We start from the raw sequence: 72,089 nt of genomic DNA on the forward strand, positions 1-72,089 counted from the left end.
ACTACATGTGAGTGTTAGATGGAGACAGAATATTGTGTGTTTTTTTGTTCTTGGAAGCATCTGCATAACAGAAGTGCACTAGTTTTCTATTCTATTATCTGTTAATTAAGGAAAATATGATGAGTGTTCAAGTCAAAGTGGGACTTTTGGTAACCGTCCAGAATAACAGAACACGGTCCTGAGAGGAAAAACTCCCTTTATTTCTCTATATAATCCCCTGATACACTAATGCACTTATCCCAGTGTTTCACTCGTGCTTGGACACCATCAAGGTAGAAAGTTTTCTCACTACACTGGAGCCATAATCGGACTGCTTCACGGCACGCCGGCCTCCCAGGAACTGACTTGTAGTTTAATTCAATTCAATTCAATTCAATTTTATTTGTATAGCGCTTTTGGCAATTTTCATTGCCGCAAAGCAGCTTTACACAGTCAAAAGAGTTATTTAAATTTGTATGAAATGTGAATTTGTATGAATCAAAATGGTCAGATAGTCCCTGGTGAGCAAGCCGAGGGTGACAGTGGCAAGGAAAAACTCCCTGAGATGGTAATAGGAAGAAACCTTGAGAGGAACCAGACTCAACAGGGAACCCATCCTCATTTGGGTGAAACAGAAAGCAGTAAATGATCTGCGTTAATACAGTGTGTAGGGTGGGAGGCAGTTCAGCTATAATAGCTGATGTTAATTGATGTTAATATGGAGTCCAGGTAGTTATTGAAGACCCAGGTAGACTTGTAAGAAGTTCCAGTCCTGAACTATCAAACTGTCAAGTCCCCAGAGAAACAGTTGCCAACACCAGTCAAGGCCAGAACCATTTTCTAGGTAGAGAGAATCATCCCCAGACACCAGACGCATCCCAGAGAGACACACGGGGCATCCATGTGACGAGATCTTTAGCCAGAAGCGGGGCACCAGGATGGGTCAGACAGGTCCGGAGGGCAGAGGGAGTCTGGATCACTGGCAGCTCAGGAACGACATGTGTAGCTCAACAAAGAGAGAGAAAGAGTGAAAGGGGGAGACAGGAGGAGAGAGGAAAGAGAAAGAGGGGGGAAGAGAAGAAGAGGAGAGATGGCAGTTAGGTATGGTCACAGTCACACAATGTATAATGTGAATGTATATTAACTGTAGAGTGCAAGCAGAGACTCCGGCAGGACTAACTATGACAGCATAACTAAAAGGGAGAGCCAAAAGGAAACACAAACATGAGGGCTTCCTGAGATGTAAAGCAACCAATCACCTCACCGTCAACAAACCTGAGTGATCAATGAGAGTGAGGAAGACAGCATCCAAACATACCAGTTCACCATAATACTCTACGTCCATGAGTCCCCCAGATCTGCTCCTTTACCTATGGCAAATCTATTTATAAAAATGCTTGGCTAAATAAATAGGTTTTTAGCCTGGACTTAAACACTGAGACTGTGTCTGAGTCCCGAACACTATTTGGAAGACTATTCCATAATTTTGGGGCTTTGTAAGAAAAAGCTCCGCCCCCAGCTGTATTTTTCATAATACGCGGTACTGACAAGCAGCCTGCATCCTTAGATCGAAGTAGGCGTGGCGGATCGTAAGACACTAGCAGTTCGCTCAGGTACTGCGGCGCGAGACCATTTAATGCTTTATACTGTATGTCAAGAGTAGTATTTTAAAATCAATGCGAAGTTTTACAGGGAGCCAATGCAGTGAAGATAAGATGATTTGCTCATATCTTCTGGTTCTATTGAGGACTCTTGCTGCTGCATTCTGGACTAGCTGAAGCTTATTCATGCATCTAGCTGAACAACCAGACAGTAAGGCATTACAATAGTCCAACCTAGAGGTGATAAAAGCATTAACTAGTTTTTCTGCATTGTTTAGCTACAATAAATTTCTTATCCTGGCAATATTTCTGAGGTGAAAGAATGCTATTCTGGTAATATTATCTACATGAGCTTCAAATGAAAGGCTGAAATCAATAATCACACCAAGGTCTTTCACTGTTGCATTTGATGAAACAGAAAGGCCATCTAAAGTTATGGTGTGATCTAAAATTTTACTCCTAGCTGTATGCGGTCCTATGACTAGAACTTCTGTCTTATCCGGATTTAGCAGAAGGAAGTTAATTAGTCAATTTCAATTTCTTATGTCCTGCACACATTGCTCAATTTTAGTAAGCTGTTTTTTCTCATCAGGTTTTGCTGAGACATATAACTGTGTATCGTCAGCATAACAATGAAAACTAATACTATGCGTACGGATTATGTTGCCCAAAGGAAGCATGTAAAGGGAAAAAAGCAGTGGACCTAAAACTGAACCCTGCGGAACGCCAAACTCCACTAGAGAACATGCAGAATAATCACCATTTAAGTCTACATACTGATAACGATGGGTCAGATAGGATCTGAGCCAGGAGAGCCAGCCTACTACATTTTCTAATCTGTGAAGAAGAATAGCGTGATCAACGGTGTCAAAAGCTGCACTGAGGTCGAGTAATACAAGCATAGTTACACAACCCTGATCAGAGGCCAATAGGATTTCATTTACTACTTTAACGAGTGCTGTCTCTATACTGTGATGAGGCCTAAATCCTGACTGATACAGTTCATGTATGCCATTTCTATGTAGATATGAGCATAGCTCCTCTGCTACTATCTTTTCCAGAATCTTAGAGATAAAGGGGAGGTTTGATATTGGCCTGTAACTGGACAGCTGACAGGGGTCGAGGTCAGGTTTCTTAATTATTGGATTGATAACTGCTAATTTAAAAGATTTTGGAACATAACCAATGCTGAGTGGTGTTACACTGACCTTCATTATCATTACTGATCACATTATACGAGACAAACCTGGTCTGGAAATTATACAGTTTAAAGCTGGATTTACACTAAATGATCTAAACTGTACAATGTTTTAGATTCTACAACAGTGGTCACGTTTATGACAGGTTTTCACAATGACATATTTGTATATTTGTGTATTTATATTTAATATTTTTATATTTTACTTCTGCTGGGTGCAATACAGTATAAGCTGTTCTACAGAGAACAGAGGTGTGTAACAGACTCTCATGTGACACCCAAAGATGAATGAAGAGAACTTCAGGAGCTCATAACCTGACTTTCATATTTAACTACTGATCTATAATCCTGCTCTGTATGTTCATTTACACAGTTATATATTAAATATAATAATTATTAAACCAAACTGTAATATATTTGTAGATGTTACAGGACGTATCACATGACTTTCACTGATTTCTACTAAATTCATTTTAAAATCTTCAGAAATTCTATTTTTGCCACAATTCTAAGCAAAATTAGTAAATCAAACTACTTATAGAAATAATAATAATTCAGCTTTACTGAAATACAGTATATAAATTCTGACAGTCAGTTTTAACCTTGTAAATGCCAAAATATTAAGAGAATGTAAACCTGACAAAGTGTTAAATTACATTTTATTAACAGAGAGAGTTTCTGAACAAACAAAACTACTATTAGTGACATCATCACCTTCACACTCCTCACTCTCAGGCTTTATTAATGTGTCCGTGTGTGTGTGTGTGTGTGTGTGTGTGTGTGCGTGTGTGTGTGTGTGTGTGTGAGAGAGAGAGATGCAGCCATGACCTGAATTCCCGTCTGGTCAGTGAAGCTCAGTCTCTGAACAGCAGGAAGTCATTTTTATGAGCTGCTTTACAGCACACAGCTAATAATGTTCTAGTTTACTTCTTACTTTATCACGCCTGTAAATACTGTATCACTGATCAGTGCAAAAACGTATACTTTCAATGTTAAGTTTATTAATGTACAGTATGAGACATTTTTAAATGTCATTTATGTGATGTTTGTTGGGATAAATGATGATTAGTAGTATTAACACTTAATTATTTTATCAGCCTTGATGATTTGCATGGCTTTTAACTTTTTGTAATAAAATAAAATAAAAAAGGCTAAAGAATCTAGTACACCCTCACTGCCCAAACATTATTGTGGATGCTTTCTAGCTTTATCTTTTATATTCAGCTTTCAATTAAATATCATTACTGTTTTATTGTGCTTTTTAATTCAATTTATTGGTTTTGTTTACTTTTATAAATTAACAAATAAAGTCTTAATGTTAATGAATTTTGTGAAGTTAATTCACTCTAAAAGTGCACTAGAAATGAGAAAGTTTGTGACTTTAAACTATCTTTTGTTCTTTAAACAATCTTTTGTTCATACAATACATCCTTAATTGTTCTATCATTTAATCCTTATAACTTTACTGTGTTTATGACAGAAACACTATATAGATCATGTATAATGTAGGGGTTCAGCAATAAAATGGACAAACAGAGACTCTGTGGAGGGAATGTGGCTTGTGGGCGATCAGGGTTTGGGAGTAACAATGTATCTAGCTGGAAGGGGTAAATTAAAAGGAGAAGTAAAAGTGATTTTTGCACACGAAGTGGAAATGAAACAGTTTTTCACCATGACAGAGACTCCAGGCTTAAAATCAGAATAAATACTGACTATCTGAGACTTTACTGCAGTGGACTTTATTAAAGCAGATAGAGGTAGGACCCTGGCTTTATAGAGGTGTGTGAGGACAAGATCACTCCGTCCAATAAAGAACTGAGCGTGATGAGGCAGCATCTTTACACATTTGTGTATAAAATGTAGGGTAATGTAGCATTCTGCATTAGGCGTTCCCAAACTGCCCGTAGTGTGTGACAGAGTGTGTGAGTGTGTGTATGAGTGTGTGCCCTGCGATGGATTGGCATCCTGTCCAGGGTGTACCCCGCCTTGTGCCCTAAGTCTCCTGGGATAGGCTCCAGACCCCCACGACCCTGAATACAGGATAAAGTGGTATAGACGATGAGTGAGTGAGTAAAACAGGGGTGTCTAATTTTATCCAAAAAGTATTAGGATTGGTGCAGACTTTCATACCAGCCAAGCAGAAGTCACTCTTAATAGTCTATTGAAATTTACAGTATTACTAATTTTAAAGCAGTACAAAGATCAGAGGGAATCTTGTGTACTTTAGTTTATCATTTCTCAAACCACAGCTTCAAATGAGGAACTGGGTCTGTGCAGACACTTAGTCAGGTTGAGATTCTGCATTTCACATCATCGTGCGTTCAGTTTCCTGTTAGTATAAGTCACACAGTCACACTGTAGAGAGACACACACACACACACACACACTCCTCCACCCGAAAAGCTGCTGCTGTAAGTGTGTGTGAAGTTGTGAAGAAGAGGAAACTCGGATCTGCTTGATGTTTTGTTGAAGGATTTGTGTAACTTCAATGTGATGATGTGATTTAAAGTGTAAACACAGCTGCTAATTCACACTCACATGACTTTAGCGAGCTTGGCTTGAATGCAAACCTCTGTGTTGTTTAATATGATGTTATATATTATATTGTGGCATGGGCGGGGCAGTGGCTGACAACCAGCATGCCTTGCGGGGATGTCGGGGTATTCACCATGGGAAAAGGTGTTTGGGGTAGTGGCTTCGGCCCTGTTGTGTGTGTGTTGGGTGTGTGACGTGTGAAATGTGCTCCAGTTCAGGCAGATGCCTGAACGCTACATTGGTGTCAGAAGTGGGATGGAGAGTTACGGGTTAGAGCGCACGCCGGAGGACATTCAGAAGATTCAGGCAGGCCGCTGGGTAGCAGAACAATTAAGGAGGAGGAAAACCCTCCCTGACGGGGCCAGCGCAAGCAAAGGGCGGCGACCTGAGCGGAGTGGAGGCGTGGAAGTTCCGGCCCTGGAACTCGACGGGAAGTCCTACGGTGACGCAGCGCAGGCACCGGAGCAAGCTACAGCACCGTGCGCCATCAGCCAGCGAGGCGAACTGCGGCTGCCTTCCTACAACGGCGCCGTTGAGCCCCACGCGTTCCTCACTCAAGTGGAGCTAGCCACCAAATTCGGGGGCTGGTCCCTGGCGGAAACCGCCGTCCGGGCGGCCCTCACGCTGGAGGGCGCCGCGCTCCGCGCGCTGGAAGACCTCCGTGCTGATGAGCGGGAGGACTAGGCGAAGTTGCGGGAGGCGCTACACCTCCGGTTCAGCGCGGGTGACCGTAGGGAGGCCGCAGGCGAGGAGCTGGCGACCCGCGAGCGGCGCGCCTCCGAACCACTAGGGGCGTTTACCATGGACCTGCGATCTCTCGCGCGCCAGGGCTACCCGGATTTCGAACACGGCCAGCAGGAAGAGGGTTACCCGAGGCACGCACAGTGCGAATACAAGTAGGTGCAATCATTCTTTCTCATCCATTCTTTGTGGCGGACATTGAGGATGATTGTATCTTGGGGTTAGACATTTTGGAAAGGTGGGGTGCGGTACTGAATCTCGCGGACGGGACTCTGCGTGGTAATTCGGGGTAGCCAGGTTGCTCGGACCCAAACCACAGCCGGACAGGTTAGCAGCACACACCCGGGGGGCGAAACTTCCGGTAGCAGACCGAGTACTACTGGCCGGTACTGTGGACCGTGGGGCAAGTGGAGCGCCGTCGCGACGTAAAACCCTCGACGCAGAACGTTCCCCCCGTGCAGTCCTTCAGGTCCTCCGGTGGTGATCACCCGTCCGAGCCAGCGTGCAGCGTGCAGATGTCTCCCAGAGCGTCACCCGCAGTCGCTCCGCTGGTCTCGCCGGTCTCACAGCTGAACTGTAAAGCGCTCATCGCCAGCCAGAAGGGCCCCACCCAGCGCTCGCGGGCACCGCTGCAAGACTTTCGGGTAGGAGCACCTATGGGGCGAATGGGCGTGGACACTCACAGCCAGGGGCGAGATTTTGTTGCTGGCGAGTAGGTGTGGGTGTGTTCCTCCGGAAGGAGGAGGAGGGGGCTCTCGGCCGGGCGTGTGTCTCACTGGGTGGGCCCCTGTGCGGTAATAGCTCGGCTCTCCGATGTCATCTACCGGGTGCGGTTGGCGGGGCGGGTACGAGTTTTGCTCCACCGGGACCGTCTTGCGCCTTACCAGCCGCACGCCGATGAAACATCGAACTCTGTGGAGGCCAGACCGCCTCAGGACTATGTTCGCGTTTATCCCTCACCTGGCAAAGGACGCCGGCGTTCCCACCGCCAGCGCCGACCGCCTCCACGCCTCCGAAACGGAGTTTGTCATGGTGACCAGGGACGGTCACAGCTCGGGTGGGGGCAGTGTGGCGTGGGCGGGGCGGCGGCTGACGACCAGCATGCCTTGCGGGGATGTCGGGGTATTCACCATGATGGGGAAAGGTGTTTGGGTTAGTGGCTTCGGCCCTGTTTGTGTGTGTGGGTGTGTGATGTGTGAAATGTGCTCCAGTTCAGGCTGTTGCTGAATTGGATGTAGGTTCCTGAGTGAAGGTGCTGCTCATGCCATACATGCTGAGTGCCTAATAAAGTACTCCCAGCCATTGCATTGGGCAGCAAATAAGCTCACTCGTCTCTCCAGCATTCTTTCCGGCGTAAAAACGCTACAATATTATACCATGTGATTAGATAATACTTCAAATCTCAGAAAAATGGTAAACTCATATCAAGAAGCAATTTATATTATGTTATTTATTTATTTGTTTATTCAATTATTTATTTCATATAACATCTGCAGACCAGGAGGACATAGTTGGAGCCATGACCTTCTTTTCTGTTATCTGCATCTGTGTGGGTCAGTAAATAAATAATAAATAAAACATAAAGTCCTTAATATAAGTGATTTATCTAGATTTATATTTATATATTTCAGACATCGTCTCTGCTCTACTTCAGATCAGTGTATCTGGTCCAGTGGGTTCTACAGCTGTCCTGCCCTGTGAACTGACGGGTGTAGACACTGACACACAGTATATTAGATGAAACCAATCTGAGATTGTGTTTAAGCGAGAGGGTGAGGACTCTAATATAACACTAATATTATAGTTTATATATAAATAAGAACTGTATTTAGGCCGGTACAGTGGTGTAGTGGTTAGCACTGTTGCTTTGCACCTCCAGGGTCTGGGTTCGATTCCTGTCTCTGTGTGCATGGAGTTTTTCATGTTCTTCCTGTGCTTGGTGGGTTTCCTCTGGATACTCCGGTTTCCTCCCACAGTCCAAAGACACGTAGGTTAGACTAATTGGTGTTCCCGAATTGCCCGTAGTGTGTGAATGGGTGTGTGTGTGTGTGTGTGCCCTGCGATGGCTTGGCACCCTGTCCAGACTGTACCCTGCCTCGTGCCCTAAGCCTCCTGTGATAGACTCCAGGCCCCCCCGCGACCCTGAATACAGGATAAAGCGGTACAGAAGATAAGTGAGTAAATAAACTAAATGAAATGAGAAATGTTGGTGAATCAGGAGACGTGAAGCGAACATAACGTAACGACGTCAAGACTAACAGAATCAGATTAATCAAATCAAATCAAATCAAATTCAAATTTTATTTGTCACATACACAAACATACACAGTACGAAATGTAGTGAAATGTATTATACGACTGCTATTGACCCTAAAAGAGAATTAAAGTTTACAAATAAGAAATAAATATAAATAAAAGAATACGATAGAAATTAAATAAAAAAATTAAATTAAACTAGGAAAAAATATAACTAAAAATAAAAATAGAAATGTGCTAGAAAAAAATGGAACTAAAAATAAAAATAGAAATATGATATGCATAAAAATTGAAATATACTGTACATAGAAATATGATGTGCATAAAAATAGAAATAGAAATATACTGTACAAATTGAAATATACTGTACTGGTGTGCAAATATGCATAGAACAAAGTGTCTGTGCAGAGGTTATTAAAGTGTCTTTGTGCACTGGTCCAGGATGTAACCGTAAACATGTAGTGTAGTTGTGAAGGTAGGTGTGCAAAGTTATTAAAGTGTCTTTGTGCAATGGTCCAGGATGTAGATGTACAAAATGTAGTGTAGATATGAAGGAAGGTGAGCGTTCAATTGTCCATAGTGTTCATGGATGTAAAAAGATTGATAGATTTGATCAATTATGGAAAGATTGTGTTAGTTCGTGGTTGTGGTTGAGAGACCTTATCGCCTGCGGGAAGAAGCTCCTCCTTAGTCTCTCTGTGTTGGCCTTCAAGGAGCAGAATCGCTTCCCAGACCGCAACAGAGTAAACAGTCCGTTATTGGGGTGGCTGAGGTCCTTCACGATCTTGGTCCAGCACCGCTTGCTGTAGATCGAGTGCAGGTCAGGGAGCTCGATGCGGATGATGCGCTCAGCTGATCGCACCACCCTCTGTAGAGCTCGTCTGTCCTGCATGGTGCTGTTCCCGAACCAGGTCGTGATGTTTCCCGTCAGGATGCTCTCTATGGTGCAGGAGTAGAAATTCCTGAGCACCTTGGAGGGCAGTCTAAAGTCTCTCAAGTGTCTGAGGTGGTAGAGACGCTGCCGGGCCTTTTTTACCACGGTGTTGATGTGACAGGACCATGCCAGGTCCTGCGTGATGTGAACACCGAGGTATCTGCAGCTGTCCACTCTCTCCACTGGGCTCCTGTTGATGACGGGGGTCTGGTAGTTCCTCACCTGCTTTGTACTGAAGTCCACTATCAGCTCCTTTGTCTTACTGACGTTCAGGAGGAGATTGTTTCTCTGGCACCAGTTCTCCAGATTTCCAACCTCCTCCAGGTAGGCCGTCTCATCGTTGTTGGTGATCAGGCCCACCACAACAGTGTCGTCAGCAAACTTGATGATGGTGGTGGAGCTGGTAGTGGCCACGCAGTCGTGGGTGTACAGAGAGTACAGCAGGGGGCTCAGAACACAACCCTGGGGGGCTCCAGTGCTGAGAGTGAGGGAGGCTAAGACATGGCCGCCCATCCTTACTGCCTGTGGTCTGCCAGTCAGAAAATTGGAGATCCACTGACACATTGATGAGCTGAGTCCCAGGTGCTCCAGCTTGGTGGTAAGTGTGGAGGGAATTATGGTATTAAATGCAGAACTGTAGTCGATGAAGAGCATTTTTACATAATTCCCCCTCCGAGAGTCCAGGTGAGTGAGAGATGTATGGAGGAGATGAGAGATTGCATCGTCCGTGGAACGGTTTGGACGATAAGCGAACTGTAGTGGGTCCAGTGTGTCTGGTAGTGAAGAGATGATGAAGTCTCTGACCAGGCGTTCAAAGCACTTCATCACTACTGAGGTGAGGGCTACAGGGCGATAATCATTGAGGGAAGCAGGATGAGGTTTCTTTGGGACAGATTAATATTGTTAATACTAGCTGTGACCAGGATTTGGAAAATGACCAGCAGTGTTGGGTGTAACATGGATTACTTTTTTGATGTAACGAGTAATCTAATGCGTTAGGTTCGCCATTTAAATACTCAGTAATTTTTTTCAAAAATGTAATCCGTTATCCAGACAATTTATATAATCTGTGAGCCAGACAGCAGTGACTCCCAATTCATTAGTGTGTGTGTGTGTGTGTGTGTGTGTGTGAGAAAGTCGTCCTACAAGCCCTGATTTTCTGCAATGGAAAAGTACTAATTACTTTTATCAGAAGTAACGCTGTAATGTAACTGATTACTGGGGGATGGGTGTGTGTGTGTGTGTGTGTGTGTGTGTGTGTGTGTGCACGCATGCCTGTTTTCTTCATGTTTTCTCAGTAACCTTTATAAATCTCAAGATCTAAACTTTTGTAATTCAAAAATGTCACAATGATGTGTTTAAAAGAAATTAAATGTATAATGTCTTTGCACTGAGCATCAACTATTTACAGCGATGAATTTCTCTCTCTGCAGATAACAGAGGACGGAACCATCATTACTTGTGGATCCTCGTTTTGCCCGGCTTGGTGTTACTGGGTCTCGGTGTGTGGCGTCTGAAGAGGAGAAATAATAAAGTCTGAAGAGGAGAAGTGTATTAGTGCTGATCATTAAGAACAGAAGGGGATGTGCAGATCATGTGCTGATGGCAACTACAGAGGAATAACAGGGAACATCTGCACATTTTTGCACACTGTAAACTTGAACTACAATCTTGCACATAACACGGTTCTACTATTCAATTCAATTCAATTTTATTTATATAGCGCTTTTAACAATGGTCATTGTCTCAAAGCAGCTTCACAAAAAAAACAATTAAAGATTTTTTTTTCTTTTTTTTAGAAAAGAAAAGAAAAGAAAAGAAAAGAAAATATTTGGAAGTGTGTATGTGTAAGAAAAATGTGTCTAGATAATAATGAAATGAATTAATGATGAATGAAATGTCTCTGATGAGCAAGCCAAGGGTGATGGCGACAGTGGCAAGGAAAAACTCCCTGAGATGGTAATAGGAAGAAACCTTGAAAGGAACCAGACTCAACAGGGAACCCATCCTCATCTGGGTGATAACAGATAGAAATAACATCATGTGTGTTGTGCAGGTGAGAGTTCAATATAACAGAAGTTGTGTAGATTAACATGAAGTCCAGTTCAGCACAGAGAGTCAGTAGGTGCAGAGAGCAGATGGGGTCTGGATCACTGGAAGCACAGGAGCAGGATGTGTAGCTCCAGCCATCATAAAGCAGAATCTAGCTGGAGCAGGTCCTTCTCAAGATGCCTTAGAAACCTCGCAGGGTTGGCCTTTGTCTACTAAAGCTGGCACAATCTCCAGATGTCTCAGGATGGGTAGAAAAATACAGAAAAGATGGAGAGAATTAGCGTAGTTGCCATTCAGGATAAGTGTAATGGAGTATGAGGTTATGGGTTGAGTTACGCGTATGCCAGATTAAAGAGATGCGTCTTGAGTCTACTTTTGAATTGGGAAACTGTGTCTGCTCCCCGAACAGTGTCTGGAAGGCTATTCCAAAGCTTTGGAGCCAAATATGAAAATGCCCTGCCCCCTTTTGTAGATTTTAAAATTCTGGGAATTACCAGAAGTCCAGAGTTTTGTGATCTTAAGGAGCGTGGTGGATTATAGCTAATCAGAAGACTGGTTAGGTATGTGGGAGCTAAACCATTTAAAGCCTTGTATGTAAGTAGTACTATTTTGTAATTAATTCTAAACTAAACAGGTAGCCAGTGCAGGGATGATAATATTGGGGTTATATGATCATATTTTCTGGATCTAGTGAGAACCCTGGCGGCTGCATTTTGGACTAACTGAAGCTTGTTTATTGAGGATGCAGGACAACCACCTAGTAATGCATTACAATAGTCCAGTCTGGAGGTCATGAATGCATGAACTAGCTTTTCTGCATCAGATACGGTTAGGATACTCCTAAGTTTGGCAATATTTCTAAGATGGAAAAAGGCTGTTTTTGTGATATTGGAAATATGATTTTCAAAAGACAAGTTACTGTCTAATATTACGCCCAGGTCTTTTACTGTTGAGCTGGTAGTAACAGTACATCCCTCTAAACGCAGGCTGAATTGTGAAAGCTGTTGTGTGCTGGTTTTTGGGCCGATGAGCAATATCTCTGTCTTATCTGAATTTAGTAAAAGAAAGTTATTGGTCATCCAATCTTTTATGTCCTGGACACACTCGGTTAATCTAGACAACTTGGGTATTTCATTTGGTTTTGTTGAAATGTATAATTGGGTATCATCAGCATAACAATGGATTCTACTATGCATTACATTTCTATTATATTTAATTTTACTATATATATTTTTCTATTTTTATTATATATTCATTAACATTAACTTCTTCTCTGTTTTTATCTTATTCTACTATTTATTATTCTCTAATTTTTTGGAATATTGAAGTCAACAGCAGTCATACGAGCATTTCTCTTTAAATACTGGGTATGACATTTAGGCATTTGGCAGACGCTCTTATCCAAAGCGACTTACATTTTTATCTCATTACACATCTGAGCAGTTGAGGGTTAAGGGCCGCGCTCAAGGGCCCAACAGTGGCAACTTGGTGGTTGTGGGGTTTGAACCTGGGATCTTCCGAACCGTAGTCCAATGTCTTAACCACTGAGCTACCACTGACCCCATACCCTGTATGACTGTGTATGTGACACACACACACACACACGCACACTTTTTTCAATAGCAACAGTTAATTAAAACGGACAGATTTGTATGACATCCTCCACATGAACAGATTGTTTTGTTGTTGGTCGCGTTCTGTAAATAAACTTAAAAATGGCTTCATTGGCAACTTGCTTTGGATTAACAGCAATGAATCTTTTAGAAATCTTATTATCATTATAATGTAAAAATTATTTAACTACATCAGCAGAAATTGTGCTTTAATGCTTAATGGTTAATCCTCTTAGTTCAGTAAGATACTGTGTGACCTTCTGATCTCCAACAGTAACCCTCCTAACAAACACTGCTATAAGATCTGATCTAATCTAGAAACATCTTTACTCTTTGTGTAGATTCTCAATCACCCAGGTCGCTCGTAGTTGTAGGATTTAGTAACAACAGGTACAGTTGAGGAACACAGCATTTCTCATCTGAAAGGCTTCATCAGCTCCACCTAAATGGTTTATAGTCACAGGGTTTACATTCTGTGAGTTAATTAGACATTAATAGTTGGACATCAGCGGCATGTCTCTCAGGTACTGGTGGGTCAGGACCACAGAACTGTGTTGTTATGAAAGCACATTTTGTCCATTAGTGTGGGATTGAAACACAGTCCTGTACACGGCTCTAGGGGACACTGATGAAGAGCTTGAGGAGTGAACATGAGTGTAGAAATGATGGAAATGTTCATGAATGTTGGCTGAGAACTCTTCATTCCTGCATCACCTACAGAGAGTAAGAGAGAGAGAGAGAGAGAGAGAGAGAGACTGGAGCGTAGTCATGCAAAACTACAGTACTATTAAATATCAGTATTTAATTACTAATGTTTATGTAGATTATTTATGTTTTAATGGCTCAGTTCAGTTCAGCTAAGTCTAGCCTTTATTTGGCACACATACATCACTGCACAGTGAAATTCTTTATCCTTTACATATCCCAGCTTCTTGTTAGTAAACAGGGTCAGTCATTATAACCCTGGAGCAGCGGGGCCTCGACCTGCCAACCTTCTGATCTGTAACTCAAAGCCTTAACACACTGAGCCACCACCACCACTGCCCCAAGCACTGATAAGCACTGATAGATTAAGATGGCAGAAAATATACAGTGTGTTCTAATCATTATTTTATGCACCAGACATTGATTTTTTTGAAGAGGTTACGTCACCTGGGATCATCTTTAAATAACTCATTAAGCCAAATCATTTAGAGTTTCTTTACTCTGTACAGAATTCAGACAGGTTAAACACTGACATGCATTTTTTTTTTTCTATTTGAACCACTGAGGATGTAATGTAATGTAATATTGTTATTAAATCAATTAGAGAATATAGACTTATTAATATAGATATCTTGGTTATTACTACAAACAGTGCTTAAGGATCAGGAATAAAAGCATGTGTTTATGAAAATTATATAGCTTTTGATTTGATATTTTAAAGGGTCTTTTGGATTTGTTACTATAACAAAATAACTGGACAGCAGTGTTTATGATAGAAGTCTTTGCATTGTGTTATTGTTACTGGGAATTCCTCATATCTCACATGTAGTGTTGTGGATAAGCGAGAACACTCAAACTTCTTAATTATAATCTTTATTAAAAATGAAAACCAAAATAATAAAGAAGAAGGTTGGTGTTGAATGAACACTAAAGAGCTGACCTTCATGTATAATCTTTAAAGGGCAGGATGTAGTTGTGTGGTTTTTTTTTAAAGGCCAGTTCTATTTTTTCTCTTTTCCACCACTAGATGGCACCACATCCCTTTAGATGAGCAGGTCTTAACCCTAGTCCTGGAGTCCACTGGCCTGTATGTTTTAGTCTCACTGCTCTACCACACACACTTCAAGAGACTGGATTTACACTCTACAATTTCCAGCTCAGTTTTGTGTTACACTGTGTATAATGAAGAAGAATCATTGTTTAGAAGAAGAGAGCAGTGCTGTAAGAATGTTTAATGTGACACGCTCACTGGGGATGTGATGATGGGAAAGGAAATTAAAGTAATTCAAATTAAAAATTCTAATTTTATTTGTCACATACACAGTAATACACAGTACAATATACAGTGAAATGCTTATACGACCACCAGTGACCTTAAAAAAATAAAAGACTATTAATTGGAAATGAATATGAAAAAGAAAATAGAAAGTAAATTTAACTAAGAAAGAATAAAATATCTGTACAATACAAAATATACAATATATGAAAAATATAAGAAAAATAAGAAAAAGCTAGCGGAACAATATAGAAAATATAGAATTTATGGAATTTCTGTGTGGGAATAAAGTTGAATATAAATAGAAATGTCCAGGTGGTGTGCCTGAAAGTCTGTCATATTTAAAGTGACTTCATCGTGAAAATAAAATAGAAGTAAGTAATGTCCATGAATGTGCAGGTCTGCAGTGACCACTAGTGTCAATGAATGTCCAGAAGTAAGACCGATAATGTGTTTGCTTTGTGTTTATTTACAACATGTTCTAAAAGTTCCTAAAAGTGATTATGAGCTTCAGGAAAATCAACATAATTCCCTCTGACAAATGAGTAACCTGATAGGGCAGGAGTAGCTCAGTGGTCATTGCACTGGACTACTGATCTACTAGGCAGTGACATCCTGATAACCAGTATTTACAGGTCATACACTATATACACTATCTGTACATTTAGGCATTTGGCAGACACCCTTATCCACCAGAGTGACTTACATTATCTTTATCTCATTATACACTATCTGTAATGATTATTCATTATTATATGTCTGAGCAGTTGAAGCTTAAGGGCCCAACAGGGACAATTTGGTTGTCATGGGATTTGAACGCAAGACCTTCAGACCCATAGTCCAATGCCTTAATCACTTAGCTATCCCTGACCCCTATACACTACATACACTATCTATACACTATTTATACACTATCTATACACTATCTATATACAGTAACTATACACTATCTATACACTATTTACTGTATCTAATAACAAAAATCTTCTTTGTCTATCGGCTGTTTCCTTTCAGGGTCGCCACAGCTAACCCTATCATCTGCATCCTCTTCTCTCACACCAACTAACTTCATGTCCTCTCTCACTGTATCCATAAATCTCCTCTTTGGTCTCCTCTAGACCTCCTGCCTGGCAGTTCCAACCTCAGCATCCTTCTACCGATATATTCACTATCTCTCCTCTGAACATGTCCAAACCACCTTAATCTGGCCTCTCTGACTTTATCTCCAAAACATCTAACATGGGTTGTCCCTCTGATAAACTCATTCTTAATCCTATCCATCCTTGTCACTCCCAAAGAGAACCTCAACATCTTTTCTTCAGTGCCACTGTCTCTAAGCTGTAGATCATAGCTGGTCTCACCACTGTCCTGAACACCTTTCCTTTCATTCTCACTGATACTTAACACACCTGACACTTTTCTCCACCCGGTCCAACTCGCCTGCAGAACCAAAGTCAGAAACACGCAAAATGTCACAAACAGAATAATAATGAGTTAATGATAATAAAGATCTGCTGTAACTGTGCAGTGTAACACCAGCTTAACTCAGAGTAAAGTGCAGATGTTTGGATCATTTGATACACCACGCTGTGAGAAGAACAAACTGGTTTCTCCAGAACAAAATCCTGTTCAAGTTCAGTTCTGGAAGAAAGTCCAGTCTCACTAATGCTGAGTTCACTCAACAACACACAACTTTCAAAATGTCAAACCACAATATACTGTTACAGGGAAATAATCTTCATGCCCCTCATTATTTCACTATAACAGCAGAACAAACTGTGCTTTAACACTTAATAAATAAGACTTTAGTTCAGTAACCTACTGGCTGTGACCTGCTGACAGACGACTTTAACCTTAATAACAAACACCACTATAACATCATTTAATATAGAAACACAGAAACCCCTGTAATTATGACCATCTGTGGAGATTCTCAGTCCTCACGATGATCACAGAGGTGCTGTACAGTGACGACTCGACTTGTATAAAGTTCTTCAAGATGCTTCACTTCTCCAGAATTCTTCATCAGGTCCAACTAACTGAGTGTCAGGGACATAAACATGAGACGAGGGACAGGACCAGGATCAGTGGGTGAGGACTCTTCATTACTGCAGAGAGACAGAAATGAGTTTTATTTATTGTATTTAAATAAAATATGTAAACACACAGACACACAAATCCACACTCTGGAAAATATATTATTATTATTATTATTATTATTATTATTATTTAATACCACTCCCTCCTTAAAAAACTTTCATTCCTGAAGCATTAAAAAAACATCTTACTCTCACCTCTAATATTCTAAAAAAAGACTGAATAAAAAGATAAATCAGGAAAATTAAAGTGTTTTATAGAGAAGGGAAGGTGGATACTGACTCACCTGTGAGCTGATTTAATAATAATACATTTTATATTATAATGCACTTTATATTTGAAACAAATCTCAAATTCAAATTTTATTTGTCACATACACAGTCATACACAGTACGAAATGTAGTGAAATGCTTACACGACCGCCAGTGACCTTAAAAAGAGAATTAAAGCTTATAAGAAATAAGTATGAATAAAATAAATACGATAGAAAAAATTAAATAAAAAATACAAATAAAAATGAACTAGGAAAAATAGAACTAAAAATAGAAATATACTGTACAAATAGAAATATACTGTACAAGAACATTTAAGAAATTGTGAAATTTTTATATTTTTGGGAGAAAGATGGTGTGTAAATATGCATAGAAAAAAAGTGTCTTTGTGCAATGGTCCAGAATGTAAAAGTAAACATGTAGTGTAGATGTGAAGGTAGATGTGCGTGGAATTGTCTATAGTGTCCATGGATGTATAAAGATTGATTGATTGATTGTGAAAAGATTGTGTTAGTTCTGCATAGTGGTGTGGTTGAGAGACCTTATCGCCTGCGAAAAGAAGCTCCTCCTCAGTCTCTCTGTGTTGGCCCTCAGGGAGCGGAATCGCTTCCCAGACCGCAACAGAGTGAACAGTCCATTGTCGGGGTGGCTGAGGTCCTTCACGATCTTCCTGGCCTTGGTCCAGCACCGCTTGGTGTAGATTGAGTGCAGGTCAGGGAGCTCGGTGCGGATGATGCGCTCAGCTGATCGCACCACCCTCTGTAGAGCTCGTCTGTCCTGCATGGTGCTGTTCCCGAACCAGGTCGTGATGTTTCCCGTCAGGATGCTCTCTATGGTGCAGGAGTAGAAATTCCTGAGCACCTTGGAGGGCAGTCTAAAGTCTCTTAAGCGTCTGAGGTGGTACAGATGCTGCCAGGCCTTTTTTACCACGGTGTTGATGTGACAGGACCATGCCAGGTCCTGCGTGATGTGAACACCGAGGTATCTGAAGTTATCCACTCTCTCCACTGGGCTCCTGTTGATGATGGGGGTCTGGTAGTTCCTCACCTGCTTTGTACTGAAGTCCACTATCAGCTACTTTGTCTTGCTGACGTTCAGGAGGAGATTGTTTCTCTGGCACCAGTTCTCCAGATTTCCAACCTCCTCCAGGTAGGCCGTCTCATCGTTGTTCGTGATCAGGCCCACCATGATAGTGTCGTCAGCAAACTTGATGACGGTGGTGGAGTTGGTAGTGGCCACGCAGTCATAAGTGTACAGAGAGTACAGCAGGGGGCTCAGAACACAACCCTGGGGGGCTCCAGTGCTGAGAGTGAGGGAGGCTGAGACATGTCCGCCCATCCTTACTGCCTGTGGTCTGCCAGTCAGAAAATTGGAGATCTACTGACACATTGATGAGATGAGTCCCAGGTGCTCCAGCTTGGTGGTAAGTATGGAGGGAATTATGGTATTAGATGCAGAGCTGTAGTCGATGAAGAGGATTTTCATATAATTCCCTTTCCTAGTGTCCAGGTGAGTGAGAGATGTATGGAGGAGATGTGAGATTGCATCGTCCGTGGAACGGTTTGGACGGTAAGCGAACTGTAGTGGGTCCAGTGTGTCTGGTAGTGAAGAAATGATTCAATTTCAATTCAATTCAATTTTATTTGTATAGCGCTTTTAGCAATTTTCATTGCCGCAAAGCAGCTTTACACAGTCAAAAAAATTATTTAAGTTTGTATGAAATGTGAATTTCTATGAATCAAAATGGTCAGTTTGTCCCTGGTGAGCAAGCCGAGGGCGACAGTGGCAAGGAAAAACTCCCTGAGATGGTAATAGAAAGAAACCTTGAGAGGAACCAGACTCAACAGGGAACCCATCCTCATCTGGGTGAAACAGAAAGCAGTAAATGATCTGCATTTATACAGTGTGTAGGGTGGGAGGCAGTTCAGCTATAATAGCTGATGTTAATTGATGTTAATATGGAGTCCAGGTAGTTATTGAAGACCCAGGTAGACTTGTAAGAAGTTCCAGTTCTGAACTATCAAGCTGTCAAGTCCCCAGATAAACAGTTGCCAACACCAGTCAAGGCCAGAACCATTTTCTAGGTAGAGAGAATCATTCCCAGACACCAGACGCATCCCAGAGAGACACACGGGGCATCCATGTGACGAGATCTTCAGCCAGAAGCGGGGCACCAGGATGGGTCAGACAGGTCCGGAGGGCAGAGGGAGTCTGGATCACTGGCAGCTCAGGAATGACATGTGTAGCTCGACAGAGAGAGAGAAAGAGTGAAAGGGGGAGACAGGAGGAGAGAGGAAAGAGAAACAATCACCTCACCGTCAGCAAACTAAAAATTACTAAAATAAGGCTTCATGTTAAGAATGAATAGTAAACAAAATCATTTCCAAAACTATAACAGGTTTTATATAAAGCATTTATTAATTATTTTATTAAATAATAATAATAATAGGAACATGCTGATTATCACAAATTATCACAAGATTTTAATGCAAATCTTTCTTATTAGATCACAGTATTCCACCTCAAAGCTGCTACAGTTGATATCTAGAGAATCAGTGTAAGCATGCTGTAAGAGAGTTTGATGTATTACACTTAATAATCCACAATAAAACAATATGTAATAAGATTCATTAACACGTAGCAGGGAGCTTCCTGTTCTTCTAAAAGGAGTCTGTGTACAAGCCTGTGGGAACAGATTGCAAAAGTGTATGGACAGAATTATGAATTTGTGGGTACGGATTACAAAATCTGAGCGCACGGATAATTAAACTGAGGGAACAGCTTAAGAAGTTGTGGGAATGGATTATTAAACTGAGGGCACGAATTACAAAACTGTTGCCACAGATTGTTTTTTTTACCTTCTCCTCTAGGTGACTTTCGGGGCTCTGTACATTTAGGCATTTGGCAGACGCTCTTATCCAGAGTGATTTCCAAAAAGTGCTTTAAAGTTTACATACTTACACTGGGGTAACTAGGTTAATAACTAAGTGCCATTAGTCCAACACAACTGGAAAGAGTTTTTTTTTTTTTTTTTTTTAATGAGTTAGTCCAAGTACTGCAGAAACTGCGTCTTGAGTCGTCGTTTAAACATAGTCAAAGTCTCAGCTGTACGAACATCTAGAGGAAGTTCATTCCACCACCTAGGTGCCAGAACAGAAGAGAGCCTGGATCGATCCCTGAGAGATGGTTGGATGAGGCGAGCAGTGCTGGAGGATCAGAGGGAACGTGGTGAGTGCATGGTGTGATTAGCGCAGAGAGGTTAGTGGGTGCTGGGCCATTTTTAGCTTTTTAGGCAAGCATCAGTGTTTTGAATTTGATGCGGGCAGCTACAGGAAGCCAGTGCAGGGAGCGGAGGAGTGGGGTGGTGTGGGAGAACTTGGGAAGGTTAAAACAAACGGCTCTGCTAATGAGTCCCCGAGTCGTTCTTTTGTCATGTGACTCCCATAGACGCTATGCAGTGAAATAGAACAGGTTTTGTCATTTTAATATTGATATTATTGTTTGATGTGATCTAATAAAAAAGCATGCCAAAAAATTTACAATAAGTGTATCAAGTGTATGTTCTTGCCAATGATGTCAATGATGTATACTTTTGCATTTCATAAAAAATATTATACGAATATTATGTACTTAAAAATTATTTTTGTATTTATTATTTATTTATTTTGGAAAATGTGTAAACATGTGCTTGGTTTTAATATTAGGTGGAAACAGTAATTAGTTGCAAATAATAATACTATTAATAACTAAACATTTGCTTTATAACGTCTGCTTCATATTTTGTAAAAAAAAAAAAAATAGTAAGGGACACAGTCATATAAAATTAAATAACATAGATTTGAATACTTACCTACAAATGATTGGGTCAAACAAATGTCACCTAAATACTAATATAAATTGTTGGGTTCAAACAAAGTTCAAGGTGTATCCAATAAGTTTAACTGTCACTCAAAGCCATCTCCAAGGGAACCGCCACCCCTCCCCATCCATCCCCACACTTTTACACTAAATGAGGCGCAGTGAAGGGAATCCTCAAAACCTGATTTGACAAGCTCAAGAGAATGTCCACAAGAAAAAGGAGTGACATTTGGACACATTTTCTGGCAACTTCAGCCACAGAGAGTAAGTGTAATTTATGCAAGAAGACTGTTTCCACCAAAAGAGGAAGTACTTCCAATTTGAGGAGACACCTGAAATCTCACCCAACTGTGCTGTTAGCACAAGTAAGAACAGAAAGTGGCCCTTTTGCAGCTGGAACGGTTTCCAGCAGCATTACTTCAGCCAGACCCTCAACTGACTCATCGACCACATCCACACCTGCCAATTTACCCGCAGCACCCACCACCATCCAAGAATCAGTTCAGGCACGGAGACCACATCATCAAACCTCAATGGGCGGTTTCATAACAAGACCAATGGACCCATTAAGACAGAGCAAACTTGATGAGGCCTTGGTCAAAATGATTGCTCGTGACTTTCAACCATTTTCAGTTGTTGAGGATAAGGGCTTTAGAGAATTTTCAAATCTCCTGGACCCATCAAACATTCTACCAAGTAGAAAAACATTGTCAAAAACCATACTGCCTAGGTTGTATGACAAGCTAAGGTCAGAAATAATGGATAAAATCAAGGGTGCCTCTGCTGTATGTCTCACAACAGACTGCTGGACTTCTGTGAATGCCACAAGTTATATGGCTGTGACTTGTTATTTTATAGAGGATTTTCAGATGACATCCTATCTTTTAGACTGCTTTGTTTTGACAGAAAGACACACTGCCTCTCACCTGGCAAGAGAGCTGTCCAGAGTTACTAATGAATGGGATGTGGATAACAAAATTGTAGCTTGTGTAACTGACAATGCCAGCAATATTGTTTCAGCTCTGAGAGAACACCTCCACTGGGACCACATACCTTGCTTTGCTCATATGTTAAACCTCATTGTCGAAGCTGCACTGAAGGAGGTCCAAAATGTACTGCAAAAGGTGAAATCTATTGTTGAATACTTCCACAGAAGCACAGTTGCTTCAGACAGACTCAAGGCCACACAGAAACAGATGGGTCAGGAGCCGCTGCGTCTAAAACAGGAAGTGTCCACAAGGTGGAATTCAACTTATTACATGTTGAAAAGTTTCACTGATTGGACCCTGGCACTCACCACTCTTCTTTGCCAACATTAACACCAGAGGAATGGAAAATTGCCAAAGAAATTACTGATATCATTAAGCCATTTGAGGAGGTCACCACTGAAGTGAGCGGAGAAAAGTAAGTAGTTTAACTTTTTTTGCTTAACATTTATCATAAACAAAATTTTAAACTCTCTATTATTATACAAGATTATATATTTTTATACTTACATTATGCTAATCATATGTACAATATAGATTGATTGTTGATTAAGTTATGTGAATGTCGTGGGTTCAGGTAAGCGACAGCAGTATCAGCCTATCAGAGTAGGGCACCTCCCTATTTAAAGCCGGATTGGATGTTACCTGGGTTGCGTCACGCCCGGTTTCCCCTTTGTTTCCGTGTTTGTAGAGGTGGCAGGTAAGCGCGTCGTTTAAACATGGCTGTTAGAAACTGGTTTCATGTGTGTGTGACTTAAAATGTTCATTGTTACTTTTTATAGCGTGTTTTCCGGCACTGCAGTGGACGTAGTGGCGAGCATTTGCCTTGGAGGCTTCCTTGTGCCCTATTGTTATGCTGGGATACAGCTCTGACTAAACCGGTGCCTGTGTGTGTTTTCGCTACAAAGACCTGAATGGAAACTCCCTCTCGTTGCTATTGTCGTGTTGGCTATTGCTCATTGAGTGGTGCTGCTAGCGCTGTTCGTTTTTAGGGCTGTGAAGATACAGCTGCTAACCGTGTGAGAAGCTAAAGTTGCTAATTGCTGATAGCGAAGACGCTGCCTTTAATCTCGCGCCAGTGTTGCCGTGAATAATGTAGAGAGGGGACTGTTTATCCGTCTGGTGTCGTGTTGCTTTGTCGCCCAGTGTCGAACGTATGGTTTATCCGTTGTTCTTTCTTTTTCTTTTTGTTTCCTTTTGGCTAAGTGCTTTAAGTTTTCTTGGCCTATTTAAGTGTATTTGGTTTATTGTTATTTTGGTTTTATTAATTGTTTCTTTCTTAATTGGAATGGACGCATTTCTTGATGGCTGACCTGCTAGGGACTATTCAGTACATTTAATGTTTTATGATTCTCTTTTGTACTTGTTAGCTTCTGACCCTTATTGTTGTCGGATGTTTTAAGAAGTGTTTGTAATATTGTTGGAGTCTTTTGTTTGTCCTTTTTCTTTTGTTTATTGTAGGAGCTGAGGTTCGGTGACCGATTGGTTTCCTTCGCTGTGGTGGTGGTTTTTCCCGATTGTGTGCAGTGTTACACCTGGAGTGTTTGAGCACGCGATCATTGTGCACCGTGGTGTGTGTGGAAGTGTGTTCTGGTAAAAAGACCACGCTACTCTGTCTGGCTCTGGTGAACCTCAGCTCTAAATATTTTGATTTGAGTTTGTCTAACAATATATACATTTCAGTCCGGTCTTTCCAATTAGTTTTCTCTCTTTATATTTTTTGTGTTTACCTGTTTGACCTGGGGTTTCTTTTGTCTACTGTTTTTAGTGTGTTTTAATAATTGTATCAATAAATTTCTATTTTTCTAAATATCTTATCCACGCCTCCTGCCTGCTGGGAAGTAGTCGAACTTGTGTGCTTGACCTCTAAATTGAGTGGGCTAAATCTTTTTGTCCCTGGGGTGAGTCCCAGGGTGGCGTAATCGGTATAATAACGCTTAGTAAATATTTCCATGCTGTAGCGACGCGGCACATTCTGGCGTAATCGGCAGGATACTTCTGTTGTAGTGTGGAGACGTGGATTTGGTGTTCTTTTCTTTTTGTTCTCCAGACAACGGCAGTCCCTTTTCGTCTTGAATCGGCATCAGTTTAAATTTTATTGCATATTGGTGGTAAGAGCCTGTGCATTGGTTGAGATGGAGGACGAATTACGTGAGTTACGAGATTTGGTAGCGCAATTAAAAGCTGATAATGAAAGGCTGCGGCAGGACCACGTATCGGTTGCACAGCCTGGGTCATCTAATACTTTTCTTCCTGTGGTTCCAGATCCCCCACCCGTTGGTACTGGTGTGCCGACTGCAGAGCGGTTTGTTCTCGTTCCAAGAGACCGTAAGTGTCCGAAGTTTAGTGGTCGGGCGGGCATTAGCATCAACGAGTGGGTTGAGGAAGCCCAGTCTTGTATGCGGCTTCGTCACCTGTCTACAGCTGATCAGGCATTTTTTCTTTTTGATCACCTGGAGGGGGAGGCACGGGAAGAAATTCGTTATCGGCCTAGCAGCGAGAGGGAGGATCCAGACATGATTATTCAGGTATTGCGTGAATTGTATGGTTGTACAAAGTCGTATGTAGCGTTACAAGAGTCATTCTTTTCCAGGAGACAACAGGATGGAGAGACTCTGGTGGAGTTCTCCTTAGCATTAATGAGTCTCTTGGAAAAGGTTAAAAGTCAATCGCCTCATGGCATGCCTAACGCCGAGCTTTTGCTGCGCGATCAGTTTGTGGAGTATGTTAACGATTGTGGTCTGCGGCGTGAACTGAAGCAGTTAGTGCGTCGTCAGCCCACTTCTACACTGTTTGACGTTCACAGGGAAGCCCTGCGTTGGGAGAGGGAGGGCATGCCTGGGGGGGTACGCGGTCGAAGTCAGTCTGTCCCATCTGCTTATGGCATTCAATATGGGGTGCAAGGAAATCAGCGTGTTAATAGTAGTGTTTCTGTATCTTCAGAAATGAGTGAACTGCGGGATATGCTGCGTAGTCAGCAGCAACAGTTGAATCAGTTAAGCCAAAGTATGGCGCAGCTTCAAAATCCCCAGTCGCACGCGCGGTCATTTAAGTCAAAGCTAATTTGTAGACGGTGTCACCAACCTGGTCATTTTGCTAGGGAGTGTGATGGGGGCCGGTTATCTGCCCGTCCACCACTAGCTCGGGCAAACCCAATGGTCATGAGGGGCGAACAGTCACCTGTGCAGCCGCCGGAAAACTAGCTCCCACCGAGATGCAGAGCCACAACTCGGTTGGGGAAATGTTAGGCTCCACACATGAAATGGGTTCTGATTTTATGTCACGGTTTATGTCTACTTGTCCCCAGCTCGTTGTATCCATGGGTGGGGTTTGGGTACCTTGCCTAGTGGACACTGGTTCTATGGTGTCCACCATGACGGAGAGTTGTTTTTTGACAAATTTTGGGTCGTGGGGTCAAGAACAGCTTAAATCGTGTCATTGGCTCCAGCTTCGGGCAGCAAATGGTCTTTTGATTCCTTATGTTGGCTATTTGGAATTAGATGTAGAGCTCTGTGGACGGGTTGTGTCCGGCTGTGGTGTGTTGGTGGTCAGAGACCCTCCTGGTGGTGTGCGTGTAGAAGTTCCTGGAGTGTTGGGTATGAACATCCTGAGCCGCTGCTACCAGGGGCTCTTTGGCCAACATGGCACTGCTCTGTTTGACTTACCAGTGGTGTTAGAGGCCCCTACTTCTGTTTTTCATGCTTTACAGCATTGTCATCGGGTGGATACCCAGCCAGTTTCTGTTGGGGAGGGCCGAGTTAAGGTACGTGGGCGTAGGGCGTGGCGCATCCCAGGTGGCACCCTGAAGTGGGTTGCTGCAACTTGTTCGGCTCAGTATTCAGGCGGGACAGTACTGTTCGAGCCACCTACTTTTGGTTTACCGGCAGGGCTGTTGGTTTCTCCTGCTCTTTTAAGGGTGGATAGTGGTACGGTCTACGTGCCTATAGTGAATGTTGGAACTGTAGACGTAGTGCTGTATGTTCGTACTGTTATTGGTACTGTGAAGGAGGTTGATGTAATTAGTTTGCCTTCGGGGGTCACAGAACTTAAAACTGTTACTGCGACAGTAAAGGCACAGTGTGTGCAAGTTTCTCTTACAGTACCAGAACAGATAGCTAGGCTGGATTTATCTGTGTTATCAGAAGAAGACCAGGGGAAGGTGAGGACGCTGTTGGAGAAATACATGTCTGTGTTTTCTGCAAGTGATGGAGACTTAGGCTGCACTAGTCTGATATCGCACGATATACCTTTGGTGGATGAAATTCCTGTTCGGCAGCGGTTTAGACGTATTCCTCCGTCTGAGTATGAGGTGGTAGAAGCACATATTAATCAACTGCTGGACACTCAGGTAATCTGAGAAAGCTGTAGTCCTTACGCCTCACCTATAGTGCTCGTTAAAAAAAAGGACGGTAGTCTGCGCATGTGTGTGGACTACCGTCGCTTAAACGTGAAGACGAGGAAGGATGCGTTTCCTCTGCCACGCATTGAGGAGACTTTGGACTCGCTGGCTGGGGCCCAGTGGTTTTCTACTCTGGACCTGGCCAGTGGGTATAATCAGGTACCTGTAACAGAGAGGGATAAGCCAAAAACTGCTTTTTGCACTCCTTTTGGCCTATTTGAGTGGAATAGGATGCCTTTTGGGTTGTGCAACGCTCCAAGTACCTTCCAGCGATTGATGGAACGATTGTTTGGTGATCAGCAGTACCAGTCCCTTCTGTTGTATCTTGATGATATTATTGTGTTCTCCTCTTCAGTGAACCAACACCTTGCTCGGATGGAGGTGGTTTTAAGTCGATTACAGACTGAAGGTTTGAAAGCCAAATTGTCGAAAGTGTGCCTTTTTCAAAAAGGAGGTGCATTATTTAGGGCATGTCATCTCTGCAGCAGGGGTTTCAACTGACCCACATAAAGTGGAGGCAGTTGCACAGTGGCCTCGTCCCAAAAGTGTTGCAGAGTTGCGTTCATTTTTGGGCTTCGCTAGCTACTACCGGCGCTTTGTGGAGGGGTTTGCCAAGTTGGCTGCTCCTCTTCATAGGTTGGTAGCTCAGCTGGCAAACTCCAAACGTCCGAGGCAAAATGGTCGAGATTTTGCTGAAGCCTGGTCTGCAGACTGTCAGTGTAGCTTCGAGGGGTTAAAAGTTAAATTAACTACAGCCCCAGTGCTCGCCTATGCTGACTTTTCACTACCATTTATTCTAGAGGTCGATGCTAGTCATGGAGGGTTAGGAGCAGTCCTGTCCCAGGAGCAACAAGGTAGGGTGCGGCCAATTGCTTATGGTAGTCGTAGTCTTAGGCCCACTGAGCGTAATCCAACCAACTACAGTTCCATGAAACTGGAATTGTTGGGGCTTAAGTGGGCCATGACCGAGAAATTTCGGGAGTATCTGTTGGGCCATAAGTGTGTTGTCTTTACGGACAATAATCCCCTCAGCTACCTGACATCTGCAAAGTTGGGTGCCATGGAGCAGCGTTGGGCTGCTCAATTGGCATCATTTGATTTTGAAATCAAATATAGGTCTGGAAGAAGCAACCGTAATGCGGATGCCTTGTCACGTCAAAACTTTTCTGGTACAGAGGGAGTGCGTGAGTTGTGTCCAGGTATGGCCGTTCCAGTGGCGTTGCAGCAAGCTGCTCAAGGTGGATTGGTGACCTCGGTTAACCAGGTTACGTCCTTTCCGTGTGTCCCACTTGATGACCTGGGTGTTCAGCAGGGTGTAGACCCAGTGATAGGTGAAGTGCTAGTCTTTTGGAAGCGTAAAAGTCTTCCATCTTCAGAAGAACGTAAGAAGCTTTCCAGACAGGCAATCATCTTGCTTCGACAATGGGACCGTTTGCAAGAAGTAAACGGGGTAATTTATTGGCGTGTGTTTCGCTCAGATGGTGGCGAGGAAATTCTTCAGGTGTTATTGCCGGCTGCTATGAGACATGATGTGTTAACCCAGCTTCATCAACAGCATGGGCATCAAGGGGTAGAGCGCACTTCTCAACTGGTGCGCCAGCGTTGTTATTGGCCAGGCATGTCTGTGGACATCGCACGTTGGTGTCAAGAGTGTGAGCGTTGTCAGTGCGCTAAAAGTGTTCCCTCTGCTCCAGGTAGTTTTATGGGGCATCTGTTGGCTGCTCGACCTAACGAGATTTTGGCTTTAGACTTCACAGTCCTAGAACCATCAAGATCTGGTATGGAGAATGTGTTAGTTATGACCGACATTTTTACGAAATACACGTTAGCGATACCCACTAGAGACCAACGGGCGGAGACTGTTGCTCAGGTTCTGGTTGTGGAGTGGTTTTGTAAGTTCGGGGTGCCGGGTCGGATTCATTTCGACCAAGGCCGAAATTTCGAGTCTGTTCTCATTCAGCAGCTTTGTTCTCTGTATGGGGTGGCGAAATCACGCACCACCCCATACCACCCAGCGGGAAATGGCCAGTGCGAACGGTTCAACAGAACTTTGCATGATCTGTTGCGCACTTTGCCACTGTCCAAGAAGAGCGAATGGCCGCTTTGTCTTCCTCAGGTACTCTTTGCATACAACACAACCCCTCATCAGGCAACTGGGGAGTCCCCATATTTCTTAATGTTTGGACAGGAGCCTAGACTGCCTGTTGACTTTGCACTTGGCAGAGTACCAGAACCATCATCTGGCAGCGTTCATAGGTGGATTCTGGAGCAGCAGGATCGATTGCACATTGCCTTTGAGAGTGCCCGTGAGCGGTTGGGTGCGGCAGCCGCTTCACGGAAGGCCCGGTACGATTCGCAGGTAAGGGAGGCACCACTGAAGGAGGGTCAGTTGGTATACCTCCGCGACCATAGTGTGCGGGGTAGATGCAAAATTCAGGACCTGTGGAGCTCAGTGGTGTACCAGGTTATCAAGGCACCTAGGGAAGGGGGGGCAGTGTATACTATTGCTCCCACCACAGATCTGAGTAAGGTCAAACATGTGCATCGATCCTTGCTGAAACTTCAGATCTGCCAGGATTTGCCTCTTGCGTTGGCAGAGAGCCCAGTGCGCGAATCAGTGCAGCCCTCAGAAGAGGAGCCTGATGAGGAGGATCTGTTGGTTGTGGTGCCGGAGACCCCTCACGTGAGGTGGCGGCTAGGGCCACAGGTTAGTGTTTCTTCTGTTTCTCAGCCATCTGGTGACTTGCGGGTGGTGGAAGCCGGCAATGCGGCAGGGGGTTCAGAAGTTGAGGAAGACAGGCAGTCAGTGGTAGTGCCTTCTAATTTAGAGATGGGTGAAGTCGCGGTAAGAAGAACAGGTAGGAGTACTGCAGGTCAGCACTCTAACCGATACCATCTCCCACGAGCCGTAGGTTTGGGTTCAGTATCTAGCATAGTGGGTGGTACAGTTGGTACCCTATTCCGGCCTTGGGATTAAGATTTTCTTCTGTTTTGGTTCACCGTCGGGGCAACGTTGCAGAAACTGGGGGTGAAATGTAGTGGGTTCAGGTAAGCGACAGCAGTATCAGCCTATCAGAGTAGGGCACCTCCCTATTTAAAGCCGGATTGGATGTTACCTGGGTTGCGTCACGCCCGGTTTCCCCTTTGTTTCCGTGTTTGTAGAGGCGGCAGGTAAGCGCGTCGTTTAAACATGGCTGTTAGAAACTGGTTTCATGTGTGTGTGACTTAAAATGTTCATTGTTACTTTTTATAGCGTGTTTTCCGGCGCTGCAGTGGACGTAGTGGCAAGCATTTGCCTTGGAGGCTTCCTTGTGCCCTATTGTTATGCTGGGATACAGCTCTGACTAAACCGGTGCCTGTGTGTGTTTTCGCTACAAAGACCTGAATGGAAACTCCCTCTCGTTGCTATTGTCGTGTTGGCTATTGCTCATTGAGTGGTGCTGCTAGTGCTGTTCGTTTTTAGGGCTGTGAAGATACAGCTGCTAACCGTGTGAGAAGCTAAAGTTGCTAATTGCTGATAGCGAAGACGCTGCCTTTAATCTCGCGCCAGTGTTGCCGTGAATAATGTAGAGAGGGGACTGTTTATCCGTCTGGTGTCGTGTTGCTTTGTCGCCCAGTGTCGAACGTATGGTTTATCCGTTGTTCTTTCTTTTTCTTTTTGTTTCCTTTTGGCTAAGTGCTTTAAGTTTTCTTGGCCTATTTAAGTGTATTTGGTTTATTGTTATTTTGGTTTTATTAATTGTTTCTTTCTTAATTGGAATGGACGCATTTCTTGATGGCTGACCTGCTAGGGACTATTCAGTACATTTAATGTTTTATGATTCTCTTTTGTACTTGTTAGCTTCTGACCCTTATTGTTGTCGGATGTTTTAAGAAGTGTTTGTAATATTGTTGGAGTCTTTTGTTTGTCCTTTTTCTTTTGTTTATTGTAGGAGCTGAGGTTCGGTGACCGATTGGTTTCCTTCGCTGTGGTGGTGGTTTTTCCCGATTGTGTGCAGTGTTACACCTGGAGTGTTTGAGCGCGCGATCATTGTGCACCGTGGTGTGTGTGGAAGTGTGTTCTGGTAAAAAGACCACGCTACTCTGTCTGGCTCTGGTGAACCTCAGCTCTAAATATTTTGATTTGAGTTTGTCTAACAATATATACATTTCAGTCCGGTCTTTCCAATTTCTAATCTCTTTATATTTTTTGTGTTTACCTGTTTGACCTGGGGTTTCTTTTGTCTACTGTTTTTAGTGTGTTTTAATAATTGTATCAATAAATTTCTATTTTTCTAAATATCTTATCCACGCCTCCTGCCTGCTGGGAAGTAGTCGAACTTGTGTGCTTGACCTCTAAATTGAGTGGGCTAAATCTTTTTGTCCCTGGGGTGAGTCCCAGGGTGGCGTAATCGGTATAATAACGCTTAGTAAATATTTCCATGCTGTAGCGACGCGCCACATAAAGTTGCATAGTAGAAGAAGCGAATTGCTCAGTCTGTCTGCTGTGCTTCGGTAAGCTTTTCTGGTGCAAGGAGAGACTCAGTCAAACACACACACACACACACACACACACACGCTGTCTGTCAGAAAGGTCTATGTTTATTAATAGCAAAACATGGGGTTTTTATATGTTTGACCATCTGTGCCATCGACATATGTTCCTACAAAGAACATGAACCATTGTAAATGTTCTGGTGAGATCCTGAAGAATCAAAGGAGAGGAAGATAAAGAGGTGTCCATCCAGGGACGAATCATAAGATCACAAGACAGAGAGAGATAGAGAGAGAGAGACATGAACAGAGAATGATAAGGTGAGCGTGGGAGCGTTCGCACCTTTAAGAACAGATGAAAGAGGAGACAGGAAGATAGCCGCAGGAGAGATTTAACACGTTAATATCAGCTCTATGAGCAGGAGAGTAGAAATAACTCATTTTTATATAAAATAATTATTGCAAGTTATAAGAAATGATATGAAATATAATTGTTTATCTTTATAGGTTTGTGACTGCCTCCGAAGTCATTTAAAGAGGTCTTCAGAAGATTGTTGTCAGGTTTCAGAGAAATCCATTCTGTCTAGGATCTGTTAACAAATTAGTGGACACCCTCATGGCTGAAATGAACAGAAGGTTTGGCAAAGTTGAATTTATTGAGAAGCTTGCTGATGCTACTTGCTTGGACCCAAGGTTAAAAAAGTAAGCCTTTGTCAACCAACAGGCTGCAGATGAGACAGTAAAGAGGATCACTACAGCTGCAGCACATGTTAACCCAACTCAGGGTGAAGAGGAGACTGCTCCAGATTGTGCTGCAATCGTCACTGCAACAGCCATGTTTTGGGAGGACTTTGACAAAAGGGTAGCAAGCATGAGGCCAATTTCTGCCACCACTTCCCATACTGCAGATACAATGACATCTGTGCCATCTGAGAGAGATTTTTTCTAAGACAGGGCAGATGATCTCTGACAGAAGAAACAGACTGAGCCTATCCAAAGTCCAGGAACTTGTTTTTCTCAATGCAAACCAGGTCACAGCGTGTCTGTGTGTCTTGTGTGTTTATTTTTTTTAAAACAATATTGTTGTTAGGCTTTATATTGTAATATATTGATAACTATGTTATTGTTGTGGCTCATACTGTAGTGTATAGTGTGAAAACTTTTAAATTTATTTTTTAATTATTTAATTTTACAAAAAAAAAAAAATAAAAGCAACAGTATAATACTTTGTTTGATGTTTATTTTATATACGTAAATATAACTGCATAGGGGCTATGGAGTCACGTGACAAAAGAATGAACGAAAAATGAAAAATTCAGTTTCCTGTATATAACATACGAAGGTTTTGCGATGTTTTGCGCATGCGTGCCCAGTAGAAAATGAACGAATCACTCTCCGAGATCGAATCACCAACCAATCAGACGTTCCTAGCCTTGCATAAAAAAACAGGAAGTTTTGATTTAAAATTGTGGCGGTTATTGTCGTTAACTCACGCGTGTGCTGTGCTCTGATCTCTGCGTGTTGTTTCTGTCCCAGTTGTTGGATTTAATCTCCATTTCACGGAGTCGAGTCGAGGTTAGTACAGTATACCTGAGGATGTACATAACCAACCCGTAAAGTGAGGATGTGATTAGAAACACGAGTTCGGAGTGAGAGCTGATAGTTGTACTTGTGTTTAGTCAGTCGGTGTAGTTGGCGGGTTCTTTGCCATGTAAAAGTTAAAAGGTGTTTATTTATTTATTTGCTTTAAACTACGCTCGCGGCTCACATCGGTGACTTTGCTTATTTGAATGTTTTGCATTTTTGTCTTTATCTGAACTTTTTGTTTTCACTGAAAATATGGAGCAATTGGGTGTATTGTTGTACATTTTTGTTACAAATAGTTACTAAAAATTTGCTGAAACTCATCGCAAGTCCCGAGTCTCTCATTCTTGTACACAGTTCTCTCTTCTGGTAGTAATCAGTGACGGTGCTGTGTCGAAGTTGGTTCCCCCATCAGGATAGCGTTTATGCTATTTTATCAAGGGATTTTTTTTAAAATACAGTATATATTTAATATAAATAAATGGACCACTACGAGTGCTGATTTCTTTCATATGCCGTTTGGGTTTATTTAAATAAATGTGACCTAGTGAATTGACATAAAATGCTAATTATCTCGCATAATAATAATAATAATTTTAATGGTGAATACAAGATTTGCAAATAACATAAGATGTGAGTCTGGATGAAGAAGCGCTTCAAACCAACTGTGAGGTTGTTGAACCTGCTGCTGATTTTACACTTTAATGACTTTTACCTGCTTCCCTTGAAAGCAAACCTTTGTGTTTAACATGCATGTTGTTACACTGTGTAACTATATATTTAACAGTTTCTAAACTATAGTAACATTTAAGGAAGTACTCTATTATTTGTAGACATTTTATTACACATTTATTTTTTTTTATACCCGCCTCTGTTATAGTAAATCTACACACACTGACGCACCATGACCAACTTTTCCTACATCTGCCTCGTGTGGATCAGCATCTGTGTGTGTAAGTCACATTTTTATCTTTTATTAAACAGATGAAACATAATGTTATTAAAATAACTGCTCTGTCCAGATTAATCTATATTATAATTTCCCGTCTCAGACCTCCTCTCTGCCGAACCGGAGATCAGTGTATTTGGCCCAGTGGGTTCTACAGCTGTCCTGCCGTGTCAACTGACGAGTGTAGACACTGACAGACTGTATATTAGATGGAACACTGAATCTGAGATTGTGTTTGAGCGACTGAGTGAGAGGTCGTATCAGGGTGAGGGATATGAGGGTCGTGTGGACGTTCCTGTGGAGGAGCTGCGTAAGGGGAACTGTTCACTGGTGTTACACAATCTGACATTTACTGATACAGGAGTCTACACCAGCTACCAGACAGTGAGACGCACCAAGAGATCTGTCCGTGTTAGGAGAGGAACAGTCCTGATCAACAGTGTTAATCTCTCAGTCTATGGTGAGTGAGTTAGTGTCAGTAGAACACACACTGAGCGTTACACACACCAGAGAACAAAGCTGGAAATAACTAATGATTATAAAAGTGTAAATCTTACTGTTATGATGCAGTAATGTGTGTTTTCTTTCCCTTTAGTTCCCCCTCTTAAAGAAACAGACGTTGGTATTTCAGCAGCTCCCACAGGTGAGTCAGTATCTACCTTCCCCTTATTTTCATCAATAATCAATAATTAACAGTCTGTTCCAGAACGTTAGAGGTGGAAGTAGGACTGATTTACATCTACCTGCAACATGTTGGGTTTTTCTTTTGTTTTAACAATGTGTGTTCTCGATCATTCTGCTTCAGATAAAGACCAGGGGCCTGATGTAAAAACGTTGCGTACGCCCAAAATGGGCATAGAAATATGCGTACGCATTTTTCCACGCACATATCGGGATTTATAAAAAATAAACTTGGCTTAAATATGTGCGCACCGTAAGGATGCTCTTGACCGTGCGTACGCACTCTTTTAAAAGAGTATGTGTTTTGGCGACACCAACTGGCCCAAATAGCAATAACTATTTAAAAGAGTCATCACCCAATTAATCAAATTGCATCAACCTGAATTATCATTATCAGCATTCTTAACCAAGTGCAAATACTTTAAATAAATTTTTTTTTAAATGAATGGGCTATAAAAAGGTATGTGCGTATATAACATATCATCATAATGGATGCTCTAGCGCTGTTAGAAGACCTTGCTAATGACGCTCTACGGAGGGAGCGTGTTTTTAGAGAACGTGAAGATTTCCTTGCTCATGATGATGATTGGCTCATGTGCCGATTTCGATTCCCAAGAGCCATCCTCTTGGAATTGTGTTCTGAATTACGGCCAGTATTGGAAAGACCCTCGCGGAGAAACCGCGCTGTGTGTTCAAGTACAAGTGGTGTTGTCTTTTTAAGTTATTTTTTATTTGCATATGAATAAACAGGAAAATCGACTGTTTTAATAAATGTATATCTTAAGGACAGCTGCATCTATTGCTAGATTTGTCACTTGGATGTTTTAGGACTTTCCACTTCCGCGGAATTTGAATTGGTTGATTTAAATTATCCACAATAAAAAAAGCAGAATTTTAAACAGACAAAAACTTATATAATGTGTAGATAAATCAATTACTTACCATCGTCACCGCAAATCACATTATCACTTTGGAATTCTGGAAGAACTCCACTTAATCCTGTTTCCCCTATAATCGCGCCCACCCTTACATCAAAGGCTGAGAGGTCAGTGATTCCTTGACCACCACCAGTTGTTACAACACTGCGCCTGTGTGCACATATTCTTTTTTTTTAACGACTACTTTTAAGTCTGACCATTTTTTTTTGGTCTCTTGGACTGTGCGAGGCACCGATGTAACAGCATTGACTGCTTCTGTTATACTTGCTCCCATTCTACCATCATTCTTTTGTTTGAAATGCCCGCAGAGAGCCCACTAAATAAAACTTTTTTTCGGCCCTCCACCTCAGACAGCAGTACCTCCATCTCGCAGTCGGTGAAGTTTCTTTTTTTTTGCTTTTTGTTTCTGTTTTTCCATTTTTAGCCAACAGATCAATGACAATTAACGGTCGTATTAAAATGCAGGGAGATCATACATATTCAAAATAGGCGGTCCTAACCTCCAAATATGGTTATTTCAGGAGGAGATTGGGGTAAGCTATAAGCACGTGCACCTACGCACAATATTCAGATAATTGTGATTTATAAAGCGAACCTTGCGCAGGTTCTGGCGTACGTACGGTTTTATAAATCTGAAAACTTTTGTGCGTACGCAAATCCTGCCTTATGTGCGTACGCACACTTTAAGGATGAAATCTACGCAAAGTTTTATACATGAGGCCCAGGTTATTAATAAAACTTATTTCTGTCTCTCTGCAGTAATGAAGAGTCCTCACCCACTGGTCCTGGTCCTGTCCCTCGTCTCATGTTTACTCGTCAAGCTCTTCTGTGGAGAAACATGAGTGTGTCCTACAGCTGTGTACAGGACTGTGTGTTTCAATCACACACAGTAAACTACACACTGCAGCTGTGTGATGCTAAACAATCAGAACTCTAGAGACACGTCACTGCTGTCCAATCAGAACTGTCCATCTGACTGAAAGACAGCACTGAGTTTACGTTCCTAACACTGTGAGACAGTTAGTTGGACCTGATGAAGAATTCCGGAGAAGAAGTGAAGCATGTTTAAGAACTTTATACAAGTCGAGTCGTCACTGTATTATTTACAGTCTGTAAAAAATACACTGTATTGTATTACTGATCACATTACTGTATATGAGACGATCTGTTACGACCCCTTAGTCTAGGATTCAGGGCCGCAACAAAAGATGAAATAAAAAAAGAAATCCTTTACAACCAGAATAGTGTGCGTGGTCTTTTATTTTCTTACACACACACACACACACACACACACACAGAGGAAGCTCTTGGCTTCAGGGTTGGGCCAAGGCCAAAACAATAAACAAAACCCTCCCCCTATCTCCTCCCGTAATCTAACTAACCTACCACAAAAAAACTATAAACAAAATACATTAGCTAACCTGACTCCCTAACTAACACAAAAACAGGAGAAAACGCTTCCAAAGAGAAAAAAAAGTATATACAAACAAACGGAAAACTATTTACAATATTTACAACAAAAGACAACAAAAACATAAAGAATGAAACAAAACCAACACCTAACCTAACTCACAAAATACCGGCGCGACCCAACAGTTCTTAAATCAACAACACCATCCACATCTCCAAAAACACAACAGCGCGCGCTTCCGGCTTTCACCGGCCAGCTTAAAAGGACGTGCTTCTCCACGGCCAGCCAATCCCGATGCACGTCAAGGCACGCTCAATCAGGGCGGGACCTCCTGCAACAAGGAGAGCGAGGGAGAGAGAGAGCGGCACCAGCAGCCACGCACGCGCACATACGTGCACTACACCTGCACGTAACACTGACTCACCTGTAAAAGATGATGAAATACTGCTGTCTGTTATTTTAAGAGCAGAAACTAAAAGAAAAAAAAAATACATTACTGTAGGAACTTGACAGAATTATTAATCCTGTGTAAGGGCAGTTCTTGATGAAGCTACATTAATTTACACTGTGAGGTGTGTGTAGGTCAGACTCACTAATAATCTACTCCATGACCTTAGTGTACTCCAGTACTGTTATTAAACACAGCATTATTAACCTCCACAATAATAAGCAGGATTATGTCTTACCTTTAAAGGGGTCATACAGGCCTACATGCACTTTTTTAAGCTGTTTGGACTGAACTGTGTGTTAGGAGAGTGCGTACACAACCACTCTACGATGATGAAGAGCCGCCCAGTGGTTTTCTTTTCATTTATTACAGTAACATCCCCCTTCTGAAATCAGGCCAATCACAAATGCCTGTCACTGTGACGCCACACCAGAAGATGCCGCTCCTACACTAGTTGATTGACACTGGTGTTTTAGCAAAGACCCGCCCCGAGTGAGAAGAAGCTGTCGGCCATTGTTTTTTGCCACTGGAGCAAAATGGCGCCTAAGCGAGTGTTGTGTACAGTTGTTGGGTGTAATAGCGAACACAGCAGTCGTCATTCACTACCTAGGGTTAGTGACCTAGGGTACCTACCTAGGGTTAGGTATCTGAGCCACTGAGGACGCAGTGGCTGAATTTAGTTTTTAAAGCTAACGTCCCCGCTGATTTACCTAAATGCGTTCATGTTTGCGATAATCATTTTTCACCAGACTGCTTTATAAACGCGGGTCAATATAAAGCAGGTTTTACTAGGAAGCTGCTCCTAAAAAAATGTATCTGTACTAACGCTTCGTGTTCCTGCTTCATTTTCACCAGGCTCAGTGAGTAATTTATTTTTTTATGAATCTTTGCAGATCGCCTTTTCTAATAATCACGATGAATGCGGAGTGTAAGTTAACTTACACTCTCATAGAACATGGCTTCTTCTCTATGTACATCCGTCTCTATATAATCCCTAATCGCCCGTTTATAATAAACAATGCATTAAGGTGATTGTCTAGTTGCAAACTGTGTACGTAGTCGGAAAACTATATTATGCTTACCTTTGTTACGTTAGATGGTTTATAACGATGTCTGTCGAAGATTAAGAAGTCATGTAAACACATCAGTAAACACATCGCGTCCGTATCTCTCTCAGTAAGCTTCTCCGCTTTATGTTGTTGTTGCTCGCGGCAGCGTAACAGCCCGTTAATTCATACCCATGCAGTGATGAGAGAGACAAATCGAGTCGATGCATGTCCATTCTTTTAATTTCTGCATTGTCAGACGATATTACAAACTTCCGCGTAGGTTCCGTATTTAAATCAAACCAAAAACGACTGAAGCACTGCGTTGTGGGCAATGCTTTGTGGGTAATGCAGTCTAAAGCATTGCCCGCACTGGACTACACTCCTGTGGCTATACCCCACGTGTGTTGTGAAGACACGCCCCACAGAACTGGGGGGGCGGGCTCAGCAGAGATCATAAGCATTTAAAGGAACATGCACTGAAATAGGTTGCTGAGAACAGAGCTAGTTTTTACCAGTTAAAAGTAGTGTTTTTTTTACACAACCATTGAGAATTTTTAATTAAATATATTACAGACTTTTCATTAGGACTAAAGATCATATTAACATTTACTGAAACATGTTTCTGGATGATCCCTTTAAGACTGCAAGGGAAGCTCAGCTTCCCCTATAATGTCACAAAATTAATGGTCAACTTATGTACTATTGTATTAACATTTTATTGACTAAAAATGCGTTAGAAAACGTTCATCTCAAAGACGAGTTCGTTCAGAATCAGTTAGATATAGCAGGTCGGCTGACTTGGTTTTCTTCTCATACATTCCCGTAGCGTCACAGTGCATTTCCCCATTGAAGCCCAGCGTCCATTGACTTCAATGCGGCTGTTTTGAACATTTTTTTTTTAGTGCTTTGAAACTAGACGGTCATTGGATAAACGCTGTGATTATGTCCCTGAATATGAGGAGCAAATGAGGAGTGGGCTGGCCAGGACGCTGGGCTGCTGCATGATGATTGGAGGAGCTGTTTAAAGGGCGGAACCCCTTTTTTGATTGACAGCATTTCTTAAGTATACATCAGTGCTACTGACATTTGAGTTTAGTCCCATGCGGATTTGCAGGTGAAGTGGTTCGAAGAACTGCTGTACTCTGTATTGTTTGCTGGTGATATAAACCATTTTTGTTTGTACAAATCATTTTTTAAATAATAAAAAAAACGTATTATAGCGTTCTTGACTTTGCTCCTTGTTTCAGCATTGAAAAGTTAGTTCGTTCATATAATTAAAGTAGCTCGTGGAAGGGGAAACTAGCCAGCTAGCAAGCTGTGCATAATGGCAGACGCAGACGGTGCTAATATTGTTGACCTGCTTTTGGCAAAACCATTTAGTAGTCTTCCTTACGAGGAGAGACTCGGAATTAAACGGCAGGGCAGACCAATGCTCAAGATTGATCTGGTGCAAAAATCAGGATAAAATAACAGGTATTTTCAGCTCTCCTGGTATGAGAAGGTGAACTGGCTGACTGGAAGTGCTGTGACAGAAAATGTACTATTGGCCTCCTGACGAAACCTTCTCAGAGAATGAGAATACAGTTTGGTCAATGGTTGGTTTTGGGGATCTGGGTTACTTTGACAGTTCATACAAAAGGCATAAAAAGCGCAAAGAACATAATGAATTTTATAATGAAGGCCTAATATGAGCCTCCCCTGTTTCAAAAGCTAGCATCCGCCACTGATAGGAAGAGATGTTAACCAGACCATGTTCACATAATTTTACAGGATGATATTATAAAAATGGTACAAAATTCTGTTTACATAATTGTTTATTTTTCCTTCACATGTAAAACAGCAGCTTCTTGAGAGATTTTAAAACCTTCCCAAGATGAATTCTGACTGATGAACACATTTGTTGATGTAATCTTGTAATCTAAATGTAATCTTGAATCAATACATTGTTTTTTTGTTGTTTCTGTTGATTTGACTGAAACATGAAAGTTTAATTTCTAAACTTTTTTTATCTTTAAATGAACATTCATGTGCTTTTGACCAGACATGCACACCAACATGTGAAATGTGATTTTTATATAAAAGGCTATAGGCATGTTACAGATTAATTTTCTAATAAACTACTTTATTTTCCACTGAAAAGCAAATATGAGTGAACCTTGGATTACAAGCATAATTAGTTTGAGAAGCGGCTCGTATTTCAAAACACTTGTAAACCAAATGTAATTTTCCCATAAGAAATAATAGAAATTTAAACTATTCGTTCCACAGACCAAAAAAACAAATACATTTTTTTTTTAGTACAAAACATTAGGTAAAAATAAAACAAATTAACCTGCACTTTACCTTTTATAAAAAAGTAAAAATAAATCCAGACAAATAAGTGTTTCTGTTTGTGCATGCAGGGGCTGTGTGTGTGTGTGTGTGTGTGTGTGTGTGTGGGTGTGTGTGTAAATCTAAAGTAAGCTCCCCTCTCCCCCTTCTTGTCTTACAAAACTACCCTTCCTCCACTCTTTACACACACACACACACACACACACACACACACAACAGAAACACTTTTATCAGAAAAATTTTACCGAAACAAAAAATCACTCTAATGACTCTTGATTGAGCGGCACACTAACGGAATCACTGCTGTAAAGTAAAAATAAAAAAAATTAACCTGCACTTTACCTTTAAAAAGAATCGCGACAGAGCAGTGTTTCTGTGTAGAGCAGAGAGAAATTGTGTGTGTGTGTCTGTGTGTCTGTGAAGGCGAAAGTAGGAGGGGCAGGCAAAGAGAAGGCTGAGTCTTGAGTGGAGAGAGAAATTGATTATTAACCTCTCTAATGAGACTTGCTTACAGACACAAAATAAAATATGTTTTACACACACACACACACACACACACACACACACACACAAACACACGTGGTCACAGTGTTATAGTAAACAGTACACACGTGCACAGTTGTCGATTATACCAGTAAGAGACGAGCACTAAGACCCAGCAGGGGAGACGATTACCCACAATTCTGCAGCGCAAGAGAGAGAAAAAATGTTGGCTCAGTTGTGATCACGTGACGCTCGGCGTCAAAACAAGTGCATACGTGATACATGATACTTGGTGCTCGTAAACCAAGACTTGTTTGTTTTCCAAGTCAAAATTTAAGTGAAAGCCCTATTTGTACTGAACAGTGAGTGAGTGGGCGTGTCCATACTTTACTACTCAATAATGCTGATAATGACTTTGCAGAACATGACTACCATTACTGGCATTTAAACACAAACAGATTTGGTGTTGTTTATGTCCAAGATCATTTTACACACAATATTTGACATTTAATAACTAAATGCTACAGTAATGCAGGGACAGAGCCTGGAATGTAGTGCAGAGGACATAGATTGTAGGTTGTGTCATGTAGTGAGAACTTAAACTAAATTAGAGAAAAGAGTAAACCAGTGTCTTCCAGTTTTTAAGTATCCTTATTAATATTAATATTAATATTAAAAGTAATACAACTGATTAATTCTGCATATGTCCTAGCATCAGGTCCTTCTCATGCTGAAGAGAATAAATGTTCATACTGAATCCTTGTCACCCAATGAACCCTCACCCAGTTTGTCTGAATTCCACCCCTCCGGGCTGCAGCACTGCTGTAATGGTTTTATTACTAAAGAGTAAATGAGAGCAGGAACACGACCAGCACCAGTGGGTGAAGACAGTTCACTCGGGCAGTATCTGGAAGATAATTCAGAAATTCAAAGTTATTATACGTTAAATGTTTAATTCTGTAGGATTACAGCTTTTAGGTGGAGCATTAGCTCACCTTTTAGAGGTTTGGGTTTTGGTGGTTCTTTAGGAACTAGCACTGGAGGGAGAAAATATGAATTAATACATGATATTGTCTAAACATGTACATGCTAATACTCCTTTAATTATAAGACAGACTTTATACATAGGGAACGATCTTGTACAGAATACATTGTTTATGCTGTGAAGATTAAAGTCATCCTGTATGAGACTTTACTCACAATCTCACTCATTCACTCATCGTCTACACCGCTTAATCTGTATTCAGGGTCACGGGGGGCCTGGAGTCTATCTTAATCCATCACACAGCACACACACACACACACACACACACACACACACGTACACACACACACACAGAGCCTGAGGTGGAAATCAAACCCGGACACTGGATGTGTGAGGCGACAGTGCTGACCACTACACCACCGTGTCTCACCTGTATGAGACTTAAATTATAAACATGCTTGCTGCCATTCAGTTTATTATGGAAAAATATAAAACTAGAGGAAAAAACTTATATGATTATGTATCTTTGGTGCGTTACACACACCAGAGAACAAAGCTACTATATAACTTTATACTTTATAACTTTATACTTATAACTTTATACTTATATATTTTATAGTTCATAGAAACTCTATTAAATCAGCTTTAAATAAATATATACATTTATTAAAATCAGTGTTTAACTTGTAAATGTCTCCCTAATGATAACTGAACATTAGCATTAACACTGGACTAATCAGATCAGAAGGAGATTAGGGGGCGTGGTCTCTCATAAAAACAATTAGACCAGATTAAATATCAGGCTTTAAGATTGTGTTCAGGTGAGATTAGGACACGTCCAACATCAGTCCTGCAGGGTGACATGGGGGAAATGTCCCTGGGTCTCAGAAGGACACAACTGTCCCTTAACTACTGGCTTCATCTGCAAAGACAAAAGCTGGATCACGTGACACAAGTCTCATTAAAGTCTTTCTGTAAAAATATATGAGAGAAATAATAATAATAATAATAATAATAATTTCAGAACTTTATCAGCTCAGTATCAGACAGTAAATATTCCTTCATACTCAGTAATCAGTCTGAGAAACATTCTGCTTTTCCAATGTAAATTATTTGTCTGTTTTAAGATTTTACTCTCTCCCACCACTAGATGGCGCTCCATCCCTTTAGATCACACCTCCTTATAGACATGTGACTCACACACCTCCTGCATGTGTAGTGTGAGTTCTGTCTGTTAATCTGTCAGTGCTTTTACTTCTCCTCATCTTAAACAGTCCTCTGTAGAGCCTGGGACAAACTCAACTTATTACACACACTGACTGGAGTGTATGGAGTGTGTGTGTGTGTGTGTGTGTGTGTGTGTGTGTGTAAAGCTATTTAATTATAATGAAGTTGTGATTCTTGTTTTGATTTGTCCTTCACACACAGTCCTCAGTTCAGTCTTCATTCTGGAGTCACATTAAGACAGACATTATACAGTGGATTATATACAGTATAAAAGAGATAATATGAAAATATAAAAACCTATGTTATAGAAGTGAACACAGTTTTGGAGTCACATTAAACATGATAAAGATAAAATCTCTGAGTATAATGTGATCAGTAATGATAATAAAGAGCTGCTGTAACTGTGCAGTGTAACACCAGCTTAACTCAGAGTAAAGTGCAGATGTTTGGATCATTTGATACACCACGCTGTGAGAAGAACAAACTGGTTCCTCCAGAACAAAATCCTGTTCAAGTTCAGTTCTGAAAGAAAGTCCAGTCTCAGAGTACATTACACTGCTTTTACAATGTCAGTGACCTTACAGTTTACGTGACTCTTTTCTAATCCTTTGTTTGTTTTTGGGCACAAAAAGAAAAATAGCGAAATGTGTATGAATTAAAATGATCAGATCGTCCCTGATGAGCAATCCTGATGGGCGACTGTGGCAAAGAAAAAACTGTGAATGTGACAGCAGGCAGAACAGACGAGAGACAGAATTAAGGGCTGGAGAACCACTGGAGCAGTGGGAGGGGCGGCAGCTAGTGGACAGCACAGGTAACGTGCACGTGTCAGGATCTGCATGTGGGCGGAGCCACAGGTAAACCTCTAGTCATGATTATACAACATTTAGTTTTAAGCAAGTAATCTGATCAGAAGAGAGGTGTTCCAAGAGTTGTAATAATAGACAGTAACAGCACTGGGACTTTTAACTATATGTATCACACGGAGTCACTGGTGTTGTACAAACTGTAATTGTTGCTGATTGACGGTCACAGTGTGGGTGAGAGTAGGTCTGTACGGTCCGCAGTACCGAGGGGAGAGCAGCTGTCTGACTAAACACACATTCACAAACAGTCACAGAAACACTTTCAGCAAGAACACACATCTGATAATCTAATAACACCCAACATGTCATCTTAAACAACACTCTGTCTCTACAGTAATCGCTTATAAGTCTCTCTGAATCGCCTGTGTGCTCCATCTGTGTTGTTCTGTTCACAGCTAACGCAAGCTACAAAGCTAATTAGCTTCTAACACATGGCTGAATCTCAAATCCCTCTCTAACATCAAATCAGAAAATCTCAAATCCCAGACTCTCGAATCCCTCTCCCTCTCTTGGTGTGTGGCCCAATGGATTGTACACCCTACATAGTGCACTAGCTTTACATTTGCCGTCATTTATTATTTAATTTGTTAGGTGAAGTTAACAGAGCTAGTATTCTAAAACAGAGTAAGTGGAAATATAAAGTGATACACACATCACCGACTGTGGAAACTTCACATGGATTCTGTGTCTCTCCTCTTTTGAACCTTGAGTTCAAAATCAAATGCAAAATTTACTTTCATCGGCACAGAGGACTCACTGAGCAACAGTCCAGTTCTTTTACTTTTTAGTCCAGTTAAGACGCTACTGACGTCTCTGGTTCAGGTGTGGCTTGATGTGATGAATGTGACAGTTGTAGTTCATTTCCTGAAGACATCTGTGCATGGTGGCTCTTGATGCACTGACTCCAGCCTCACTCCACTCCTTGTAAAGTTCAGTTTCCCTTTTGCTTGACATTGTGTTCTTTCTTCATAATAAAAAAATAATATAAGAATAAATAACAAAATACAGTGGAACCTACAGCATATGAGTTTAATCCGAGTTCTTAAGGTGAAAGTTCTTATAGTGAAATGCATTTTCCCAGAGGAAATAATGTACATACAGATAATCTGTTCCAGACACTGTAAGCAAGTACCAATATTACCAATTTCCAACATTATAATCATATTTTCCATGTAAAAATATTCAAAATATTTAGAAAAGACATGTAAACAATGTAAAATACAAAAATAAATACATTTCTTACAAAATTTCAGTTCTTATGGTGAAACTTCCTTAAGGCGGGGCATTTGTATGCCAACGTACAGTAACACAGTATAAAATGTAAATAACACTTTTATGTAAATAACGGCTATTAAATAAATCTGTATTCTGATTTTTACAAAACTAAACTACAAAAGGACGTCACTGTGTGCATTAAACAGATTTATGTACATATATTACACTGATTTATGTACATTTATTATTTACAGTAGAGAATAAAACCCTGAGTTTATAAATAAAGTGTGTAGCTGGTTTGAGACAGTCTTTGCTTTAACCAGAAAAGAGAACTAGATATTTAGGTTTGTGAATTATTCATCACTGAATATTAGAATTTTTTTTCTTAATTAGAGACACAATTACACCACAGTGTAAGAAGACGAGAAAAATGAGGCTCAGTGAGTAAAGACAGTTCCTTCCACCGTTATCTACAGAGACAGAAATTCATTGTTGTAAATAGTTCACTCTCAGTGACATGAAATTATAAATGTTATTATAGCTTTTAAACATAGTCTTATAACTTTTTAATGCAGAGTTTAGAGATATCTAGATTTATAAGATTACAGTAACTATATAATAGATTATAGATAATATACACACACAAATTTATATACGTTTATATTTACATTTGAATTTTATTTTCTTATGGTTTATTTTAATATCACTCACATCATCACATAACAGTGTGTGACGTTTCCATCAGCGAGCTGTACAACACAACACACACTTCACTAAGGTTTAATATTCACTCACCTGAGGAACCTGAGCTGTTATCTGATCTCTCTTCTGTTTTTTCTTTGAAGGAAAAAATAATTAGATTAGCCTAGATTATCATAAATTAGATTAGATTAGATTATTTGTCACATGCACCTTAGAGTGAAATTATTTTGCGCATATCCCAGTTAGAAAGCTGGGGTCAGAGCGTAGGGTCAGTCAGGATACAGCGCCCCCTGGAGCGGATGAGGTTAAGGGTCGTGCTCAAGGGCTCAACAGTGTCAACTTAACCCAGAGCCTTAACCATTTGAGCCACCAGGATACTGGCCACCACTGATCTGTAGAACATTTAATCAGACACTAAAATAAAGAACATCTGACTCTGAGTCTTTGTATAAATGTTCTGTATTTGCTGACCAGTCCAGTGTGTCCTCCAGCAGTAGGCCTACGCATTTATACAGCATGTTCTCCCCACCGTAACGTTAACTCCCTCAGTGGTGACCAGTAGTAGTGAGGACCTGGTCCTACGAAGGTCTAAAATCATCTCCTTGGTCTTAGAGGTGTTCAGCTGGAGATGATTAGACCTGAACCAGTTCACTAAACTCTCCACAACACTCCTATGTTCCCCTTCTGTCCATCCCTTATGTCTTATCTTAGCATGCTGCATATTAGCCTTATGTAACTTACACTTAAACCTTATAGTAGATGATATTTAAAAGTAATCTTAACTGAATGTTCTAATACAATAGTTTCATTGCAATATTTTTACATGTAAATGAACTTTTCAGCTTTAATAGTGAGTGTGTGTTCTACTGACACTAACTCACTCACCATAGACTGAGAGATTAACACTGTTGATCAGGACTGTTCTTCTCCTAACACGGACAGATCTGTTGGTGTGTCTCACTGTCTGGTAGCTGGTGTAGACTCCTGTATCAGTAAATTTCAGATTGTGTAACACCAGTGAACAGTTCCCCTTACGCAGCTCCTCCACAGGAACGTCCACACGACCCTCATATCCCTCACCCTGATACGAGTCCACACCCAGTCGCTCAAACACAATCTCAGACATGATTTTCCATCCAATGTACAGTCTCTCAGTGTCTCCACTCGTCAGTTGACACGGCAGGACAGCTGTAGAACCCACTGGGCCAGATACACTGATCTCAGGTTCTGCAGAGAGGAGGTCTGAGACGGGAAATTATAATATAGATTAATCTGGACAGAGCAGTTATTTTCATTTATTTTATAAAAGATAAAAAGATAACTCACCCACCCAGGCACTGATCCACACGGTGCAGATGCAGGAAAAGTTAGTCATGGTGCGTCAGTGTGTGTAGATTTACTACAACAAACAGAAGCAGATGTGGAAAATAAAGATATATTAAAATATACTCACTCACTCACTCATCATCTATACTCTTTTATCCTGTATTCAGGGTCGCAGGGGGCCTGGAGCCCATCCCATGAGGCCTAAGGCACGAGGCGGGGTACACCCTGGACAGAGTGCCAATCTATCTAATTAGTCTAATCCTCAGATCTTTGGATTGTGGGAGAAAACCGGAGTACCCGGAGGGGGCCAAGCACACAGAGACTGGAATTGAACCCGGACCCTGGAGGTGCACGGCAAAAGTGCTAACCACTACACAGAAATGGCCACGCCCCCATGTTAATGTGAGGGGTTTACACACCATGCAGCGACTGCAGACAGTTTAAGTCTCAGGACTTTTCCTGGGTAATTTAAAAGGAGAATAAATACATTTTAAAACTAAGGTTAAACTCCCGATCATGTTACTGTATTATTTGGAATGTAAGACCATAAGGAGTTACCCTGTGTAGGATAAAGAAAATTGGAAAGTCCCCTTTGGATATGAGGACTCTACCAGCCATGTTCAAGTCACTGCTGTGTTTACAGAGAGAGATTCCTTATAGACAGATCAAACAGACATTCAAACTATTATTATATAAATATTATTTCAGAACCCTGTGATGTTACAGTACCGTTTTCATGGCTCTAGTACCGCAGTAGAGGTTTAGTCCCGTTATACAGTATTACACCAGTGCAGTATGAAACCCAGTGTACCGCGATAAAGGAGACATGATGTCACACCCTATAGTCATATCTAATACTTTCTGTAAACACACACACACACACAAACACACACACTCATTCACATAGCAGTTAGACCAACAGAAATAAACCCTCTAAAACTAAACACACATGCAGGGTCCTACCTTTTTAGACGTTACAGTATGAGATGGTGATATTTTACAGTAAAGCCCCCCTGCACTACAGTACAATCTGCTTTAATAAAGTCCATTACAGTAAAGTCCAGCTCTGAGCTCTGATTTATTCTGATTTTCAGCCTGGAGTCTGTCATGGTGTTTTATTTCCACTTCGTGTGCAAAATCAGCTTTTACTTCTCCTCATTCCTCCACCCTTTCCCAAATATTAACACCCCCCCCCCCCCCCCCCCCCCGGCAGTGTGACGTGATGCCTGTAACAGGAAACCTGGTTAGTGTTAGAACTCAATAACTGCCTCGAGTAGGAAACAATAGTAAAGTTATGAGGATTTAATTATAGAACGTTTTCCTTCATTAAACAGAAAAAAATGTATAAAAAATTGGACCAAAAACAAAAGTTTGTCTCGTTTAAAGTTAGATAGCATAAGTTTTTTTTGTGCATTACTAGAAATAAATGTAATTAAATAAAATATAAGACTTTATTTCTAGTTTATAATAAATGTAAATTAATTATAAATAAAATGACAGTAAAAACAGTAATATTATATTAACGCTATAAGCTGAATATAAAAGATAAAGCGAGCAGCTGCACAAAGTATCTATAAGAATGTTTGTGTAATGAGTGTATACTAGATTTTTTATTCTTTCTTTTTGTTTTAAAGGTATTTTTATAAAATAAAATAAAATAAATACAATAATCCATGTAAATCATCACGGCTGCCCAAGAAGTGTTAGGAGCATAAAACTTTGTGAAGTGTAATAAAACACTAAACCCAGAATGATTTAAAGATCTCTTATTGTGTAGATGAAGTAAGTGACCTCACAACACTGAAGGTGAGATCTTACAGACAGAAATCTGCTCAATACATGGTGCACTGATCACTGATATTTAAGAGCGTGATGAAAGAAGAAGTGAACTATAACATTATTATCTGTGTGTTGTTGTAAAGTGCTTGAGATCATTAACTGGAACAATGAGGAGTTGTGATTTGGAGAAGTTTCTCTGAGCAGCTGAGTCAGGCCCTGGTGAAGCCTCAGATAGAGAGGAGAAAGTCACTTCCTACTTCTAACCAGAAAACACCAGTACAGGGAGATCTAAAGGCAGACGGAACCCCCGCTCATCTCACCAGGAGGAAATAATACATACTGTCTCTGTGTGTGTGTGTGTGTGTGTGGCTGTTACTCACACATGTGAACTGCTTAGTATACTTTTTAGAATTATTCTTTTCTCACTCTAACACATTTGTACTCTTTATTGAAAAACTGACACATAATAATATAATATCATTAGCAAATGATTAATTAAATCAAATAAATATGCACATATTTGCATACATCAAGATTATTAAACATTTTTTTTAAATAACTGAATTTACATCAATTGTCACTTGTATAAAAAATTGCAGGTCCAGTTTGTTGTTAAATAAAGATATAGAAAAATACAAACATTTTACTATAATGAGATAAAATATCAAGTATATAAAAATATCCAAAGGAAAAAAAATCCTTTTAAACTCAATGCCCTTTTTTTTTTTTTGAAACAAAGTGTCCATAAAGTCAGTGTGAACAGAACAGGGGTTAAACTGTTCATTCTAATTTCTCTTTAACTCACTTTAGTTCTCTTTCCCACCACTAGGTGGCTCCCCATCACTTTAGTAGATCAGTGATTCTCCACCCTGGTGATGAAGGAACCCCTGTCCTGCACATTCTAGTGTTTTCTCTGCTCTATCACACCCACTTTAATGAAGAAAAGACTAAGATGTCCAGGACAGGGCGTCGTCCAGGATCAGGGACGGGAACAGCTGCTTTAGATCACTCCGCCTTATGGACATTTGTCTCACACACGTCCTGCATGTGTAGTGTGAGTTCTGTCTGTTAATCTGTCAGTGCTTTTACTTCTCCTCATCTTAAACATGTAGAACACACTCTCACACACACACACACTTACACACTCTTACAGAATTCTGATCAGATGTCCTTGAGATCGTCTCATATAATGTGATCAGTAATGATAATACAGTGACGACTCGACTTGTATAAAGTTCTTGAAGATGCTTCACTTCTTCTCCGGAATTCTTCATCAGGTCCAACTAACTGTCTCACAGTGTTAGGGACATAAACTCAGTGTTGTCTTAAAGTCAGGTGGACAGTTCTGATTGGACAGCAGTGACGTGTCTCTAGAGTTCTGATTGTTCAGCATCACACAGCTGCAGTGTGTAGTTTACTGTGTGGGATTAAAACACACAGTCCTGTACACAGCTGTAGGTCACACTCATGTTTCTCCACAGAAGAGCTGGACGAGTAAACATGAGACAAGGGACAGGACCAGGACCAGTGGGTGAGGACTCTTCATTACTGCAGAGAGACAGAAATGAGTTTTAGTTACAGTTGTGGTTGGAGGTTTACACACACTCATGAACATGAACATCAGGACAATTCTGGTCTTTCAGTGATTTCTTTGAACTGATCTTTTTCTGGGGCTGAATGACTGAACAACACACATCTTTAATAGAAGTAAACTCCAAGAGTCTGGAGCATGCATTTTAATGATGAGCTCCTTCACCTGCATCAGCACCTCTTTACACTGTGTACTGAGAGTCTCATCAACATCTACCAAATACACATTCAACACTCTTAATCAACTCCACACCTTTTTTTTTGCCGCCGCCGGCCCCTCTCCCGTCCCAAAGCACTCACAGACAGAGCTGTCCTCTCGCAGGAGCCATCCCCCCCCTCTAGTGTTAACTAGTGTTAGTGTTGAGGGGGGTCTGGAAAAAACAAAAAAAATTGACTACTCTGTTAAATTGTTAAGGTAGATGGTATTTAAAAAATGTTACAGTGTTATGGTTAAACTGTTCATGTTTTAAGGTTCTAAGTGGATTATAAGATTATAAAGATAAAAAAAACAAGCAAAAAAAAAAACAACAACAGAAAAACAAACAAACAACAACAACAAAAAAAAACTCAGCCAAAGTGTCTCATTTGGGTCACTTTTGCCGGTCCCAAGCCCGGGTAAAGGAGGAGGGTAGGAATTGTGACATTAAAAAAACTAAACTAATAACACTAGCTTTCCTGTTTTTTTATTTAGGCTATTATATATATTAAAAAAATAAAAACAGAGGCCTACCATAAGCGTGTATTATTCTTTTTCTATTCTATCATCAGCATTTGCTAAATGCACTGTGTATAAGCTAACTGAGACATGGCATAGCATTTGCATGTCTTTGCTCTTTTGTTGATTTTAATTCCTTTAAATGTCCTCATTTATAAGTCCCTTTGGATAAAAACATCTGCTAAATATGAAAAAAATGGTGATATATATATAGTAATATATATTATGTATAAAAACTACGACGGTACGATGGAGCTTTAGTGCCACGTTAAAAATAAAAAAAAAATGTAAATCTACAAGAATAAACTCAATGTTATGAGATAAAAGTCGAAATGTTACAAATGGGTTTGTCAGATACAAATACACATTCTTACCATATTTCAAGCTTCAAATAAGTGTCACGTATCTTTTTGAAAGCCATATGACAGAATTGCATTATGCAAATTACGTGATGACGTCATCTAGCGACTTCTAGCGACTTCTACGACAGCCAATAGCTACTTTCCTTACTGACGAGTTGGCAACACTGGGCCGGCGGCGGCAGCTGCTGTGGCAAGTTGAGAAGAGTCAGTACAGACACATCAGAGTCTCCAAAAGTCTCCAGTAACACAAGAAAAAGTCGCCAGATTTGTCGCTAGAGGGATTTGAAAAGTCGCTAAATATAGCGACAAAGTCGCTAAGTTGGCAACACTGGACACGAAGCTCTGACTGACAGCCGCTGAATCCACCGGTGAACTTTGGGGGAGGAGCCAAGCAAACTTCAACCCAGCAGCTGGGTTACACAAAAACTACCCAACTCTCTGTAAATAACCCAGAAAAATGACCCAACAGAGGAAACCCAGCGTTTGGGTAGAAAAAACAACCCAGCGTTTTTTAGAGGGTTCTTACGAAAGAAGGTAGCATGTATTAAAATGTATAAACATATTTACGGGACTCACTTCTTAATCGCTAGCGGAAACTTTAGGGCTGTGATTAGTAATAAAGAAAGAGTTTTGTGAGTGAGTAATACTTAAAGTATACTTAATACTTAGAGTCTTAAAACTCATCTAACAGTCTCACTGTGAGAAAGATAATCTAACAGTCTCACTGTGAGTCAGATAATCTAACAGCATCACTGTGAGAAAGATAATCTAACAGCATCACTGTGAGAAAGATGCTTCAGATACGAGCCACTGAGCCAGAAGTGACTTTGCTTAGTGATTATTTTACAAAAGTGAACAAGCAAATCCCCAAAAGTGGCAATAATAGATTTTAAAAGATTTTACACGGAAGAGGCGAACAAAAACCAATCAATCATCAAAAGGGGGAAAGTCTAAGAGTAGTCAGGAACACAGCAAGAGGATCATATACACAGAAGAACATTTAGAATCAACTACGGAATAAACAGAAAGCAAATCCGTCTGAAACGCTGAGCTTATAAGAGCTGATTTGGGCAGCGTTGAGTTTGACGCCTTTGGAGTATAAAACCTATAACCAGTGAGAGTTACTGTAGATCCGGAGAGCTGCTGCTGTAAGTGTGTGTGAAGTTGTGAAGGAGAGGAAACTCGGATCTGCTTGATGTTTTGTTGAAGGATTTGTGTAACTTTAATGTGATGATGTGATTTAAAGTGTAAACACAGTGTCTGAGACATGAAGAGAGGGTGAGTGTGAACTTTATATAACTCTATAAACTCTATATCACAGCTCTTACACAACTCAGAACTTCACTTAGTGCACTAATTACACAACACTCATAGAGTTTAGATATTCATTCAGCAGTTACATACAGTATATTCAACATTAATCATAAATAGAAACAGTAAACACATTCTAGCTGCTTCCACAATATTGTGTTTAACTACAGAAATGCTGTAAAGGAACATCAAAGTCAAGCAAACTGTCAATCATCTACAGAAACACTCTAAATTATGGCATTAGATTAGATTAGATTAGTTTAGACTGAACTTTATTGTCACTGCACATGTTCGGTACGAGGCGTCAGAATCCAGTTATCATCTAACCAGAAGTGTCACTCAGCAGCTCACAGAGAAGGAGTTCTGTACAATGAGAACAATGATTATAGATGATGAAGTGGAGGAAGATATTGTAGACCAGGGTTATGATATTGTGATTTAAGAAGGTTATGAACATCTCTTGTTGTCGTCTCAGGAGAGTGTAACAGGGGTGTGTATAGTTTGTGTCAGGAACACTACTGTAATGTCTGAATGATTAATGTGTCTCCTGTTAATCGAGTCTCCTCAGTGCTGTTTATTTTAACATTCTGTGTGTGAAGCAGCTGAAACGGCTTTGAATGCAATCTTTTGTGTTGGTTAGAACATTTGTTAAAATATTGTATTATACATAATTAGTTAACAATTAAAATAGAAGAAGAAGAACTCAGTTGTATGAATATATTTTATTTGTTATAGTAAATCTACACACACTGACGCACCATGACCAACTTTTCCTACATCTGCACCGTGTGGATCAGCGTCTGTGTGTGTAAGTCACATTTTTATCTTTCATAAAACATATGAAACATATTGTTATTAAAATAACTGCTCTGTCCAGATTAATCTATATTATAATTTCCCGTCTCAGACCTCCTCTCTGCAGAACCTGAGATCAGTGTATCTGGTCCAGTGGGTTCTACAGCTGTCCTGCCGTGTCAACTGACGAGTGTAGACACTGACAGACTGTATATTAGATGGAACATTGAATCTGAGATTGTGTTTGAGCGACTGGGTGACAGGTCGTTTCAGGGTGAAGGATATGAGGGTCGTGTGGACGTTCCTGTGGAGAAGCTGCGTAAGGGGAACTGTTCACTGGTGTTACACAATCTGACATTTACTGATACAGGAGTCTACACCAGCTACCAGACAGTGAGACACACCAAGAGATCTGTCCGTGTTAGGAGAGGAACAGTCCTGATCAACAGTGTTAATCTCTCAGTCTATGGTGAGTGAGTTAGTGTCAGTAGAACACACACTGAGCGTTACACACACCAGAGAACAAAGCTGGAAATAACTAATGATTATAAAAGTGTAAATCTTACTGTGTTATGATGCAGTAATGTGTGTTTTCTTTCCCTTTAGTTCCCCCTCTTAAAGAAACAGACGTTGGTATTTCAGCAGCTCCCACAGGTGAGTCAGTATCTACCTTCCCCTTATTTTCATCACTAATCAATAATTAACAGTCTGTTCCAGAACGTTAGAGGTGGAAGTAGGACTGATTTATAAAATCCCACTTTAGGAATTACACCCACTTCTACCCAGTCCCTCATTTTCACAGGCTCAAAAGTAATGGGACACCTGAGTGATGCGCAGTGTAAAGGCCAGTTGTGGCTGTTCCTCAGTTATCTCATGACAGATTAAGGAGATAAAAGGTGTGGAGTTGATTGAGAGTGTTGAATGTGTATTTGGTAGATGTTGATGAGACTCTCAGTACACAGTGTAAAGAGGTGCTGATGCAGGTGAAGGAGCTCATCATTAAAATGCATGCTCCAGACTCTTGGAGTTTACTTCTATTAAAGATGTGTGTTGTTCAGTCATTCAGCCCCAGAAAAAGATCAGTTCAAAGAAATCACTGAAAGACCAGAATTGTCCTGATGTTCATGTTCATGAGTGTGTGAACCTCCAACCACAACTGTAACTAAAACTCATTTCTGTCTCTCTGCAGTAATGAAGAGTCCTCACCCACTGGTCCTGGTCCTGTCCCTCGTCTCATGTTTACTCGTCCAGCTCTTCTGTAGAGAAACATGAGTGTGACCTACAGCTGTGTACAGGACTGTGTGTTTCAATCACACACAGTAAACTACACACTGCAGCTGTGTGATGCTGAACAATCAGAACTCTAGAGACACGTCACTGCTGTCCAATCAGAACTGTCCACCTGACTTAAAGACAGCACTAAGTTCATGTCCCTGACTCTCTAGACACTCAAGATAGACGCGCATGTTCTCTTCTCGCGATGTTTCCGGTTTCCATAGTGACAAGATCTCTTTGGTTTATCTCAACATGATTGAATCTAATACATGTTAAGTTGTTGAATTTCCTGCAAATGCGACATAATTTATTCATGTTCATGATATTATTATGTACAAAACACATATTACATTTTAGTACATGTAACAGAACTTACATAACCAACTTCCTTTTTTTCAGAGTAGGCATTAAGGGAAGAGAGTATATTCTTGTTCTTTTTCTTTTCTTCCCTTTCCCATCATCACATCCCCAGTGAGCGTGTCACATTAAACATTCTTACAGCACTGCTCTCTTCTCCTGATCAATGATTCTTCTTCATTATACACAGTGTAACACAAAACTGAGCTGGAAATTGTAGAGTGTAAAGCCAGTCTCTTGAAGTGTGTGTGGTAGAGCAGTGAGACTAAAATATACAGGCCAGTGGACTCCAGGACTAGGGTTAAGACCTGCTCATCTAAAGAGATGTGGTGCCATCTAGTGGTAGAAAGGAGAAATGATAGAACTAGCCTTCAAAAACACAACTTTACATCCTGACCTTTAAAGATTATGGACAAAGGTCAGCTCTTCAGTGTTCATTCAACACCAACCTTCTTTATTATTTTGGTTTTCCTTTGTAATAAAGATTATAATTTAGAAGTTTGAGTGTTCTCGCTTATCCACAACACTACATGTGAGATATGAGGAATTCCCAATAACAATAACACAATGAAAAGACTTCTATCATAAACACTGCTGTCCAGTTATTTTGTTATAGTAACAAATCCAAAAGACTCTTTAAGATATCAAATCAAAAGATATATAATTTTTATAAACACATGCTTTTATTCCTGATCCATAACCAAGATATCTATATTAATAAGTCTATATTCTCTAATTGATTTAATAACAATATTACATTACATTACATCCTCAGTGGTTCAAATAGAAAATGGAAAAGAATGCATGTCAGTGTTTAACCTGTCTGAATTCTGTACAGAGTAAAGAAACTCTAAATATCACTGGTTACTGAAATGATTTGGCTTAATGAGTTATTTAAAGATGATCCCAGGTGACGTAACCTCTTCAAAAAAAAACAAAGTCTGGTGCATAAAATAATGATTAGAACACACTGTATATTTTCTGCCATCTTAATCTATCAGTGCTTATCAGTGCTTGGGGCAGTGGTGGTGGCTCAGTGTGTTAAGGCTTTGAGTTACAGATCAGAAGGTTGGCAGGTCGAGGCCCCACTGCTCCAGGGTTATAATGACTGACCCTGTTTACTAACAAGAAGCTGGGATATGTAAAGGATAAAGAATTTCACTGTGCAGTGATGTGTGTGTGACAAATAAAGGCTAAACTTAGCTGAACTGAGCCATTAAAACATAAATAATCTACATAAACATAAGTAATTAAATACTGATATTTAATAGTACTGTAGTTTTGCATGACTACGCTCCAGTATCTCTCTCTCTCTCTCTCTCTCTCTCTTACTCTCTGTAGGTGATGCAGGAATGAAGAGTTCTCACCCAACATTCATGAACATTTCCATCATTTCTACACTCATGTTCACTCCTCAAGCTCTTCATCAGTGTCCCCTAGAGCCGTGTACAGGACTGTGTTTCAATCCCACACTAATGGACAAAATGTGCTTTCATAACAACACAGTTCTGTGGTCCTGACCCACCAGTACCTGAGAGACATGCCGCTGATGTCCAACTATTAATGTCTAATTAACTCACAGAATGTAAACCCTGTGACTATAAACCATTTAGGTAGAGCTGATGAAGCCTTTCAGATGAGAAATGCTGTGTTCCTCAACTGTACCTGTTGTTACTAAATCCTACAACTACGAGCGACCTGGGTGATTGAGAATCTACACAAAGAGTAAAGATGTTTCTAGATTAGATCAGATCTTATAGCAGTGTTTGTTAGGAGGGTTACTGTTGGAGATCAGAAGGTCACACAGTATCTTACTGAACTAAGAGGATTAACCATTAAGCATTAAAGCACAATTTCTGCTGATGTAGTTAAATAATTTTTACATTATAATGATAATAAGATTTCTAAAAGATTCATTGCTGTTAATCCAAAGCAAGTTGCCAATGAAGCCATTTTTAAGTTTATTTACAGAACGCGACCAACAACAAAACAATCTGTTCATGTGGAGGATGTCATACAAATCTGTCCGTTTAAATTAACTGTTGCTATTGAAAAAAAAGTGTGCGTGTGTGTGTGTGTGTGTCACATACACAGTCATACAGGGTATGGGGTCAGGGGTAGCTCAGTGGTTAAGGCATTGGACTACGGTTCGGAAGATCCCAGGTTCAAACCCCACAACCACCAAGTTGCCACTGTTGGGCCCTTGAGCGCGGCCCTTAACCCTCAACTGCTCAGATGTATAATGAGATAAAAATGTAAGTCGCTCTGGATAAGAGCGTCTGCCAAATGCCTAAATGTCATACCCAGTATTTAAGGTGAAATGCTGTTGACTTCAATATTCCAAAAAATTAGAGAATAATAAATAGTAGAATAAGATAAAAATAGAGAAGAAGTTAATGTTAATGAATATATAATAAAAATAGAAAGATATATATAGTAAAATGAAATATAATAGAAATGTAATGCATAGTAGAACCGTGTTATGTGCAAGATTGTAGTTTAAGTTTACAGTGTGCGGAAATGTGCAGATGTTCCCTGTTATTCCTCTGTAGTTGCCATCGGCACATGATCTGCACATAAATAGTTGATGCTCAGTGCAAAGACATTATACATTTAATTTCTTTTAAACACATCATAGTGACATTTTTAAATGACAAAAGTTTAGATCTTGAGATTTATAAAGGTTACTGAGAAAACATGAAGAAAACAGGCATGCGTGCACACACACACACGCACACACACACACACACACACCCATCCCCCAGTAATCAGTTACATTACAGCGTTACTTCTGATAAAAGTAATTAGTACTTTTCCATTGCAGAAAATCAGGGCTTGTAGGACGACTTTCTCACACACACACACACACACACACACACACACACACACACACACACACTAATGAATTGGGAGTCACTGCTGTCTGGCTCAGATTATATAAATTGTCTGAATAACAGATTACATTTTTAAAAGAATTACTAAGTATTTAAATGGCGAACCTAACGCATTAGATTACTCGTTACATCAAAAAAGTAATCCATGTTACACCCAACACTGCGGGGGGAGGGGGGGGGGGCTAGTCTATCACAGGAGGCTTAGGGCACGAGGCGGGGTACACCCTGGACAGGGCACACACACTCACACACTCATTCACACACTTGTTCACACACTACGGGCGATTTGCGAACACCAATTAGTCTAACCTACGTGTCTTTTGGACTGTGGGAGGAAACCGGAGTATCCAGAGGAAACCCACCAAGCACGTGAAGAACATGCAAACTCCATGCACACAGAGACGGGAATCGAGCCCAGACCCTGGAGGTGCAAAGCAACAGTGCTAACCACTACACCACTGTACCGCCCTAAATACAGTTCTTATTTATATATAAACTATAATATTAGTGTTATATTAGAGTCCTCACCCTCTCGCTCAAACACAATCTCAGATTGGTTCCATCTAATATACTGTGTGTCAGTGTCTACACCCGTCAGTTCACAGGGCAGGACAGCTGTAGAACCCACTGGACCAGATACACTGATCTGAAGTAGAGCAGAGACGATGTCTGAAATATATAAATATAAATATAGATAAATCACTTCTATTAAGGACTTTATGTTTTATTTATTATTTATTTACTGACCCACACAGATGCAGATAACAGAAAAGAAGGTCATGACTCTAACTATGTCCTCCTGGTCTGCAGATGTTATATGAAATAAATAAATAAATAAATAACATTATATAAACTGCTTCTTGATATGAGTTTACCATTTTTCTGAGATTTGAAGTATTATCTAATCACATGGTATAATATAATATATAACATCATATTAAACAACACAGAGGTTTGCATTCAAGCCAAGCTCGCTAAAGTCATGTGAGTTTGAATTAGCAGCTGTGTTTACACTTTAAATCACATCATCACATTAAAGTTACACAAATCCTTCAACAAAACATCAAGCAGATCCGAGTTTCCTCTCCTTCACAACTTCACACACACTTACAGCAGCAGCTCTCCAGGTGTAGGAGTGTGTGTGTGTGTGTGTGTCTCTCTACAGCGGGACTGTGTGACTTATACTAACAGGAAACTGAACGCACGATGACGTGAAGTGCAGAATCTCAACCTGACTAAGTGTCTGCACAGACCCAGTTCCTCATTTGAAGCTGTGGTTTGAGAAATGATAAACTAAAGTACACAAGATTCCCTCTGATCTTTGTACTGCTTTAACATTAGTAATACTGTACATTTCAATAGACTATTAGGAGTGACTTCTGCTTGGCTGGAATGAAAGTCTGCACCAATCCTGATACTTTTTGGATAAAATTAGACACCCCTGTTTTACTCACTCACTCATCGTCTATACCACTTTATCCTGTATTCAGGGTCGCGGGGTCTGGAGCCTATCCCAGGAGACTACAAGGTGGGGTACACCCTGGACAGGGTTCCAATCCATCGCAGGGCACACACTCATACACACACTCACACACTCTGTCACACACTACGGGCAGTTTGGGAACGCCTAATGCAGAATGCTACATTACCCTACATTATATACACAAATGTGTAAAGATGCTGCGTCATCACTTTCAGTTCTTTATTGGACGGAGTGATCTTGTCCACACACACACCTCTATAAAGCCAGGGTCCTACCTCTATCTGCTTTAATAAAGTCCACTGCAGTAAAGTCTCAGATAGTCAGTATTTATTCTGATTTTAACCCTGGAGTCTCTGTCATGGTGGAAAACTGTTTCATTTCCACTTTGTGTGCAAAATCCACTTTTACTTCTCCTTTTAATTTACACTTTCCAGCTAGATACATTGTCACAGAGTCTCTGTTTGTCCATTTTATTGCTGAACCCCTACATTATACATGATCTATTTAGTGTTTCTGTCATAAACACAGTAAAGTTATAAGGATTAAATGATAGAACAATTAAGGATGTGTTGTATGAACAAAAGATAGTTTAAAGAACAAAAGATAGTTTAAAGTCACAAACTTTCTCATTTCAATTCACTTTTAGAATAGATTAACTTCACAAAATTCATTAACATTAAGACTTTATTTGTTAATTTATAAAAGTAAACAAAACCAATAAATTGAATTAAAAAGCACAGTAAAACAATAATGATATTTAATTAAAAGCTGAATATAAAAGATAAAGCTAGAAAGCATCCATAATAATGTTTGGGCAGTGAGGGTGTACTAGATTCTTTAGGCTTTTTTATTTTATTTTATTACAAAAAGTTAAAAGCCATGCAAATCATCAAGGCTGATAAAATAATTAAGTGTTAATACTACTAATCATCATTTATCCCAACAAACATCACATAAATGACATTTAAAAATGTCTCATACTGTACATTAATAAACTTAACACTGAATGTATATTTTTTTGCACTGATCAGTGATACAGTATATACAGGTGTGATAAAGTAAGAAGTAAACTAGAACATTATTATCTGTGTGCTGTAAAGCAGCTCATAAAAATGACTTCCTGCTGTTCAGAGACTGAGCTTCACTGACCAGACGGGAATTCAGGTCATGGCTGCATCTCACACACACACACACACACACACACACACACACACACACACACACACACACACACACACGGACACATTAATAAAGCCTGAGAGTGAGGAGTGTGAAGGTGATGAAGGTGATGATGTCACTTATAGTAGTTTTGTTTGTTCAGAAACTCTCTCTGTTAATAAAATATAATTTAACATTTTGTCAGGTTTACATTCTCTCATTATTTTGGCATTTACAAGGTTAAAACTGACTGTCAGAATTTATATACTGTATTTCCATGAAGCTGAATTATTATTATAATTTCTAGAAGTAGTTTGATTTACAAATTTTGCTTAGAATTGTGGCAAAAATAGAATTTCTGAAGATTTTAAAATGAATTTAGTAGAAATCAGTGAAAGTCATGTGATACGTCCTGTAACATCTACAAATATATTACAGTTGGGTTTAATAATTATTATATTTAATATATAACAGTGTAAATGAACGTACAGAGCAGGATTATAGATCAGTAGTTAAATATGAAAGTCAGGTTATGAGCTCCTGAAGTTCTCTTCATTCATCTTTGGGTGTCACATGAGAGTCTGTTACACACCTCTGTTCTCTGTAGAACAGCTTATACTGTATTACACCCAGCAGAAGTAAAATATCAAAATATTAAATATAAATATTAAATATACAAATGCGTCAGTGTAAAAACCTACGTCATACATGTGAATACCATTACAGAATCTAAAACGTTGTACAGTTTAGATCATTTAGTGTAAATCCAGCTTTAAACTGTATAATTTCCAGACCAGGTTTGTCTCGTATAATGTGATCAGTAATGATAATAAAGATCTGCTGTAACTGTGCAGTGTAACACCAGCTTAACTCAGAGTAAAGTGCAGATGTTTGGATCATTTGATACACCACGCTGTGAGAAGAACAAACTGGTTCCTCCAGAACAAAATCCTGTTCAAGTTCAGTTCTGGAAGAAAGTCCAGTCTCACTAATGCTGAGTTCTGACAGGAAAGTGTGTAAAAGCTGCAGTGTGTAGTTTACTGTGTGTGATTGAAACACACAGTCCTGTACACAGCTGTAGGTCACACTCATGTTTCTCCACAGAAGAGCTGGACGAGTAAACATGAGACGAGGGACAGGACCAGGACCAGTGGGTGAGGACTCTTCATTACTGCAGAGAGACAGAAATGAGTTTTAGTTACAGTTGTGGTTGGAGGTTTACACACACTCATGAACATGAACATCAGGACAATTCTGGTCTTTCAGTGATTTCTTTGAACTGATCTTTTTCTGGGGCTGAATGACTGAACAACACACATCTTTAATAGAAGTAAACTCCAAGAGTCTGGAGCATGCATTTTAATGATGAGCTCCTTCACCTGCATCAGCACCTCTTTACACTGTGTACTGAGAGTCTCATCAACATCTACCAAATACACATTCAACACTCTCAATCAACTCCACACCTTTTATCTCCTTAATCTGTCATGAGATAACTGAGGAACAGCCACAACTGGCCTTTACACTGCGCATCACTCAGGTGTCCCATTACTTTTGAGCCTGTGAAAATGAGGAACTGGGTAAAAATGGGTGTAATTCCTAAAGTGGGATTTTATAAAATCAGTCCTACTTCCACCTCTAACGTTCTGGAACAGACTGTTAATTATTGATTAGTGATGAAAATAAGGGGAAGGTAGATACTGACTCACCTGTGGGAGCTGCTGAAATACCAATGTCTGTTTCTTTAAGAGAGGGAACTAAAGGGAAAGAAAACACACATTACTGCATCATAACACAGTAAGATTTACACTTTTATAATCATTAGTTATTTCCAGCTTTGTTCTCTGGTGTGTGTAACGCTCAGTGTGTGTTCTACTGACACTAACTCACTCACCATAGACTGAGAGATTAACACTGTTGATCAGGACTGTTCCTCTCCTAACACGGACAGATCTCTTGGTGTGTCTCACTGTCTGGTAGCTGGTGTACACTCCTGTATCAGTAAATGTCAGATTGTGTAACACCAGTGAACAGTTCCCCTTACGCAGCTCCTCCACAGGAACGTCCACACGACCCTCATATCCCTCACCCTGATACGAGGCCACACCCACTCGCTCAAACACAATCTCAGATTTGTTCCATCTAATATACAGTATGTCAGTGTCTACACTCGTCAGTTGACACGGCAGGACAGCTGTAGAACCCACTGGGCCAGATACACTGATCTCAGGTTCTGCAGAGAGGAGGTCTGAGACGGGAAATTATAATATAGATTAATCTGGACAGAGCAGTTACTTTAATAACATTATGTTTCATCTGTTTAATAAAAGATAAAAATGTGACTTACACACACAGACGCTGATCCACACGGTGCAGATGTAGGAAAAGTTGGTCATGGTGTGTCAGTGTGTGTAGATTTACTACAACAAACAAATATATTCATACAACTGAGTTCTTCTTCTTCTATTTTAATTGTTAACTAATTATGTATAATACAATATTTTAACAAATATTATAACCAACACGAAAGATTGCATTCAAAGCCGTTTCAGATGCTTCACACACAGAATGTTAAAATACACTCAGGACTGGACTATTCATAACTGTTACACATATTATATATAGCAACCTCCTTCATTCCACTCTCTATAACAACACACACACACACACACACACACACACACACACACACATTTATAACCTTCTTAAACCACAATATCATAACCCTGGTCTACAATATCTTCCTCCACTTCATCATCTATAATCATTGTTCTCATTGTACAGAACTCCTTCTCTGTGAGCTGCTGAGTGACACTTCTGGTTAGATGATAACTGGATTCTGACGCCTCGTACCGAACACGTGCAGTGACAAAGTTCAGTCTAATCTAATCTAATGCCATAATTCAGAGTGTTTCTGTAGATGATTGACAGTTTGCTTGACTTTGATGTTCCTTTACAGCATTTCTGTAGTTAAACACAATATTGTGGAAGCAGCTAGAATGTGTTTACTGTTTCTATTTATGATTAATGTTGAATATACTGTATGTAACTGCTGAATGAATATCTAAACTCTATGAGTGTTGTGTAATTAGTGCACTAAGTGAAGTTCTGAGTTGTGTAAGAGCTGTGATATAGAGTTTATAGAGTTATATAAAGTTCTCACTCACCCTCTCTTCATGTCTCAGACACTGTGTTTACACTTTAAATCACATCATCACATTAAAGTTACACAAATCCTTCAACAAAACATCAAGCAGATCCGAGTTTCCTCTCCTTCACAACTTCACACACACTTACAGCAGCAGCTCTCCGGATCTACAGTAACTCTCACTGGTTATAGGTTTTATACTCCAAAGGCGTCAAACTCAACGCTTCATTCTTCCAGCATTCTTTCCGGCGTAAAAACGCTACAATACATTTTAATACATGCTAACTTCTTTCGTAAGAACCGTTATTACCTCACAGAACACTAAGAGTGTGTCTTTAGTTCATGTACCACCGCAGTCAGCTGAAGGTTCAGTTTCACTTCCAGTCACTTCCAGTCACTTCCAGGTTTCAGTCACTTTGGTTCTGGTCCCCTAAAAGTTCTACAGGAAGAGCTACTGTCTCAGAGTTCTGTGAAAATTCCAACTATGAATGTTTTAGATTATGTGAGTTTCTTTTGCGAATGCCTACATGCAGAATGTAAGGTAGCAAAACATTCTCTTTCCTCCTCAGAAAGTCGTATAAAGAATCGTTTTGATAAAGGCTGCACGCCATTTCCAAGCAGGTGACAAAGTGATTACTTTTCACCATTTTCATGTCGTTTCTTTTCTGTTATGGCCCGACCTAGACCGGGGTGTAACAGTATTCCAGTGTGTTGTTTAACCTATTTGTTAAAATATTATATTGCACTGTGTACCTAGATAGTATTTAACAGTTTATGAGAAAACTGTTGTATATTCTGGAAACATTTTAAGATATATTAACTGTAGATTTTAACTGTAGATATTTTAATGCATATTCATCTCAACACCTGCTTCTGTTTGCTGTAGTAAATCACACACACATTAAGTGCACCTTGTAAATGTCTCCCTAATGATAACTAAACATTAGCATTAACACTGGACTAATCAGATCAGAAGGAAATTAGGGGGTGTGGTCTTTGATAAAAAAACAATTGAGATTAGGTGAGATTAGGACACGTCCAACATCAGTCCTGCATGGTGACATGGGGGAAATGTCCCTGGGTCTTTGAAGGATACAACTATCCCTTAACTATTGGGTTGATCAAGTCACATGTGAATGAACAGATTTAATGTAGTAAATGCTGCTTTTTTTTATTTCCGTCCCCACTTAATAAACTGAAGACTGGCAATTTTACATGATTCATGCTGAAGCACGCTCTCCAATTAAACCTTCCTTCTTTATCTTTAAAATATTTAATTATAAATCTGTGTACACGATTTGAACTGTAGATGTTTAGAACATACGATTCACTACAAATGTATAACTTTGAACAGGCCAGAGATCTTGTCTACATCTATAGAACTGTTGTTTAGTGAGACCAATTAAAGAGCCTTAAAGTAGTCTAGATTTAACCTTTTATTTTAAATGTGTAGAGCAAGCAGTGTGTGTGGTGTGTTTCTTATGTCCTGATTAACTTAACTTTAGCTATTGTGAGAAAGTGAGTTGATCTGTGACTCAGTCACACTGTCAATTTAATTCAGCTCGAGTTTTGTATAGCTGTATTTCTTACAGAATGCAGAGCATTTTAAAACTTTTAAAGGTTCCAAATATGCATTAATAATATGTAAAATTTGTGTTTGATTTTTTTTACTAGATATCTCATACACAGTGATGAACTTTTTTCCTGTTGTTATTTCAGTCCAGTAGGTGGCGCCCAACACCATGTTGACATGGTACATGTTGGGGAAGGGAACAGAGGTGATGAAAATGTGATGGGCAGGTTTGGTCTTCAGGACAGGAATGTAGAAGGACAGATGGTGGTGGACTTTGCAAAGAGGATGGAAATGGCAGTAGTAAATACTTTTTTCCCGAAGAGGCAGGAACATAGGGTGACATATAAGAGTGGAGGCAGAAGCACTCAGGTCGACTACATCTTGTGTCGACGTTGTAATCTGAAAGAGATCAGTGACTGCAAAGTGTTGGTAGGGGAGAGTGTAGCCAGACAACACAGAATGGTGGTGTGTAAAATAACCCTGGTGGTGAGGAAGGCGAAGAGGATAAAGGCAGAGCAGAGGACAAAGTTGTGGAAGCTGAGAAAGGAAGAATGTTGTGAAGTCTTTAGGGAGGAGTTGAGACAGGCTATGGGTGGTCAGAAGGTGCTTTCAGTTGACTGGACAACTACAGCCAATGTGATCAGGGAGACAGGTAGGAGGGTACTTGGTGTATCATCAGGTAAGGGGAAAGTGGACAAGGAGACTTGGTGGTGGAATGGAGAAGTCCAGGAGTGTATACAGGGAAAGAGGCTAGCTAAGAAGAAGTGGGACACTGAGAGGACTGAAGAGAGTAGACAGAAGTACAGGGAGATGCAGAGTAAGGTGAAGGTAGAGGTGGCAAAGGCCAAACAAAGAGCATACGAGGACTTGTATGCTAGGCTTGACAGTAAGGAGGGAGAGGTGGATCTGTACAGGTTGGCAAGGCAGAGAGATAGAGATGGGAAGGATGTGCAGCAGGTTAGAGTGATTAAAGATAGAGATGGAAATGTACTGACAGATGCCAGGAGGGTGATGGGAAGATGGAAGGAGTACTTTAAGGAGTTGATGAATGAGGAAAACGAAAGAGAACAAAGAGTAGAAGAGGTGACTCTTGTGGAACAGGAAGTAGCAAATATTGGTAGAAGTGAGGTGAGAAGGGCGTGGAAGAGGATGAAGAGTGGAAAGGCTGTTGGTCCTGATGACATACCTGTGGAGGTATGGAAGTGCTTAGGAGAGGTGGCAGTAGAGTTTTTGACAAGTTTGTTTAACAAGATCTTGGAGAGTGAGAGGATTCCAGAGGAATGGAGGAGAAGTGTATTGGTGCCAATTTTTAAGAACAATGGAGATGTGCAAAGCTGTGGCAATTATAGAGGTATAAAGCTAATGAGCCAGACAATGAAGCTGTGGGAAAGAGTAGTGGAAGCTAGGTTAAGGGCAGAGGTGAGCATTTGTGAGCAGCAATATGGTTTTATGCCTAGAAAGAGTACATCAGATGCAGTATTTGCTTTGAGGATGCTGGCGGAGAAGTACAGAGAAGGTAACAGGGAGTTGCATTGTGTCTTTTTAGATTTAGAGAAAGCGTATGACAGGGTGCCAAGAGAGGAGCTGTGGTATTGTATGAGGAAGTCTGGAGTGGCAGAGAAGTATGTTAGAGTGGTGCAGGACATGTATGAGAGCTGTAAGACAGTGGTAAGATGTGCTGTAGGTGTGACAGAAGAGTTTAAGGTGGAGGTGGGTCTGCATCAAGGATCGGCTCTAAGCCCCTTTTTGTTTGCTCTGGTGATGGACAGGATGACAGATGAGGTAAGACAGGAGTCCCCATGGACTATGATGTTTGCAGATGACATTGTGCTCTGTAGCGAGAGCAGGGAACAGGTGGAGGAAAATTTGGAGAGGTGGAGGTATGCTCTGGAAAGCAGAGGAATGAAGGTTAGCCGCAGCAAGACGGAATACATGTGTGTAAATGAGAGGGACCCAGGAGGATCGGTGAGGCTACAGGGAGCAGAGGTAAAGAAGGTGCAGGATTTTAAGTACTTAGGGTCAACGGTCCAGAGCAACGGACAGTGTGAAAAGGAGGTGAAGAGGCGGGTACAGGCAGGTTGGAATGGGTGGAGAAAAGTGTCAGGTGTGTTGTGCGATAAAAGAGTATCAGCGAGAATGAAAGGAAAGGTGTACAGGACAGTGGTGAGACCAGCGATGCTCTACGGCTTAGAGACAGTGGCGCTGAAGAAAAGACAGGAGGCAGAGTTGGAGGTAGCAGAGCTGAAGATGTTGAGGTTCTCTTTGGGAGTGACAAGGATGGATAGGATTAAGAATGAGTTTATCAGAGGGACAACCCACGTTAGATGTTTTGGAGATAAAGTCAGAGAGGCCAGATTGAGGTGGTTTGGGCATGTTCAGAGGAGAGATTGTGAATATATCGGTAGAAGGATGCTGAGGTTGGAACTGCCAGGCAGGAGGTCTAGAGGAAGACCAAAGAGGAGATTTATGGATGCAGTGAGAGAGGACATGAAGTTAGTTGGTGTGAGAGAAGAGGATGAAGAGGATAGGGTTAGATGGAGGCAGATGATTCGCTGTGGCGACCCCTGAAAGGGAACAGCCGAAAGACAAAGAAGAAGAAGAGGTGGCGCCCAACACCCATAAACATAAATATAAAAGTAGAAGTGACAGTCTTGCAAAATGTGGAAGATGGACTTTTTCTGTTGACTGTTGCATGTTTTATTTTCCACTTTTTTGAGTCCACAAATTTAAAACATGCTCATATACCATAGCTACAGTGAACTGGACTCTGGAATTTCCTTTAGGATCAATAAGGTATCTAAATGTCTCCCTAATGATAGGGAGACATATATATATACAGCGAATCATCTGCCTCCATCTAACCCTATCCTCCGCATCCTCTTCTTTCACACCAACTAACTTCATGTCCTCTCTTACTGCATCCATAAATCTCCTCTTTGGTCTACCTCAATCTGGCCTCTCTGACTTTATCTCCAAAATATCTAAGGTGGGTTGTCCCTCTGATAACCTCATTCTTGATCCTATCCATCCTTGTCACTCCCAAAGAGAACCTCAACATCTTCAGTTCTGCTACCTCCAGCTCTGCCTCCTGTCTTTTCTTCAGCGCCACTGTCTCTAAGCCGTAGAGCATCGCTGGTCTCACCACTGTCCTGTACACCTTTCCTTTCATTCTCGCTGATACTCTTTTATCGCACAACACACCTGACACTTTCTCCACCCATTCCAACCTGCCACCCAACCGCCTGTGACCCTAAGTACTTAAATTAAATAAAATTTTATTTGTATAGCGCTTTTAAAAATTGGCATTGTCCCAAAGCAGCTTTACACAATCAAAGAACTATTTAAGTGCGTATGGAATTTGAATGTAAATAAATCAACATTGTCAGTTTGTCCCTGGTGAGCAAGCCGAGGGCGACAGTGGCTAGGAAAAACTCCCTGAGATGGTAATAGGAAGAAACCTTGAGAGGAACCAGACTCAACAGGGAACCCATCCTCATCTGGGTGAAACAGAGAGCAGGAATTGATCTGCATTTATACAGTGTGTTAGTTGGCGGGCAGTTCAGCATAACAGTTGATGTTAATTGATGTTAATATGGAGTCCAGTTAGTTATTGAAATGAAGTTCCAGTCCTGAACTATCGAACTGTCAAGTCTTCAGAGAAACAGTTGCCAACACCAGTGAAGGTCAGAACCGTCTTCTAGGTAGAAAGAACTATCCCCAGGCACGAGACGCATCCCAAAGAGACACACGGGGCATCCATGTGACGAGATCTTCAACCAGAAGCGGGGCACCAGGATGGGTCAGACAGGTCCGGAGGGCAGAGGGAGTCTGGATCACTGGCAGCTCAGGAACAACATGTGTAGCTCGACAGAGAGAGAGGAAAGAGAGAGAGAGGGAAGAGAAAGAGCAGGAGAGAGAGAAGAGATAACAGTTAGGTCTGGTCACAGTCATTTAATGTATAATGTAAATGTAGATTTACTGTAGAGTGCAAGTACTTAAAGTCCTGAACCCTCTTTACCTCTGCTCCCTGTGGCCCCACCGTTCCTCTTAGGGTTAACCCTAACCCTAACCCCTCGGTCCCTCTCATTCACACACATGTATTCTGTCTTGCTATGGCTAACCTTCTATAAGTGGCCTGTAGAGTTAAAGTCAGTTTATTCCTGTGATGGGGTTGTGATTATAAACCCAGGAACCTGTATAACCTATCAACAGTTTCACTGACCAGATTTCCTTTGTCTAAGAAGTTCAGCACCTTTGTAAGAACACTCAGTTTGTGTAATTTTAGTGCTGTACATTGCAAAATTGTTTAAGTTGCTCTGCTTCATGTCCACATTTGTGTACTGTTTAGCCCAGAGCCTAAAATATAGCCTTTAAAGATAACTTCTACCTCAGGAAGCAGCAAGCTAAAAGATTGCACCCTTGGTGAGTTGAGTGAGATGTGTGTGTGTGTGTGTGTTTTTTATTTCGTGTTTAAGAGAGGGAAAATATTTAATGATGCAAAATTTCTACACTGTTTCTGGAATTTTGTTTTGTTGTGTCTCTCTTACAAGGAAAGTTTGTGTGTTTATATTGTATATTGTTTAAATAGCTTTAAGGGTTGTGTAATGTGCATAGCATATGTATAAATGTATGATGATGCAGTGTAAAGATGTAAAGGATTTATTTGTAAATTTATGTTATGCCAAAGGCTTATTTAACCAGCTATTTGTGTGTTTATTTTTACTTTTTGCACAATTGCACAATTGCACTCGTTAGAGACTCTCTGCCTTGTATTCAGAAGCCAAGGGCTGCGACACTTTCATTTTTCTTTTTTCCAGAGCGTACCCACACCTCTTTAGATTTTCCTCCACCTGTTTTCTGCTCTCGCTACAAAGCCCGATGTCAGACCCACCTCCACCTTGAACTCTTCGGTCACACCACAGCTCCTCCCTCAGCACCCTGTCGTGTGCCTTCTCTAAATCTACAAAGAAACAATGCAATTTACCTTAAAATGAACAATGTACAAAGCAAATACTACATCTGTTGTACTCTTTCTAGGTATGAAACTATATTGCTGCTCACAAATGCTCACTTCTGCCCTTAACCTAGCTTCTACTACTCTTTCCCAAAGCTACACTGTATGGCTCATCAGCTTTATTCCTCTGTCGTTGCCACTGATCTGCACATCTCCCTTGTTCATCAGATTTTTAAGATCACAAGAACGTCAGCATCACCGATGCAGGAATAAACATCAGCCGTGTGAAGAGGTTTATAATTCAGAGTGTTAAGCTCTCCATCGATGGTGAGTCTCCATAACACACATCACAACATTTTTATAGAGAGAAAGAAATTTAAAGAAAGATAATTGCAAAATGGAGTTCATATTGTTTTCATGCATTCTTATTATTTTCTATGATTGAATAAATTAATTGTTGTTTATTTACATTTTTTTTTACGTGTGCCTTTACACACTCCTTGTACAAATCCTTTGTGAGCTGTGTGTGATTTTTCTACAAAAACGTTTAATATTAACCATAGTGTAAACACACATTAGTATTGTTTTATACTGAATAGCTAAATCACTAATGATAACATCACTTTCCGAACATTAAGAAAATGATTAGTGCTGTTATTTTACTATAACATCACTCCTCAACTCCTCTTATACCGCAACATTCGGCATAATATAACAATTTATACATAAAAAACAACTTCATCATCTACATTGTAGCAGCGATAAACACTCAGCCCTTTACCTCTGTCTCATTTTCCTCTCACACACTTAATCAGAAGCTACATCTTTCCCTCTGACTTTTTCTAATAACTCGTACTGGAGACTCCTTCCATCAGTATTTACTTTAATATAATCTCCTGTTATACAGTTCTACAGGAATACTGTACCATAACATTAGTTACACATTTCTCAATCTGTTCCTGTGTAGCGTTCGCTCTACAGATTCCTGTTGCTATAGAAACCATATATTAATGTATTCGAAGAAGTTCATTAAAATAAACATTGCAGCTGTTGTGTGAGCAGCGCTGTGGTGTAAGGAGTTATATATTAGATTAATAACCTCCTCAAACATCACACAGTGTGTTACTTTGGCCTGAACACTTTCTCTATAAATCCTCACTTCTGTTTGTTTTTTCCTTCCCTGATCTCTGTGCATAAAGAAACTCCACTAAACTCCAGAGTGGCTCAGGTGAGCAGATATTCCACCTCAAACTCAAACACTGAGAACTAAAACTTTTAATTCAGCAACATTTTACATTAAACACTCGAGCTCAATTTTTAAATCAAATGCAGCTTTTTATTTCTCAGTTTATTTTAACATTATTTATTTATTTATTGTATTCATTTGTATTGAAGTTTTATGTTTATTGATTTCATGGACTTCATAAGAATTGATAGTAGAAATGGTAGAATATTGTACTGCATATATAGTATACGAGTGCTTCTAGAAAGTATTTGCTCCCTAGAAATTGTCTGTTACTAGCAT

General features: G+C 40.6%; 1 protein-coding gene and 1 long non-coding RNA gene across 2 annotated transcripts; one reads left to right on the top strand and one right to left on the bottom strand.

The window, feature by feature from the left end:
* Positions 1 to 32,463: 32,463 nt before the first annotated feature.
* LOC128511462 (CD276 antigen homolog) lies at positions 32,464 to 34,201 on the top strand. The gene is made up of 4 exons (XM_053484344.1): positions 32,464 to 32,550; positions 33,440 to 33,512; positions 33,612 to 33,968; positions 34,104 to 34,201. The coding sequence occupies exons 2-4, from the start codon at positions 33,464 to 33,466 to the stop codon at positions 34,199 to 34,201; spliced, it is 504 nt and encodes a 167-aa protein (XP_053340319.1). The 5' UTR covers positions 32,464 to 32,550; positions 33,440 to 33,463.
* Positions 34,202 to 46,976: 12,775 nt separating this feature from the next.
* On the bottom strand, positions 46,977 to 48,272 carry LOC128518100 (uncharacterized). Its single transcript, XR_008357566.1, has 3 exons — positions 48,134 to 48,272; positions 47,171 to 47,243; positions 46,977 to 47,086 (listed from the first exon to the last, which is right to left on the bottom strand). It is a non-coding gene; the product is annotated as an uncharacterized LOC128518100 (long non-coding RNA).
* Between the last annotated feature and the right edge of the window lie 23,817 nt (positions 48,273 to 72,089).

The sequence above is a fragment of the Clarias gariepinus genome, chromosome 2 (genome assembly GCF_024256425.1).
Source record: "Clarias gariepinus isolate MV-2021 ecotype Netherlands chromosome 2, CGAR_prim_01v2, whole genome shotgun sequence".
In the NCBI taxonomy this organism is placed as follows: Eukaryota; Metazoa; Chordata; class Actinopteri; order Siluriformes; family Clariidae; genus Clarias; species Clarias gariepinus.

Coding starts and splice junctions, on each gene's coding strand:
- LOC128511462 (XM_053484344.1), top strand. CDS start 33,464: ATGACCAACTTTTCCTACATCTGCCTCGTGTGGATCAGCATCTGTGTG. Junction 33,513..33,611: donor GTGGATCAGCATCTGTGTGT/GTAAGTCACATT, acceptor TTCCCGTCTCAG/ACCTCCTCTCTGCCGAACCG. Junction 33,969..34,103: donor TGTTAATCTCTCAGTCTATG/GTGAGTGAGTTA, acceptor CTTTCCCTTTAG/TTCCCCCTCTTAAAGAAACA.